This window comes from Pinus tabuliformis, chromosome 9, assembly GCF_031772625.1.
Source record: "Pinus tabuliformis cultivar Carrire ecotype Pingquan chromosome 9, CPIR1, whole genome shotgun sequence".
NCBI classification, from domain to species: Eukaryota; Viridiplantae; Streptophyta; class Pinopsida; order Pinales; family Pinaceae; genus Pinus; species Pinus tabuliformis.
In genome coordinates this window covers 205285447-205353626 of record NC_142307.1, presented here as the reverse complement: position 1 = coordinate 205353626, position 68180 = coordinate 205285447, and the positions used below count along the sequence as shown (strand labels likewise).

General features: G+C 37.7%; 1 long non-coding RNA gene across 4 annotated transcripts; it reads right to left on the bottom strand.

Annotated features, from left to right (window-relative positions):
• Positions 1–15138: 15138 nt before the first annotated feature.
• On the bottom strand, positions 15139–27032 carry LOC149147856 (uncharacterized). 4 transcript variants are annotated; one of them, XR_016262511.1, is made up of 7 exons: positions 26423–27032; positions 26128–26220; positions 25664–25737; positions 25345–25433; positions 15624–15700; positions 15469–15515; positions 15139–15321 (listed from the first exon to the last, which is right to left on the bottom strand). It is a non-coding gene; the product is annotated as an uncharacterized LOC149147856 (long non-coding RNA). The 4 variants fall into 4 exon arrangements; XR_016262512.1 differs by having other exon boundaries at positions 15469–15503; XR_016262514.1 differs by lacking the exons at positions 15469–15515; positions 15624–15700 and having other exon boundaries at positions 25345–25438.
• Between the last annotated feature and the right edge of the window lie 41148 nt (positions 27033–68180).

Below are 68180 nucleotides of genomic sequence, written 5' to 3'. Positions count from 1 at the left end.
AAGGATTATGGAAAACATTAGGACTCTCGGGGAAGTCTCATTCAAGCACATCCTCAGAGCAAATAATGGAGAAGCAGACGAACTAGCGAATAAGGCAATTGAAAGGCTAACAGGTCAAGTAAAAGAAAATGAATTTGTGTATGAGAAAACCATTCCCTAAGTGGATCCCCCTCAACGCCTCGTCCATGAAGCCCTGTCACCTCAGGAACAATTTATCCCGTACCTGGTCCTTCCCCAATCCTCCCCTCTGCTCCAACTGGCAACATTGGAAATCCAAGCGTCCTCATGATCTGAACCACAATTCTGAGCCATATCTCACCGGGATCTCCTATCTGATCAGCGCAGACATCTTCAGGATTTGGGATCTTATCCTTCACCTCCGCACGTTCCTTGGCAGCAGGAAAATCATCACAGCTGAACTCTCCACTTCCAAGAACAGAACCGTCCAGAACAGATTAGAGCTCATGAGGCTCCTCCAGGGTCCTATAAATTGCAGTCGCACTTCTTGCAACAACACAGCTCAAGAGGAGTATTACTCTGCGTCAGTCAATAGCAGTTGTGACTTATGCAACCGCTTATGCTCCAAGCGTAGGTATCTGGTAGAAGAATTCAACTCACGGGAAGCAGAGCTCCGCTACGAGCCCCTGGTAACTGTGGTTTTATACTTTGTTTTTTATTCGCTGACCGTTTCATTTCTGAAGTGCAGCAGGGTCTTTGATGTCTCCTCTCAGCCCACTCTCAGGCCTCTAAGTAATCTCCATCACTCCCTACTGAGATTACACCCTAGTGGCATCGCCTTCCCCTCTACGTTGCTCCCATCTCCTCCCACAAGCAGTGGTGTTTCCTCTGTTTCGCTGCCCACATTCCCTCCCTCAAGACTTGGTATTCTCTCTGTTCGGATGGCAGATCAGCAACAACAACCAGCGGGCCAGGCTCAACCAGGCAACCCTCTGGGCAACATATTTAACAACAAGGACTGCACCATGTGCAAGGCTCACACATTTATGATAAATCGCCTGACTCAGCAACTCAAAGAGCTGCAAGAAGACTATCATGCAGACAGGAATTCAAAGCGGAAAAAATTGGATAAGAGGAAGACAGAGATCGAAGCATTAAAAGAAAGATGCAGCCACCTGGAGGCTGCCATAGAGCATATTCGCTCCCTTACCCAGAGCTACCAAGCTGAAGCTTCAACCAAGGCAAGCGTCAGGAATCCAGATGACTCAGTCACTCAACATTACCCTTAACGGATGCAATGTAAATTTAGATGGATAGGGGGTTCTTTTGTCAGGCAATATAGTCGCCTTTGTTTTGCTTTCTGTTTAAACAAAAGGAGCAGCGAGAAATATGGGTCTGCGTACCCTCTTTTGAATCTCAGCACAAAGCTCCATCTCCCTTATGTACTTGAATTCTGTATCGCAGGCTTTTATAATATATAAGTACCCGACTTCGTTAAAAAAATATATATATTTTGTTCATCATCATATTTCAATTTAGTTTAAAAACACCATATTATGCACAATCACATAACACAATACATGAATCAAACTTTATAATATGAAGATAATAAAAGAGTAAAAATACAAATTTATGTGTCATAATTGTACAAATATTTTAACGAATAATATTTTATTAATCATCATATTTCAATTTTTATAAATAATATTTTAATGAATCCAACGTTATAACATGAAGATAACAAAATAGTAAAAATACAAATTTATGTACAAATATTTTAATGAATCCAACTTTATAACATGAAAAGAATAAAATAGTAAAAATGCAAATTTATGTATTGGAATTGTACAAATATTTTAACGAATAATATTTTATTAAACATCATATTTCAATTTTTATAAATAATATTTTATTAAACTTCAAATTTCAATTTTTATAAAATACACCATATCATGCACAAACATATATATACACAACACATAACAATACATGACGCTTTATAACATTAAGGGTGATATGTATAAAAGAATAGTATTTTATTAAACATCATATTTCAATTTTTATAAATAATATTTTATTAAACTTCAAATTTCAATTTTTATAAAATACACCATATTATGCACAAACATATATATACACAAAGATATAACACAATACATTACATTACATGACTCTTTATAACATTAAGAGTGATATGTATAAAAGAGCGTGAATGTGTTCAAAATCAAATCTTAGAATGCAAAGTTAAAAACTATATACATTGATGATGATGATGATGGTGATGGTTAACGTCCACTGAGACCAAATTGGTCTATCAGACCTATAATTTTCTTAGTTCTTAATTGTCTGGCTTCTCGTCTTCTTGGCGAGATTGGTGTTGTAGCTTTTTTTTTTCTCTACGGTCTTCCAACTTTCTTTATCTTGCATCTCCTTCATCTCTTCTGGTTCTTGGGACATTGGTGTCTTAGCTTCGCGATCTGTTGTGTTTGTCCTTTTGAAGATAGTCGGAGAAGAAGTTTGGTCTGGGAGATCTTCTTTGCTATTAAATGAAGATTTATTTTGTGCGGTATTCGAATCATCATAACTGTTGATGCTTGAGGGGTTGTTGAGTTCACTTTTTTGTTGTTGGGCGGGGCTTTCCCCCTGCTTGTCTTGAGAGTTGTTTCTTTCTTGCCCGATTTCTTGTGATTCAGAGTTTTCTAGAGAGTATTCTTCCTTGATGACAGTGTAATGTTCTTTTTGTGCTCCTTCCCACCATGTAAATCTGTGGTAATTCTTTCTAGCAAAATTTTTTTGGGAGGCTTTTGGGCAATTTTTGGCTAGATGGTCTGTCTCAAAGCAGGATCGACATCTGAAGATGACACTTTCATAATCGAGTTTCTGGTTCCACACATAGTCTTTACTCGTTAGGTTTATTTCAGTTGGGAATCTGACGCTAAAGTCCATTTCCACACAGACGCATGCATAGGTGGTTATGGCATATTCCTCTGTTTCTGGGCACCTGCAGTAAAATTTCCCAATTGCATTTACAATGGCTTTTAGCGAGGAGAAATTCCAAAGATGCAAGGGTAGGTTTGGTAATCTCACCCAAACTGGTGCTGAGGTTATCACTGTTGTTGAGGGATCGAATGACGGGTTCCATGGCTTCATGAATAGGCATGAGTTTTCCCAAAACCAAGCACCGGAATCTAGAATACATTTTTTGCTTTCAGGGTTTTCAAAATCTACTATAAAAAAACCCCTAGCACAGGGGTAGATATTAATTTCATCAGAAATGACAGGCTTCCATACCTCTGAGATCCAACTGTGGAGAGTTGCCTACCGCGGCCAAAAACCATTGAACCAACAGATTAGGGCACTTTCGAAAAACTTCAAAGCCTCATCGAGTGAGGCCTGAACCACCTGGAGAGTGGGAGCTAGGGCTTCAGTGACGATATGGGCAGGAGCTTGCCCCCCAAAGGCAGATGGAACTAAGCCAGCAGCGATCTTCGCGAAGATGGGAGCCATCTGAGAATGTACACCGTGAAAAGATGCAGAAGAGGATCTGCCGCGTGAAAGTGTCATCTTCATTTCCCTCTTTATCACTCAGAAGATGTGCCCGCTACCGAAAAAATACTCTCAAAGTGCACAGAAATCTGAGATAAGAATCTCATCACCCTTTTGAGAGTACTTCCAAAAATCCGCTACTCTCCTGATACCCTTTCCGTGCTAGAAACTTGAACTGATTTACAATCCTCCTTTAAAAGTGCCCAAGATGGGAATTCGCTTCTTCCTTTTCAACTACAGAATACGAAAATCCAATGCATTATTTGATGCCTTTCCCATGCCAAAAACCAACAGAGGAATATATAATGTTGAGTATTTTTGCCCCTCACAAAATTGACGCGAGTTTGATACCTGTAGCAGTGATCAATATTTTTGTTTCAAAGACTTTTCAAGATCCAACTCCCAAAAATTTCGATGGTGTGGAAACACTTTCTTATGCCGAATTCCAAGATGACTTGAAACAAGGGTGAGGTAATGAACTCTCGACCACTGGGAGAGGTTCTCCACTCTTTTCTCATCTGTATTAGGGCCAAGTGGCAGCCTCGACCCGGGCGGAAGTGCGATGTGTCTGGAAACTCGAGATCGTAAATGGATTTGGGTACCGCTCTTATCGCCTCTTTCATGATCTTCTCTATTGGTACTACTACTGTGAGCGGTCTGAACTTTCCTGAAAAAATGCATAAAGTGCACCGGCTTTAATGCCCTTTAATGCCCTTCCCATGCTAGAATCAGAGCATCGACTTATATTTTTAAAATATAAGTAATTCATACAAAGAAATAAAATAAATCGATTTACAAATATATTATTCATTTTTATTTAAATAAAAAAATAAAACTCATTAGTTTAATATATACAAATAAATTAAATTAGAAAAATAATAAAAATACAAATTTATGATATCTCAATTCTACAAATATTTAAAATTTTATATTTTATTAAATATTATTTTAATAAATTTCAATTTATTTCAAATACACCATATTATGTATTATGATGTATGTGTACAATCATATATACACACAAATATATAACTATGCATGTTATAATACATCAAAATGAATATACAACTATATGAATATGAAAAAGATGCACTTGCCCAAATATTTTAAAAATAAGATTTTATTAAACATTATATTTTAATAATTTTCAATTTATTTAAAATGTACCATGTTATATATAACTCTGTATTTTAATATATACAAATAAATTACACTAAAAGATAATAAAAATAAAAATGTATGATATCACAATTCTACAAGAATTTTAAAAACATATATTTTATTAGATATAATATTTTAATAACTTTGAATTTATTTCAAATACACCATATTATGTACTATATTATATGTGTACAATCATATATACACACAACCATATAACAATGCACATTACAATACATCAAAATATCATATAACACATTACAACAATAAATAAATATATCAATTTATTGTCTTGTAAATTTTTAAATTTTTAATTATTAATTTTTATCAAATAACATTTTAAATGTCACTGATAGTTAATGTATAGGATATCATGTGAAAACCATATAAATATAAAAAAGATGCACTTACACAAATATTTTAAAAATAAGATTTTATTAAACATCAAATTTTAATAATTTTCAATTTATTTAAAATGCAACATATTATACATAACCTTGTATGGGTGAAGGAGAAACGATAAACAGGATAGGGTTAGCATTTCGACCGAAACCTGCAGACTCCTCCACACCAACGACCGCCTGACTATGCTGCTGCACTCTTCGCCCTCCCGTACTCCAGTCCTGTTACCCTCACACCGCTCCCGTTTGACGTCGTTACGGTTACTCCTCCATTCTTACCGCTTTGTTTTTTACCCTTACCCTCCTCCTCGACAAGCCCCTGCTTGTTACCCGGTCACTACAGCGACAGGAGACCTTGGATTCTAAACGCAGCTGGTGCGAAAATATAGTGACGGTTATGGAGGACCTAGTAGACTACTCGAAAGACCCACTAGCGGGTACCTCCATCTGGACTTCTCCCCAGGTTAACCCGACAAGCAACTTCCATTACGGCTGCGAATTCACCGACACTGTTGCCTTTCTTCCCTTGATATTAGGGCCCTCGTGCTCGCTGGCTAAACTCTCATAGGCCTCCCCCTCCATCCCTGACCTCACAGCCCAACCATTATCCCCTTCTACCCTAAATTTCATGGATCAAACCCTAAACCCAATGTGGTCATCTCCTTTGAGGGTATCTCATCTTTCCCTTCCTTCGTCGACTCCCGCGTCCTCTCTGCAACGACCATCAGCGATCCTACCGCCTTTGAATTAAGGTTGCATGTGTTGGCCTCATCAGCCCCCCCTTCTGGCAATATCACAGAAATCCCTCCCATCTCGGGGGTTTTTCCCTCTGACCCCCCCTTGGGCATCCCTGCACCTAAGACTAACCCTTCCCAAGAAACCCATCAAAACTACATACGTGATGAAGGAACCCAGAAAGTGAAGAAGCAAAGGGCACTGAGACCAAAATCTTTAGAGGTATTCCTGAGTTTGGGTGAGGATTTCCAGTGGAGTGAGGAGATGGAAACGATCGAGCGAGTGCTAGTTGGAAGAGTCAGGGGCCGTTTCTACAGCGCTAGCAGATTGAAGCAGTGGGCCACAGAGGTTCGGGGGCATCATTTAGCCGAACCACCGGTGGTTCAGAAATTTGTTAAAGGATGGTTCGCGCTTCGTTTTGCCAGGGCGAAGCACACCAACTGGGTACTTTTAGCAGTTTGGCATATTGAACAAGCCCCGGTGCTCCTTCGGATATGGACACCACTCTTCAACCCAGAAAGAGAACAGTTTGACACCAGCCCTCTCTGGGTTAGACTACCCGGCCTGCCTCTTCAGTTCTAGTCAGAAGACATCTTTAGGCGTATTGGGAACTCTCTGGACACCTATCTGGAGTATGACAAATCCTACCTCTCGACATGAAGAATGGAGTATGCAAGAATATTGGTACACATTGACACCAATGATGGGCTTCAGGAATATATCACAATCCAATGGAGGAATTTCTCTCAAAGGCAGAATCTAGACTATGAAGGGGTTCCATTCAGATGCAGGAGATGCCATAAGGTTGGGCATCTCTTCAAAGACTACCCTCTCAACAAAAACAAGGATAGGGGAGAAGTTGGGAGGACAATTCCCCCAAACACAGATCAGGAACAGGGGGAGCAGCCCCACAACAAGGAAGGCGGGATCCAAGGTGATCCACCTCAATCAGACATGTCTCTCTCGCAAGGGACCCCGAAGAAATGCGGTAGGCCTCCGCTTCAACCTCCCTCTCCTCCTCTCACCAAGGCAAGAGCAGCTGCTGGTTCGATGGTTTCTTCAGGTAAGCGACCAAACTCTCCTACTCCCTCTAGTATTCATGATTTTGATGGATTAAATGAATTTTTGGTTTATTGTTCTTTAAGTGGAATCGTAAACCCTCCCTCACAATCCCCTCTGATTGTCCCCTCTCCCACATCTAATGACACCTCCTCTGGAGCCATTCCAACACCCCCTCCCGACATCACTCCTATTCCTGTAGTTGGTCCTCCTTCCCCTTGGTACCAGACCCGATGCTAATCTAGCCGAAATTATTCAAGTCGCTCAATTATTCCCTCGATTTTTGGATCAGGGGGTAGGCAAGGAACTGACAAAGGAGATTACTATCGGGGAATTAGAAGCCACGATCAAATGGTTTAAGAGGGACAACAGCCCAAGGCCAGACAGCTGGACGATTGAGTTCTACTCAACGTTCTTTGATACTCTGGGGGAGGATCTTCTAAAAGTCATTGAACACTCCAGAACTGGTGGAAAGATTCTTGAATCCTTCACCTCCACTTTCATCGTCCTCATTCCAAAATCTGACAACCCTTATACCTTCGATAACTACAGACTTATATCTTTATGTAACTGCATCTATAAGATCATGGCAAATATTGTTGCAAATCGGATGTGGCCCATACTATCCAAGTATATTTCTCTAGAGCAATTTGCCTTCCTAAAAGATCGACAAATTCATGAAGCAGTGGGAACTGCCCAGGAAGTGCTACACTCTCTGCACTCCAAGAAAATCAGTATGATCCTAAAGGTAGACCTCTCAAAAGTCTTTGATAGAGCAAACTGGTTATATATTAGAATGCTCTTAACCCACCTAGGATTCCCTTTTGATTTCATAAAATGGATCATGAGCTGCATCACTAACATACCTTTCAGTGTGTTGATCAACGGGGCAACTTCCCCCTTTTTTTTACTCTGAAAGAGGTCTCCGTCAGGGTTGTCCCCTATCCCCTTTTTTGTTCCTATTGATAATGGAAGGCCTCAACATGTTGGTCAAAGAAGAATTCAGAAGAGGCAGAGTAAAGGGAATAAAAATCACAGATGATTGCACTTTGACTCATTTGCTATTTGTGGACGATGTTCTTCTATTCCTCAATGTAAGCATTGGAGACTTAACAATCATGAAGAACGCAATTGCTTTATTCCAAACAACCACAGATATGATTGTAAATTGCAACAATTGACCCTCACAGAGGTTGGATGTTCCCCCCATGAAATCCATTATGCACTACAAAGATTCGAGTATACTCTTCCAGGATGGTCTCAGATACCTGGGCTACAAGTTGAAACCTCTGGGATACAAGATCGCAGATTGGACCTGGCTAATCTCCAAAATGGAGAAAAGACTAAACATTTGGTACCACAAATACCTTTCCAAGGCAGGGAGACTTACGCTCATTAAAGTTGTCCTAGAGGCCACCCAGTTTACTAGATGTCACTGGCTTGGATCCCTCGGGGTATTCTACCGAGAATACAGGGCTTATGCTGCAGATTCCTTTGGAAGGGACAACAAACAGGAAGAATCTTCGCATGGGTAAACTTGCCCAAGAAATGGGGCGGATGGGGCATAAAGAAATTAGAAGACTTCTCCTCAACTCTGGCGGCAAAACTAGGATGGCATCTTCTTACAACAAACAACCTATGGACTAGGGTGGCATGTTCAAAATATATTGCCCCCTCAAACCTGATGGATTGGATAAGTCAACCACAGAGATTACAATCAGGGGTCTCAATTATATGGAAGGCGGTAACAAAATCACTTAACATCATCGCGAACGAAATTACATGGAAAATTCAGTCTGAAATGAAAGTAAGGATAGGTCGGGATACTTGGATTGGATGCGGGATTTACATAGGCTACCAGATGACCTTAGATATTTCTTTAGGGATTGCAACATTACCCATATTAGCCATATAGCATACGTGGAGCGCTCCACCCCTTTTCAGCAAGCCCGGAAATCGACTCAGAGATTAAACATTCCCCATCAATGGACTCAAAAATGGAATACATTCATTAGGGCCCTCACTGAGGCACATATCAGGGTTGGTGAGGATGAAGATGAAGTCATCTAGGCACTTTCAAAAACAGGGAAATACACACCAAAGGAGGGATATCTAGTACTAGCTGATGATCGTCGCCCACAAGTCCTAGAGTCATGGTGGAAGCATCTATGGAAGCTAAAATGCCCCCTCCCCTAGAGCAAACTTCTCATGTGGACTATTCTAAAGAACAAAATCCCCACTGGAGATAATCTACTCAAGCCAGCTCATCGTGGCCCCTTCCAGTGTTACCTATGTAAATGCAGCAATGAATCTGCCACTCATCTTTTTATTGAATGTCAGGCTGCCCGAGAGCTATGTCAATCAATCTCAACAATGACTTCTTTCCCGACAAGGTGTCACGGCGCTTCTGTAAAGGAAGCTTGGTCGAATTGGTGGACAAGCGCCTGCCCACAAAATCTGAGAAATCTGCCTTTACTTATATGTTGGGGACTGTGGATAGCCCGCAACAACCTCATCTTCCAAAACTCCCTGCTACACTGGCCCTCCATTACTTCTCATATCATCTCTGACTATTCCATCATACCCGATGACAAGGAGAAAACCCAAACCAAAACCATCATTCCCGAATCCATAAATCATTCAAAGCCATGGGCTTACTTCGACTGGTCTGTCGAGGAGGACGGATGCGGGGGAGGGGCCATACTTAACCTCTCTGATTCTCATTCCCTCCATATACAGATGGGATGGGTTTAGGGGGAGGGAGTAATAATTTCGCAGAGCTATCCTCTGCAAAATTTCTCATCAAACATGCTCTGCAAATCCAATGTCGAGACCTTCAACTCTTTGGTGACTCAAAAATTGTTTGTGATTGGATAAACAAAAAACCTAGATGCTCAACATACACTTCGTTACACATTCTCGAAGAGGCCCACCGTCTTATTACTACTTTTGACTCAATTACATGTCATCACATTTTCATGGAGCGAAATACAAATGTTGACAGATTATCCAAAGAAGCTACGCACAGGCCATCCTGCACTTGGATGATCCAAGAACATAAAGAGGGAAATTTCTACCAGTACTACCACGGCCCCTCATGGACATAGATGCTACAGCAAGCTCACAAGGAGCTTAAATCATGGATTTTTTTGCTTACCACATGTAAATATTTATATGTTTTATTTATTTTTTAGTTTCCAACAAGAACTATGGACAGGTTATATAACTATGAGCCTGTCTATGCTACTCTTTTTTTTGGTAAATACAATGTGATGATCATATCAAAAAAGGATGCCTCCCTATGGGGATAAAAGGCATCAAATTTTTGGATTTCTTTTTGAAACTAACAAGCACTACCTCTTATAGCATATGCTTATGCATATACAGCAAGCATATAATTTTTATATATCAATGAAAATTACGTTTTTTCCAAAGGAAAAAAATAACCTTGTATGCTTTTTGTTATATACACACAAACATATAATACATCACAACACAACATAAATAAATATATAAATTTTGAAGCCTTGTTAATTTTTAAATAAATCTGTAAATTTAAAGTGGTATTAAGTCTCTTTAATTTTTAAATTTTCAATAATTTTTACAAAATAACATTATTTTGTAAAGTGTAGTTTGTGGATATATACAATATCATATGAATATAAAAACAATGAGATGTGATGAATCAAAGTTTTGAATAGAAAATGTGAGTTGAAATCTTTAGTTTTTAAATCACAAATTTAAAATAAAACTAGTTTTATATTTTAAACAAATAGAAAATCAAATATCATTACTATGTCACTTACATAAATCCAACTTTATTATTAAAATATTATTTGGAAAATTAAAAATTTAAAATAAATAAAATTTAGAACACTTAAAAAAAAAATGCTCAAAGACACTCACTTCCCACCTCCCACATTTTCGCAGTGGTGTGATGATATACATATTAAAATTTTTAATATTTCAATTATTGCTATTAAAAATACTTCGAGATTTATATGTACAATTTTAAAATATAAAGCTAAAAACTATATATGTGTTTACAAAAATACAAATCTATGAAGAATGAAGTATTTGCAACTATATACGAGATCACACAAATTTAAATGTACAATTTTAAAATGTAAAGTTGAGAATTATATGTGTGTTTATAAAAATACAAATTTATGAAGAATTAATTATTTGTAACTACATGAGATCACACAAATTTCAATGTGCAATTTTAAAATGTAAAGTTGAAAACCATATATGTGTTTATAAAAAAATACAAATTTATGCACATGAGAAAACACAAGATAATACGATTGTACAAATATTTTTGAAACTAATATTTATTAAATCTTCATTACTTTAAAATACAAAATACATCATATTAAGCACAATGTCATGTGTGTATAATCATATATACACAAACAACACATCACATAACACATTACAATACAATACAACACATCACATAATACAACACAACATAAATAAATATAAAAATTTAGTCACTTATTTGTATAAATTTTAAATATTATTTTTTATTAGATAACAAAATTTTAAATATGTAAGTTAATCTTGAATCAGAATTTTTAAATGTAGTTTATTTTTATGAAAGAATTGTGAATGTGAAAAAATGTGAAAATGTAATTTTATGAGTTCAATTTTACTAAATTATACAAATTTATGAAGAATTAAGTATTTGTAGCTATATGAAATCACACAAATTTAAATGTACAATTTTAAAATGTAAAATTGAAAACTATGTATGTGTTTATAAAAATACAAATTTATGAAAAAATAATTATTTCAATATACAATTTTAAAATGCAAGTTGAAAACCATATATGTGTTTATAAAAAATACAAATTTATGCATATGAGATATACAATTGTACAAATATTTTTAAAACTAATATTTATTAAATCTTCGTAACTTTAAAATACAAAATACATCATATTAAGCACAATGTCGTGTGTATAATATATATACACAAACAACACATAACACAACACAACACATTACAATACAACACAATACAACACATCACATCACATCACATCACATCACATAATACAATACAACATACATAAATATAAAAATTTAGTCTCTTATTTGTATAAGTTTTAAATATTATTTTTTTATTAGATAGCAAAATTTTAAATATGGAAGTTAATCTTGAATTTTAAATGTAGTTTATTGGAAGAAAAAAAATAACATTGTATGCTTTTTGTTATATACATATAAACATATAATACATCACAACACAACATAAATAAATATATAAATTTTGAAGCCTCTTTAATTTTTTAAATAAATCTGTAAATTTAAAGTGGTATTAAGTTTCTTTAATTTTTAAATTTTTTATTATTAATTTTTATAAATCAACATTATTTTGTAAAGTGTGGTTTGTGGATATATATAATATCATATGAATATAAAAACAATGAGATATGACTAATCAAAGTTTTGCAAATGATATTGGATGAATCAAAGTTTTGAATACAAAATGTGACTTGAAATCTTTAGTTTTTAAATCACAAATTTAAAATAAAACTAGTTTTATATTATAAACAAATAGAAAATCAAATATCATAAATATGTCACATGCATCCAACTTTATTATTAAAATATTATTTGGAAAATTAAAATAAATAAAATTATAACACCAAAAACAAATGCTCAAAGACACTTCCCACCTCCCACATTTTGGCAGTGCTGTGATGATATACATATTAAAATTTTTAATATTTCAATTATTGCTATAAAAAATACTAGGAGATTTAAATGTGCAATTTTAAAATATAAAGTTAAAAACTATATATGTGTTTATAAAAATACAAATTTATGAAGAATTAAGTATTTGTAACTACATGAGATCACACAAATTTCACTGTACAATTTTAAAATGTAAAGTTGAAAAGCATATATGAAATGTTTATAAAAAATACAAATTTATGCACATGAGATAACACAAGATAATACAATTGTACAAATATTTTTGAAACAAATATTTATTAAATCTTCATAACTTTAAAATACAAAATACATCATATTAAGCATAATGTCGTGTGTATAATCATATATACACAAACAACACATAACACAACACAACACATCACATAACACATTACAATACAATACAATACAACACATCACATGATAGAAAACACAACATAAATAAATATAAAAATTTAGTCTCTAATTAGTATAAATTTTAAATATAATTTTTTTATTAGATAACAAAATTTTAAATATGTAAGTTCATCTTGAATCAGAATTTTTAAATGTAGTTTATTTTTATGAAAGAATTGTGAATGTCAAAAAATGTGAAAATGTAATTTTACGAGTTCATTTTTACTAAATCATACAAATTTATAAAGAATTTAAGTATTTGGAAGAATTGTGAATGTCAAAAAATGTGAAAATGTAAAATTGAAAACTATACATGTGTTTATAAAAATACAAATTTATGAAGAATTAATTATTTGTAACCATATGAGATCACACAAATTTACAACACATCACATAATACAACACAACATAAATAAATATAAAAATTTAGTCTCTTATTCGTATAAATTTTAAATATAATTTTTTATTAGATAACAAAATTTTAAATATGTAAGTTCATCTTGAATCAGAATTTTTAAATGTAGTTTATTTTTATGAAAGAATTGTGAATGTCAAAAAATGTGAAAATGTAATTTTACGAGTTCATTTTTACTAAATCATACAAATTTATGAAGAATTTAAGTATTTGGAAGAATTGTGAATGTCAAAAAATGTGAAAATGTAAAGTTGAAAACTATACATGTGTTTATAAAAATACAAATTTATGAAGAATTAATTATTTGTAACTATATGAGATCACACAAATTTCAATGTACAATTTTAAAATGTAAAGTTGAAAACCATACATGTGTTTATAAAAAATACAAATTTATGCATATGAGATAACACAAGATAATACAATTGTACAAATATTTTTGGAACTAATATTTATTAAATATTCATAATGGAACTAATATTTATTAAATATTCATAACTTTAAAATACAGAATACATCATATTAAGCACAATGTCATGTGTGTATAATCATATATACACAAACAACACATAACACAACACAGCACATCACATTACAATACAATACAACACATCACATCATACAACACAACATAAATAAATATAAAAATTTAGTCTCTTATTTGTATAAACTTTAAATATTATTTTTTATTAGATAACAAAAGTTGATTTTGAATCAGAATTTTTAAATGTAGCTTATTTTTACGAAAGAATTGTGAATGTGAAAAAATGTGAGAATGTAATTTTATTAGTTGATTTTAATAAATCATACACATTTATGAAGAATTAAGTATTTGCAACTATATGAGATCACACAAATTTAAATGTACAATTTTAAAATGTAAAGTTGAAAACTATATATGTGTTTATAAAAATACAAATTTAAGAATAAATTATTTGTAACTATATGAGATCACACAAATTTCAATGTACAATTTTAAAATGTAAAGTTGAAAACCATTTATGTGTTTATAAAAAATACAAATTTATGCATATGAGATAACACAAGATAATACAATTGTACAAATATTTTTGAAACTAATATTTATTAAATTTTCATAACTTTAAAATACAAAATACATCATATTAAGCACAATGTCATGTGTGTATAATCATATATACAGGAACAACACATAACACAACACAACACAACACAAATAAATAAAAAAATTTAGTCTCTTATTTAGTATAAATTTTAAATATTATTTTTTATTAGATAACAAAATTTTAAATATAGCAGTTTATCTTGAATCAACATTTTTAAATGTAGTTTATTTTTCTGAAAGAATTGTGAATGTGAGAATGTAATTTTACGAGTTCAATTTTACTAAATCATTTATGGTTGTCATATAGAGGTATCAAGTGAAAGAATTGTAAACGTGAAACAAAATTAGAAATAATATAATTTTATGAGTTCAGTTTTTATTAAATCATTTGAGGTTATTATATGTAAGTGTCATGCGAAAGCAATGTGAATGTGAAAAAAAAATGTGAATATGCTCAATAAAATTTAAAATATGAAGTTTTATTTTTTTTTTCATTTTAAAAATATTAATTAATTAAATAATTATAAACAAAAACATATTTTATTAAAAATATATATATATATATAATTATAAATAAAACAAAAAAAAATTGAAAAAAAAAACTCCAAAAAGAGACTCCTCCAAGATAGCTTTGGCCAATGCTATCTTGGAGGTTGTGAGAAGGGTCTAGCCCCTCTCAAAAAAAAACTGATTATATATTAAAGTATAGTTTGTGAGAGTACATCAAAAATCATAATACAATTTACAATTACACCTAATATGTGATTATTTGACAGAGTTTGAGCCTTTGTGAAGCACTTCCCATCTTGCTGCTGTGCACGCTCTTCTTGTATTGATCTCTGTTTCATACCATCAGAAAATTAAAGTTTTAATAATATTCCTATTTTAAATAATAAATAACAAAAACAATTAAAAAAAATAGTTTTCTCCCATTTAAAATTGCAGGAAAAAAAAATCTCACAAAATTAGGAGAAAATTTAATCTACCTTCTCATATATTACTCTGTCACAACAATCTGCATCTGCTTAACAAACTTAAGCAAAAAAAAAATTAGTTAAATATTTTTCAACATCTATTTCAAAATAAATAAATATTATAAATAATAAAAATTAATCTATTATAAATATTATAATAATCTCACATGAGATTGGGAAGACAATTCCATCATCTTCTATGACTTCTGGTCAAAAGCTCTTTCCCCATCCAATGGTTTAACACCTGTTTCATAAGAAGATGGGAAAATAAATTGATTACAAATTTACTAAAAATAATAATAAAAACAAAATACAATAATTAACTATCATTCCCAGTCAAATAACTATTATATATAATAAACATTAATTCATTGTAAATTTCAGGTATGAAGTAAATAGTCATAAATTACAAAAATAACTATTATATATAATAAAAATTAATTCATTGTAAATTTCAGTTATGAAGTAAATAGTCATAAATTACAAAAACAATATCTAGGGTACCCTAATGTAAACTAAATAGAAAACCTAATGTAAACTAAATAGAAAACCTACCCATTCCATCTCTTAAAGCATTTCAAGTTTCAAGAAAGACCTGTAAATGTAAATGTTGTAAATGTTATTATCATTTTATTTTGTATCGAGGTATTGAAAGTGCTATCAAATGAAAAACCTTGCTTAATGATATTACTATCTTAAGAAATCATGACCAGAATTCCTGTCTACGGGAAAATCCAATTGGCTGAGAGTTGTTAATGAAGACCGAAACGAATCCCGTCGACACCAATGGAGGAAGCCACCGCCTAAAACCCTATTCGGGGGTTAATGTGGCCATTTAAGCGGTTTACACACCTCTGTATCTGGATAAAGATTCACTAATTCAAAATCAAGGTAAACAACAGAATCCACGCGAAGAGCAACTGGGTATATATATATATCGATCTAGATAGGCACAATGAATTGGTTTTAAAAACATAAACTATCAAAAAGGTATTCCAGATTCTCCGATGAGAGGTCATCGCTCTCACAGAAGTCACTCAGGGAAGTAACTCTTCGAATCATTAGGGTAGTAACACAAACTGATGGGACAGTGATCGAGGCCCCACATCGCAAGACATACTGAAATCGGTCTCTTTTTAATTAATAGCGATGTACATCCATTCAATTGACAACGATTGAATAGCGATGTACATCTGGTACATCAGGGTCCAATACTGTCTCTAAACCAACTGATACCGATCATGAAGGGTTTCAACATCTGTGATGTGTTTCAATCGCTTTCCTCCATGACCATCCCACAAGCTATCAATGTCCAGAGGAGTTGCTTTATGCACGATGAATTTGCTTACATGAAAAGCAACCACATTCAAATATATACTCGTTTGATTTATACAGAATGAATATAGTGAATATGCATCAGAAGATATGTGCAATTTACCAACCACATTCAAAGATATACTCATTGTTGATTTATACAGGATGAATATAGTGAATATGCAGATATACTCGTTGTTGATTTATATAGGATGAATATAGTGAATATGCGTCAGAAGACATGTGCAATTTTTACCATGAAGAACAGTAGAAGTATATTTTTGGGTCCCTGGAACAGTAGAATGTTCGCCTTACATGTATCTTTAAGTTATAGATGACAGAGAAAGGGCAGTAAAAGAATTACTTGACATGGAGATATATCATATAGTGCCTAGTAAAAAGCCCATTTGCCTATCCAGTAGTGTGACAGCTCAGTTTGGAGAGCATCAGACTGAAGATCTGAAGAATCCAAGGAATTACTATGACAAAAAAGAGAGTTCATTTTACATGGCAAACTGTAACACTCAAGCAGGCATCTGTCAAATACTTTTAACAGAAGGTAAAGTGGAATGACTTCATTAGTAACTAACGTTTCTTTACAATTGATTCTGTGTATTTCCATTTATCCCATCATCGTTGTGGCAAAGGACACAAGATATTTAGAATGAAAAACTGTTAGTTTTGCTTCCTATCCAATTGTGATAAAAGAACCTGAAGCCTGACAATTTTCTGTCATCCAGGGCTGGTTCCGCTTCATCACTCTCACAAAACTCACTCAGTGAAGTAACTCTTTACACATGGTGCAACAATTGACCTATTTTTATTTGATCAGGATCCAATACTTTTTCTAAACTAACCGATACTGGCCATGACGGGTTTCAACAACTGTGATGATGGGTCTCCATTTCTTTCCTCCGTGACCATCCCACAAGCTATCAAAGTCCAAAGGAGCTGATGAATTTGCTTATATGAAAAGCAAACACATTCAAATATATACTCATTGTTCATTTATAAAGGATGAATACGGTGAATATGCATCAGAAGACATGTGCAATTGGTATTACCAACGACATTCAAAGATATACTCATTGTTGAACTATACAGGATGAATAAAGTGAATATGCATCAGAGGAGATGTGCTATTTACCATGAAGAACAGTAGAAATATATTTTTGGGTCCCTGGAAAGATGACAGAGAAAGAGCAGTAAAAGAATTATTGGACATGCACCATATAGTGCCTAGTAAAATCCCCCCTTAGTGTGATAGCTCAGTTTGGAGAGCATCAGACTGAAGATCTGAATAATCAAAGGAATTACTATGACCAAAAAAAGGCCCATTCTACACGGCAAACTCTAACACTCAAGCAGGCATTAACAGAAGGTGAAGCTAAATGACTTCATTAGTAACTCAAGTTTATCTACAATTGATTCTCTGTGTGGATTTCCACTTATCCCAACATCATTGTGACAAAGGACACAAGATATTTAGAATGAAAAACTGTTAGTTTTGCTTCCTATTAAATTGTGATGAAGGTCCCTGAAGCCTGACAATTTTCTGTCATCCAGGGCTGGTTCGGTTTCACTCCTTATTTCCTGAATTTTACTCCTTACTTGACTGGCCAACTCCCAAGAATGTGACTCACTTGAGAGAACTTAATAGAATATGCAATTTATACTGTCAAGGGTTTTGGAAGCATCATAGCACACCTCACTGACCAATAAGGATCTCAATTGATGGATGGCCGCTGCAAAGGGACTACCGTTTTATCAATGCAAACTGTAACACTCAAGCAAGCATCTTCCAAATACTTGTAACAAAAGGTGAAAACGAATGACTTCATTAGTAACATAAGTTCGTCTAAAATTGATTCTCCCAAAATATTTCCATTTATCCCAACATTATTGTGGCAAGAGAGGCAAGATACTTAGAAGAAAAGAAAACCATTAGCTTTGCTTCCTATCAAATTATGATTAAGGAACCTGAAGCCTGACAATTTTCTCAACCATCCAGAGCGGGCTCTGTTTCACTCCTAATTTCTTGAATTTCACTCCTTCCTTGACTGGCCAACTTCCAAGAATGTGACTCAGTTGAGAGAACTTTACATAATATGCAATTTATATAGCATTGAGCTTTTTGGCTACACCCACGGAGATGATACTGTTGATTTGACGCGGGTCTTTAATCCAGATGGAGACAAACCTGTTCACATGTATAAGAACTCCAATCCTGTCGGTGGAGTACCCCTGCCCTTGCTACTTTTTATGAATGCAGGAGTTGATGACCTTTCTTTACCGTTAAGGTTAGTATGTGGCCAAGAAGAAAGAGGGACTATATATGTCGAAGACATAGTACATATCATGTGTGTTACTTAATTCTATCTCTGTCTAGTTCATAGCTCTCAGTTTCATCTAGGTTTTAGCACTCAAATTTGAATTACAGTTTAGTGAGGTTCACAGTTACAGATTTCTTCTCCAGGTCTAGTTCACAGCTCTCAGTTTCATCTACTAGGTTTTAGCACTCAAATTTGAATTACAGTTCATTGAGGTTCACAGTTATAGATTTCTTCTCCAAATCTGGTTTATTTCGTTAAGGCTAGTATGTGTCCAAGAAGAAAGAGGGGCTATGATGTTATGTTACTTAATTCTATCTCTGTCTAGTTCACAGCTCTCAGTTTTTTCATCAAGGTTTTAGTACTCAAATTTGAATTACAGTTCATCGAGGTTCACAGTTACAGATTTCTTCTCCAGATCTAGTTTATGCAAGGCGAAATTATTTAAGTAATAGAAAGTGGCAAGTTAGGTCTTCATTTTCAGTGATTGTGTTTTGGCTTCAAAGTTCTGAATTTACTTGACATCTTGTGTTAATGTGGTTTAAGTTTTAACCAATGTCCATTTAATTGGAATAATTGTCCTGCCTTTAAAATTTCATTTTTGTGGATGCCAAAATGGTCACTGATTTTGTCCAGGGTTTTGGAAACATCATGGCACACCTCACTGATTTTACCAACAAAGATAAACTTAAATAGGTGGACCCTTCAAAGGGGCTACCTTCTTATCTATGCAAACTGCAACACTCAAGCAGGCATCTATCAAATACTTGTAACAGAAAGTGAAACTGAATGACTTCATTAGTAACTTAAGTTCGTCTACAATTGATTCTCTCAGTATCTTTCCATTTATCCCAACATTATTGTGGCAGCGGACACACGATACTTGTGAAAAATAGCTAGTTATGCTTCCTATCAAATTGTGATCAAGGAATCTGAAGCCTGACAATTTTCTCAATCATCCAGGGCTTGCTCTGATTCACTCTTTATTTCAAAGAATGTGACTCAGTTGAGAGAACTTAATAGAATATGCAATCTATATAGAAGTTTGTCAAGGGTTTTAGAAGCATCATGGCCCACCTCACTGATCTTACCAATAAGGATAGATTTAAATGTATGCAGGCTGCAAAGGGGCTCCCTTCTTGTCTATGCAAACTATAACACTCAAGCAGTCATCTATCAAATACTTGTAACAGAAAATGAAACTGAATGACTTCATTAGTAACTTAGGTTTGTCTACAATTGATTTTCTCAGTATGTTTCCACTTAACACAACATTATTGTGGCAAAGGACACAAGATACTTAAAATGAAAAACCTGTTAGTTTTGCTTCCTATAAAATTGTGACCAATGAATCTGAAGCCTAACAAGTTTTCCAATCATCCAGGGCTGGATTTGTTTCACTCTTTATTTCTTAAATTTCACTCCTTAATCCTTGACTAGCCAACTCCCAGGAATGTGACTAGGTTGAGAGAACTTAACAGAATATGCAATTTATATAGGGAGTCTGTCAGTTTTGGAAGCATGATGGTCACACCTAACCAATCTTACCAATAAGGATCAATTCAAATAGATGGAGGCTGCAGAAGGTCTCCCTTCTTATCTATGCAAACTATAACACTCATTCAGGCATCTATCAAATACATGTAACAGAAAACAAAACTGAATGACTTCATTAGTAACTTAAGTTTGTCTACAATTGATTTTCTCAGTATATTTCCACTTAACACAACATTATTGTGGCAAAGGACACAAGATACTTAAAATGAAAAATAGTTAGTTTTGCTTCCTATAAAATTGTGACCAATGAACCTGAAGCCTAACAATTTTTTCAATCATCCAGCGCTGGCTTTGTTTCACTCTTTATTTCTTAAATTTCACTCCTTAATCCTTGACTAGCCAACTCCCAGGAATGTCACTCGGTTGAGAGAAATTAACGGAATATGTGATTTATGTAGGGAGTCTTGTCAAGTTTGGAAGCATCATGGCACACCTAACCAACCTTACCAATAAAGGATGGATTCAAATGGATGGAGGTTGCAGAAGGGGTCCCTTCTTATCTATGCAAACTGTAACACTCAAGCGGGCATCTGTTAAATACTTGTACACAAGGTGAAACTATATAACTTCATTGCTAACTTATTTTTTTCTAAATTAATTCTCAGTGTATTTCCATTTATCCCAGCATTATTGTGGCAAAGAACACAAAATATTTACAATGAAAATCGTTTAGTTTTGCTTCCTATCAAATAGTGATCAAAGAAGCTGAGACCTGACAATTTTCTCAATCATCCAGTGGTGGCTCTGTTTCACTCTTTATTTTTTGGATTTCACTCTTTGTTTCTTGAGTGGCCAACTCCCAAGAATGTGGCTCAGTTGAGAGAACTTGATAGAATATGCAATTTATATAGGAAGTTCTGTCAAGGGCTTTGGAAGCATCATGACAAACCTCACTGATCTTACCAATAAGAATCAATTTAAATGGATGGGGACTGTAGAGGGGGCTACTGACGCATGAAAAAGGCCCAGCCCTGTATTTGCACTTCCAAATTTCTCAGACTTTTTAAGTGAAATATGATGCTTTGAGCACTGACATGAACACTATGGTCATGCAAATCAGCAGCCTATAGCTTTTCAAAGTAGAAATTGACTGACAAGGAGCAGTTGTTATGCATCTATGATAAGGAAATGTTGACCCTTATGAATGTTATAGTAAAATTCAAGCCATATTTATTGGGACAACGCCTCAAAATCCAAATGGAGCATGAAACTTTGGAGTATTCATTTTCCTAGTTGAATTTTGGTGAAGTTGTAAAGTCAACTACAAGGTTTTTACTTTGAAATTCAATATAAGTGCGTAAATAATGCTTCAGCTGATTTCTTAGCTATGTTATCTGAGCTATGTGCCATATCTAAGGTAGAACTGGGACGCAGAAAAAATTATTAGCTGAATATGCAAAAGATGAGAGGGCTGTTTATTTGCTACAAAACTAGAAAAGGAACCAAGACTAGGGCGATGGGTAAACATTTTCAGGCAATCTGATTTTTTAATAAGAATTGCACATATCTAGTACCGAAATCTATATTTTTAAGAAGGGAATTGGGTCTGTTATGGGTTAATAGCGATGTGTAAACCCACCATTCCTAATTATTGGGTGCATGGTATGTGTAAACCCACCATTCCTAATTATTGGGTGCATGGTAGGTGATCATCTTAATAAAAATCTTCTCACCATTGGCATCCAACTAACAAGAATGCCATCTGAATGTGCCTGATGCTCTTGCGCCCTTTCCTCCCCATCCAGAATACCCCTCTTGATCATAGCTTCATGGGTTGATCATTTTCATTGACATTCTACTTTCTACACTTGTTTCTCTTAGTTGAAGGGAGAACCCCAACAGAAGGGACAAAAAGTAGAAAACTAACCCCAACAGCTTGGTTTGATGGCTCATAAAACTAATTCGCCATACCTCATAAGATAGGCTAAAGGAAAAAAGGTTCAAAATGGTGAGTTACAACGAATTACTGACTTGCATCATCCACCTAAATCCATGCTCATTTCTGGCTCTACCTTACTGGTCGACTTTTGACACCTTTAAGATCCCTTACTGTTTCATTCATGAAGTAGCCTTAAAGATACATTTTAGATCAATTATATTTCTACCTTACTCATTGATTTCTGACACCTTTAAGGTCCCTTACTGGCTCATTCCTGAAGCAAGTTTAAGGATACATTTTATAACAATTAAAAAAAGTTAAAAGACTAACGGAATCTAACTGAATGCACCCTATATACATTAGGCTCCTATATTATAACTGTGAACACATTGAAGGGACCCTTTGTCTTACCTATATACATATGCTATATGATAAAGACTCCTATGTTACTTTATGGTCACAAAATTTTAAATAGTGGAATTAAAATGTTCAAAGAGTGCAAACCTTTTTACATTCTCTCCACTTTAGCAAGAGAAAGACTAAGAGGTATCTACCATGGTTGGATATTATAGGAGGAGGTAAAAAGACTATGTAGGTGGATTCTTTTTGGTAAACTCTTTCATGCACTAACCTTTTACCTTTTAGGAGTGTTAAGTCCTTAAGTTACCCATTCTCAGCAAACTCATTAATGGATAACCAGACACTTCCTTATGGGTAAACCCTCACATTGCTCTAAGCAAAAATAGATTGATGGAATTTGTTATGGGTATAAGATATATGAATGGAATTGGATAATTAAAAATGAACTGGTAAATCTTATAATATTGTTGAATGGAGAGAAATGGATTGTTGTTTGGGAGTTGTTTAATTTTACAAATATTTTCTTATGTTTGGGAGATAAGTAATTGCTTTGGCTCGACTGTTTCTGTCCCTAAAGGAAGATTATCAATCGATAAAAGATACTCCATTCTTACTCTCCAATTTTAGCAGTCACTGACATAAATAAACACACTAGAAACACAAGGAATTGGGTTCCGTCCATATAAGATCAATATGCAAAGGAATGCAATGCTTAAAGACTAGGGTAGTACTCTCTTAAATTGAAAAATATAAAAGGCATTTTTATGGGCCTTGGCTACAAAAATGTTCGCAGCATACTTAATATGAAGGAAAACGTAGGAACTATATTTCTTCTTCCAAACCATAACGTAGGTATTGATTTTGCACAAAGATAGCTGAATCGGATTCGAGTTAATGTTCTGTAAAATAAAAGGAATGAGCCTACCCTGAACTCCTCATTAGAAAAAATCACATACTTAGGATTTGCTTCGAGTAAGACTAAACAGAGGTGCTAACCCCTGCCAAGTATTTGAACCTTCTTTCCTTATCTAGGTTAGATCACCCCCTAGCACACCTATTGTTAGTTCATCCCATGCAACTTGCTTACACTTAGATAGGTAAGGACACATTTGAGAAACCATAATTTTCTAAATTGGCCTTGATTCAAAGTGTTTGCTCACATAATGGGGTCTTGCTGAATCCAAATGTCTTCCTACAAGTCTTGCTTCAATGTGCTTTTGCATAGGTGGTGTGTTTCCATCTAATGCAAGTGTGACCTGGCAGGTCTCATTCCATCCATCTTAGATGGCATACCAGCACTTTTTCTCCCGGACTAGTAAGTCTATCCATGATCCCTAAAGCCACTTTGTTCAAACTGGTTAAGAAAAATAACAAATGGAGATTGATGAATATGATTGTTCCGGGTCATTGATTGGTTAATAATCTCACCCCAAATGTGTGTTACTTTATAAGTTCAAGATGGCATGGATTGTGGGTTGCTCAGCCAAATAGGGAACCCTCCAATGACCAAATTCTATGTGCAAAATGTTGGAGATAAAAGAATTATATAGAACTGGAATAAAATTTAACTCAAGTATTGAGGAGATAAAAGAATTATAATAGAACTGGAATAAAATTTAACTCGAGTATTGAACTTCTACAAATAGTAACTAGAAAGAAAATTCTGGAAACCCAAAATTTTCTTTAGGTTTCAACATTAGAAGGTTTATCCTAGCACGAATTGACTGAATGGTTAATGATCTCACCCCATAATATGTTAGTTTATAAGCCAAACATGGCTTGGACTGTGGGTCACTAGCCTAAATAAAAAACGTCCAATAACCAAAATCTGTTTGCAACATGCAGTGAAGAAAATTATAATAAAATTGAAATAAAATTTTACCCACATATTAAACATTTGCAAACAGTTCCTAAAAGAAAATTTCTAGAAACCCCAAATTCTTCTTCAAATTTATGCATCAGAGGGTCTTTTGATGGCACTACTGAACATCAATATATTGAACTTTGACAAACAATACCCGAGAATAAAACCCTATGGCAACCAGTACAAAAAAATAAAATCTGTGGATAAAATAACATTCAATGACCAAAATTTATTTGCAACATGCAGGGAGGAAAATAATTATAATAAAATTGAAATTAAATTTTACTCACATATTAAACATATGTTAACAATTCCTAAAAGAAAAATTCTAGAAATCCCAAATTCTTCTTCAGATTTAAGCACCAGAGGGTTTTATATTGAAATTTGATAAACAATACTCAAGAATAAAACCCTGTGATAACCATTATAAAAAATAAAATCTAAAGACATTGAATAACCAAAAAAAAACCGAAGACTACGAAATTTTTCCACACCTATGTATCTAAACAGTAAACTGAATAATTACATCTTTCCCTCATTAAAAATTATTTAGATATTGACAGAAACCAAAAGTTAATGCTCACCTTCAATCTAAAAATACACAGCATGTGTGTTTTCCACCACTATTAACTCATGCTCTAATTCTCCCTTCATGGTATAGTATTTCCATACTCTGCACTTGAAGAGGAAACTCCACAAGTTAACCCAAAAAAAAAAACAGGATAAAATGCTCTACAAAGTAATCTATCCACGAGCTACATTGTGATTTAAAAATTCAGATAATGAACTATTAACCCTTACATGCATAGTGTGTTTGTATCTAAACCCTAAGCTTGCTAAGTAAGCCTACCCTACCCTCATTAAAAATTAATTAGATATGAGAGAACAAAAGTTAATGCCCACCTGCAATCTAAAAAATACACAGCATGTGGTGGTGGTATAATTCTTCCTTCTTGATCATATAATTCTTCCTTCCTCTGCACTTGAAGAGGAAACAGGACAAGTTAATCCAAAGAAAAAAACAACAAGATAAAATATTCTACAAACAGTTTCTAAAAGAAGAATTCTAGAACCCCAAATTCTTCTTTAGATTTAAGCATCAGAGGGTTTTATGCTGCACTAATCAGCATCAATATATTGAACTTTGACAAACAATACTCAATAATGAAACCCTATTATAACCAGTACAAAAAATAAAATTCAAAGACATTGAATAACCCATGAAAGATTATGAAAATTTTCCCCACCCTTGCATGCATGGTGTGTATGCATCTAAACCCTAATCGTATTAAGTACACCTAACTTTCCTCATTAAAATTTAATTAGAAATTATTTATATAAGACAGAAACCAAAAGTTAATGCTCACCTGCAATCTAGAAAATACACAGCATCTGTGTTTTCCACCACTATTAACTGGTGGTATAATTCTTCCTTCCTGGTAGTATAGTTCTTCCTTCCTCTGCACTTGAAAAGGGAACAGGACAATTAACCCACAAAAGATCAAAAAAACAAGATAAAATGTTCTACAAAATACTCATATATATTCCGTAGACAATGCAATACAATAGATAGTGATTTAAACATTAAATACAGAGTGATTTAAAAATTCAGATAACCTATTACCATCAAAAATTTTAAATAGCAAATAAAATAATATATACCTTCTCAATTTTCACCATTAAATCAGTCATCCCATCTTATATTCTTGGCAGCCTCACTCTCCCAATCAACCCTCTTAACCCCCAACCAACCAGTGTTCACCTCTCAAACCAGAACGCAGAACCAAATAAGCAGCAAACAACCAAATAAACAGCAAACAACCCAATCTAGAGAAACAAACCATTTTCAAAACAAAAACAAAATAAATAAATAAATAACTAAAATCCACAGGCAAAATTCAAAGTATAAACAAATAAGCATGGCCATGCTCAAAAAGAAAAGAAAACACAGTATTAAAATCCAAATTCTAAAACACAAAATTCTACACTACTACCTAATTTCTCCGACCTTTCTCCAACAAACCCAAAATCTGTTCTACTCTGCTAGCTAATTTCTTCAACCCTTCTCCAACCAACCCAAAATATGTTCTACTCTATCTACTACCTAATTTCCTCAGCCCTTCTCCAATCTCCTTCTCCACTTAGCAGCCAATCGAAACGCAGATACTCTACACCATCTCCCAGCCATGAAACGTAGCTTGCCCACCAACTCCCAGCCATGAAAGCCACTCTTCTTCCTATATCTGTTGGCCAAGCTTCCTAGTGCGATTTCCCTTTCTTTTGCCGTCTAAATGTAATAATGATATATCGAATTTGAATGCATTCGAGTTTTTCCCTTTCAAATCCGCCAGCTGCGCACAGAGCCCAATGTAGCCGTAGAGATTATTAACCGCTGCGCACGGAGCCCAATGTAGCCGTAGAGTATTAAATTTTGAAATCGGCATACAAGCTAATATGATCGAGTAAATGACGTGGAATATGATCAAGTAAGTTACGAGGTGCTCCCTGCATGGAATTGTATGCGAGCAAGTGACGTGGATTTGGAAAGACAGTTTTATTTGGATTTGAAAGTGACGTGGATTTGGAAAGACAGTTTTATTTGGATTTGAAAGTGACGTGGATTTGAAAGACATAGTTAAACATAATTTCAAGTTGGGTCTTTAAAAAATGACGTCACCTCTTTAAAAGAAATTTAAAAATGCCACCTGTTTCAAGTTCGGTCTTTAAAATAAAAAAAATGACCCGTTACGTATTATTAAAAAAATCGTTTATAACACAGTTTTATTATGAGAAACCGTAACGATGAATCACTAATTAAAATATATATTTTTTATAATTGTATTAAAAATGGCAGTTGTCTATAAGGCGACTTTTTGAAAGTCTTTCCGGCGGGTTTTTCCGGTCGAAATCCGGCAGGAATTTATTGGAATCCCAAGTTTGATAGCTAGTTTCTGCACAATGAAAGCGTCCCAGGGGTTTTCCAGGGTGCTGAATCCAAATATGCGGTTAAAAAACCATTTTAACTGCAACAAATCAATATTTAACCTCAATTTCTTCTGCCGGATTCCGTCACCGGAATCTCCAAAAAGTCGCATTATAGACAACTCCTTAAAAATGTGATATCAATTTTAAAAGAAAAAATAGTTAAAATATTATATTTTATAATATTAATTAAAAAACACGGTCATTATCAAAATAAAATATATTATAGATATAAATAAATTATATTATATGAAAATATATTATAGATATAAATAAATTATATTTTAAGATGAGAGAATTATTTTAAAATAGAAAATTGAGGAAGAAAATTTGTATGAAGAATTATTAATGATTAAAACTTCTATGCACATGCATGCTCCTAAATACATGTGCATTTTTAAGTATCTACATACTTGTAAGTTTGTGTGCTCATTTGTAGCTTATTTGGAAAATAGCTCATGGCCAATTCCATTTTACCTAATCACTTGACACATTTTGTAAGTTGTTTAAAGTGTTTCCACAAGGTATTGTAGGATTGTTTGAGTGTTTTGAATGCCTCAAATCTTTCTTTAGTACCTAAGGCATGATCTTCTTCCATGAAATATTTCCAAGACCCTTGTGCACATACTTATTATTAAAAACCACCTAGTAGAAACAATGCATAGGTGTGTCCTACCAGCCAAAAAGTCTTCGAGATCCAAAAAATAGGTGTGAAATAAATCAACAAAAAATCCTAAAAGCTAGGCATTCGAAATTGTGTATAAATTTTCCATTTTTATGCATAAAAGGGGGCTAAAACTGCCCTAAATACGGTGCCCTTGTCCAACAAACATTATAGGATAAAAATGCCCCAACACTCAATAGGTTAAGGACAATCCTCAGTTGTAAATTTTGATACGTGAAAGAACAACCAAGTGGAAATAATAAAACTTGCACCAAGGAGAAAGATGACATCTTTGGGGCACTGCTCTGCTTAAATGGAAACAATGTGCTAGAATAAGTGCATTGGAGAGAGAAATTAGCCTAAAAATTCTTCAAGTTGGGGTTTCATTTCACATGTGAGGTTTGCAAATTCTACAAAACCAACATGAAATTCGTAGAAACATTCCTAACCAACAGTGAAGAAGGTCAAGGAGGATCACATTGGTTCTCATGTCATGTTGAGATCATCAGAGATAGGTGAGGATTGAATGGTGTTGAAGAATGTAACTAGTGTTGGTCTTCATAATTGTACTTGAGTCATATATTTGTCAAAAGAAAGAAAAAGGAACTTTGTTTGTAAAATAAAAATCATTTATTAATATTGGTTTCATGCTTTATTTATTTATTTTTAGGTCAAAGCCTCAATTGTAGACTTCTAGGGTTTATGTCAAGGGTCGTAGTTCTTGTCATTATGTAATAGACCCTTCTTAGGCTTTATCTATCAAGAAAGAAAAATATTTTGATGTAAAATGAGTCAATTAGGCCTCCTCCACAAAGTCGGCCTAATTGGGAACCAACAACCACTATATATAGGTAGCAACTCAACCTCATTTGGAGCACACAAATAAACAAGTTCAATCTACGGTTGTTGGAGAAGAAAAAGAAGAGTGAAATGCCTAAGGAGAAGTAGAAAACCCTAGAGAAGGAGAAGGAGACGTTTGTCAAGCAAGAAGAAGCCAAATTTCTCTCTTTTCTGCCACACGTGCAAGTTTCTAGGTTGATGCAAGAGGGACGAAATTTCAATCTGCAGTAGGGTCGAAATTCTGGAAGTTGGAGGGACAAAATTCTAAGTTGAAGTTGTTTGACTAAGGTTAACTATTGAATATTGTCTAATCATCTTTAAAGGTTGATTGGTGGAGTGAGGAGAGTCTTTTGGTCTGGTCTAAGGTCATGGATTGTCTCAAGTTTCATTTAAATCTACTAGTGGAAGATTTTGACTTGGTTTTCCCCTTCATAAGGGGTTTTAGCCCTGGTTGAGTGCTTATATCTTGTGTCGTTGATCTTCATGTTTTTATTTAATGATTGCTTGATGAGAAGAGGATAAAAGAAGAGCATAAAGAAAGTTAATAAGAATACAAGAATATCACAAGTAATTGTCAAAACAAGAGAATGTTTCTGCCTTTTTTATTTTATAACATGGTATGAGAGCTACAGTGAAATAAGAGAAGGAAAAAGGCAGCTTGAAAATCTATTGAAGGAAGGATTAAGAAAAAGGCTTTCAAGGAAGAAAGTATTTCAAATTAAGGAAGACATTATAAAGTTTATGGCAACCTCAATGAAGACAGAAAATAAGCTAAAAGGAGACTCCAACTGTAGAGCATGGAAGAAGAGGTTAGATGTCATCCTTACTAAGCACAAAGTATTGAATTTTGTTAATGGAAAAGTTGAGAAACCGGCAGATAATGCAAGAAAGGAAAAGTACAGGGAAACTAACATCTTGGCCATGAACCTAAATTGTAAATGGAGTGAAGGACAATATAATCCCCTACATATACAACATAAATACCGCATAAGGGATGTATGCAACTCTCTCCAAACTATTTACCATCAAGAACATTGGTCAAATAACTAGTCTCAAGAATGAACTAAGAAGAATAAAGACGACGAAAGATGACACTATATCTTCCTATTTTTTAAGGATCTCTCGAATAAGAGATGAACTCCAAGCCATTGATGAAGTTGTACCAAAGAAAGAACTTGTGATTATTGCACTATTAGGTTTACCAAAATCATGGAGCTCTTTTGCATCAGGTATTAGCAGTGGAAAATACATGCCATCCTTTGAACAAATGTGGAATGTATGCAGTCAAGAAGAATCATGCATCTCATTAGTAGTTGACAAGAATGAAGATGAAGAGAACAACACATCCAAATGCATATTCTACTCAACACAAGAACAAGGGAGGATAAAAGAAATTTAAACGACAAAAGAAGAAGGTTGGTCTATCAAAAATTGAATGTTACAATTGTCATAAGATGGGACACTACAAGAATCAATGTGCAGTAAATCCTAGGAATAAGAAGAGAGAAAAAGAACATTTAATAGTTGTCAATGAAGATCTACCCAAGAATAATAAATTTGAAAATTTTAAAGTCAAAGATTTATTTTCTTAAGTCTTTTAGGGATACTAATATCCTTCTACTTTAGGTTTTGTAATTCTTTATGTTTTGATTTGTATAGTTCATAGATCTAATATATCATGATATAAATTATTGAATTGTATTTTATAAGTTGTAGGTATCCCTCAGAAAGATTGAATTAAGAGGGAGCCTTCACCATTTTACCAAAAGATAAGTATCTTGTTCTTTGTTTCCTCTTTCATGTTTGTTTTCCTCCATACATCTAGATCGACGTGTAATACTTATTCATAACTTTTCTTTACACTTTTCCTTGGTAGAAAGCTTACAAAAGACACAAAGGCTATGAAGGAAACTTCAAAGAAAGATGTGTATCATGAAAGTAAGCTTGTTATTAAAGAAAATTTACAAGTTTTGTTAAAGAACAACCCAAGGTATGTTTGATTTGATTTAACTCGTTGCAAATCTTCTTCACATAAGGAGGTATGATTATTTTTTCATTTGAAATTTATTTTATATTACTAACACTTATGTTTAGGGTTTTGAATCATAAAGATTCGTGTTAGGGTGATTAATCACTAGATTGAATCTACCATTGTTATATTATCTTTTACCATTTGTTAATTTTATTGAACCCCTAACCTTTAGGGTTAATTGTAAAACGTTAAACTTTTGATGTTAATGGTATGTCAATGTTAATAATGAAATTCTAGTCTTCTTAGGGTTTGTTGATAAAATCAATAACATATGATGAAATCCTATTCTTTTAATGTTTAGGATTTTGATCATGTTTTTGGTAAAACCCTACCCTTTTTAAAGTTTGTTGTTGATGTCTAGGTTATATAATGAAACCCTAGATCTTTATGTTTTGATAAATTAGGGTTTATGAAAAAACCCTTGGTACAGTCAATGTGAGATTCTAGGAATAAAATCCTTAGGTGTATGTACTTTTGTATAATGAAAACCCTAGCGTGGTCAAAATTTGTTGTATATCTAATTTTGAAGTTTGATACGAAATAATAGAATGAGAACTTGATTATTATTGATGTTTTAGTTTAAATAAATTTAGGGTTTGTAACAAAACCCTAGTAAAGTTTGACATGAAATTCTAAGAGCATATTGTTGAAACCCTAGATGTATAATATGGTTGGATTATTAGCTTGTTTCTGTCGATGATATCTAAGACTTTAGTCTTGGTGATGGAATCTAGGGTTTGTTACTAAACCCTAGAAAGTTGTTAAAGTCGACTATATAAAAGATGTAACCCTTGTTGACTATGAACCTAACTAGGTTTAGGTTTTTTATGTCTAAAATTGATTATTCCAATAATTTTGATAAAGTTGACTTCATACTTCTACATGGTTGTACTTGTTGCTGAAGATTTGCAAGTACATAATCTTCAAGATATTGAAGATGACTTGATAATAATGATGATGATGATATATAACGGAAGCTAAAAGAATGATGTATAGATGACCTTGTTACCACAAGAAAGAATAATGTTTGTGAAGAAATTGAAAGATTGAAGTGTTGTGGAGGTAAATCCCCTCTGCGGACAGAGGCGATCCCTACTAGTCCAAACAAGGTCTAGCAACAATCAAACAACGCTAACACGCAGGTTCCTAATTACACATAAAAAACCAGTGATGAAGGCCTACCTGGATTCCAACGCTAGTACTTGTAGAAGAGTTGATGCTCCTGTCCCTTTGCCTCGGCTGGTCACGGTCCTCACGATCCTCGTGTACGGACACCTGCACATGCAAAGAACGATACAAACACAAGCATAAAATCCAGTAGATGTAACTATATATCAGTCAAAAAGGATATAACTCAAACATCATCATAAGGACATTAAGAGTGGAACCATAATGATAGTCATCTATTATTAATAAACAGAGAAGAATACAACCATAGTTCTGACGTCAAATCCTTCTCAAGAGGGTCCAGCCAGCAAGTCTCTTAAGCATTCACCCTTGGAGGTAGATCTCCCAAGACAAAAGCTCTCTCTCACACAAGTTTACACAAGAAAGAAACACTTCACAACCTTCCTTAAGCTCCCTAGCAATCCCACACTTGTCACACCAGCTACCTATCAAGCTCACACACTAGCAGCAACACTCCAAGCACTATGAATTCCAAACTAGCTGCTCATGGCAATGGTAGAGGCTTAAATAGGAGAAGGAGTCTCCATGAATGGTGGGAGGATGAGCTTATCTCCAAGGAAGGTGGCTCAAATGACGAAAAAGACATGCCAGAGAAGGGAGGGCGACATTTACAAGGCCAACAACCAAGTCTGGAGTCATCTGGAAGGCCGGCTGTTAGAACAAACTCGCCCAAACTGGATCAGCGCGGGTCCATAACTGCACTGGAGCGCTGGCATCGCTGCTGAATAACAAAGAAGGTCATGTCAGCGCAATCAAATACGAATAACAGACGCGTTGTCTCATGAAATTCGACCAGCGCGGGAATCACGTGTACTTCCGCACTGGCAGCGTATTCCGTCTGTTATGGAGCGCCCATCAGCGCGTTTATTTTGACAACAGTCGCGATGATAGCAAAAACTTTGGCAAAGTGGGTCATTTGGCAACATTGGAGAGCATGAGCATGGATGAATTGGACTCATGACACAGTAGGAAGACTGGTAGGAAGACAGTGACAAATTACTATGTAACATGAAGTTTCTCCAATGTTATGAAGTTATTGATCTCCCTAAGTTGAGGGGGAGCTTGGATATAAAGAATGAGTATATCTCCCCAGTTAAGAGGGAGGGCATATAATGACAAATATATTGAATACCTTGAATAAAGTATAAGATCAAAGAATGAATGAAAGTACTACATATGGATAAAGATGCTAACAAAGACAAAATCATGTTGAAAAAATGTTGAGGTTGTGTTTGGCGTTGTTGAAGAAGTTAAAGAATAAATTTTCTGGCGAGATGTACTTCAGTACTTGGATAATTTGATAATAATGTAAGTAGCATCATAGTGATTGAAGACCTCAAAGGTTTGTGCTTACTCGTATATATTTGAAATTTTCTTACTAATTGGGGTTGTGATTGTGCAAGATCTCTCCATAAGTAGGTTGAACATTTTGAATAATGCTTGGACTAGTGGATCTATCTGATTTAGTTAATAAGGAGAGATGAAGCATCTTGGGGCAACAAGATGTTGTTGGTATACGACCAAAGTCCCACATTGACTAGAAGTGGGGAGGATCATGGGTATATAAGGATGGACAAATATCTCCATTGGTATGAGGCCTTTTGGGGTAAAGCCCAAAAACAAATCCATGAGGGCTTAGGCCCAAAGTGGACAATATCATACCATTGTGGAGATATGTGGTGTCCAGAGTCCTAACAAGTGGTATCAGAGCCATGACCCGAAGTTAGCCAAGTGGATGAATCCTCGAAATGCCGAACGAAGGTGGTGGGCACCGGTAATATCACGATGGGATCCTTGGATGAGCTCGGTTAGACAGGCGGTGTGCTACGGATTCTTCATGGACGTGTCCTGGTCCCAACAGGGTGAAGAGGAGTTGACCTAGGATATAGCAAGCTCTCGAGGCAGGTGGTGCTTCCATGTAAGGCGTGTGCTTCCAACGCATTGGAGCGGAGAATCCTGGTTGGTAGAGAGTGGACGGATGGATACTCGTTTGAGGGGAGGCTCGATGGTCCTTTGTTCGAGGGGAGGATTGTTGGTATACGACCAAAGTCCCACATTGACTAGAAGTGGGGAGGATCATGGGTATATAAGGATGGACAAATATCTCCATTGGTATGAGGCCTTTTAGGGTAAAGCCTAAAAACAAATCCATGAGGGCTTAGGCCCAAAGTGGACAATATCATACCATTGTGGAGATATGTGGTGTCCAGAGTCCTAAAAGATGCTTGGGAGGACATATGGTCACCATGTGATGATGTCTACATCCCGAAGTAGGGAGGGTATTGTTATGGAGGTAAATCCTCTCTGCGGACAGAGACGATCCCTACTAGCTCAGACCGGGTCTAGCAACAATCACACAATGCTATCACGCAAGTTCCTAATTGCAAATACAAAGTAGATGGTGAGAACCTACTTGGATTCCAACGCTAGTGTTCGTAGAAGAGATGTCGCCCTCGCTCCTTTGCTTTGGCCAGTCACGATCCCCATGATCTCCGTGATTAGACACCTGCACATGCAAAGAACTGCACAAATACAAGCATAAAATCCAATAGATGCAACTATATATCAGTCAGAAAAGATATAACTCAACATCAATCATAAGACAATGAGAGTGGAACCATAATGATAGTCATCTATTATTAATAAGTAACAAAGAAGAATACAACCATTGTTCTGACGTCAAATCCTCCTTTGGCTGGGTAGTCAGCTACACAAGTCTTGCAAAGCTTGTTGGGATGAGGAACAAGCCTCTCTCTCTTTGGGTGACAAGAATCTCCTTACTTAGATTTGGCCTTATGGGTGCAAAGAAGGCTCTTGCAGCTTCAAACTCTCTATCACTATGCTGGGACCAGAACTACTGTAACTATGACTATGACTATGACTATGACTAGCTTGCTCAAGGCATGGAGGCAAGCTTTTATAGATAGAGAAGAAAGAGATAGGATCAACCACATTATTCATGGGATTGGCTTTATCACTTGGAAACTCCATGAGAGGTGGCAAACCACTTTCCCTTCCATGGAGATTCGAAGCCAAACCATCCTAGCTCAACATAGATTCAGTTGGTGAATGGGTTGAAGATAACCTTCGGGAGTTTGTTGGTTAAAAACTTTACTCAATTCGGTTGGCGCGAGTGCGACTCTGAGACAGAGCGCCAATAGCGCGCCCTTTTTAGAGAATTTCCCTCATTGGCGCGGGCAGTGAACTGAAGACCCGCGCTAATGCAAAAAGAGCCGTTTTCATGGAGATTTTGCAAGAGATGTCTTCAGGGCATATGAAGCTCATACTTAGAGGAATATGATGCAAGTGGTTTCAGGTCATGTCACTTCTCACAGGTCCCGGAATGAGTCCTCCAGTGTGCGGGTGAGGGGTAACAGGGACGGTGACAAATTGCTGTGTAACAGATGCCCCCTAAAGCATGAGGCCCGAGAGAGAGAGGGGTGAAATGCTTTACAAGAACATGCGTGACTGAAAACACGGCCGCCGGAGAACCTGCGTAAAGAAGTACAACTGATATCTCAAGTACATGATAAATGTGGTATGGGCACAGCCATCCATAGCAGAGTACATAATGCTCTTGATCCAAGGCATGGACGCAGCCATCCAGAGAGGATCGATAAATAGACTCAGGCATGGTCGCAGCCATCCAGTGAATGAGTCATGTAATGATCATAATAAGCCACAAATCGCAGCCTGGATTCCAACAAACAAAATCCAGGGTCTTGCGCTCCATCTCGACCCGAACAGAGTACAAGTCCAAGCATGTGAATACAGGAGTTGAAGTTGAACATGCATGAACATTGTCTGATTACCAGTCAATGATGAAAACTGTTAACAGACGCGAGAGGTACCACCAATAATGACAATGGCCCTCAAGGTACTACAGGTACAATCTACGGCATGTGAATCAATGAGCTGGCGTCGAACACCCGTAGAATCATTCGATCGGAGGCCAATGATGAAAACCTCTCGTCGAACACGAAGAACCTGCCATTGAGGCATGCAGGCTCCAAGGCACCGAAGGGAGTCTCTAGATCAGCTTCCTGGATAATGAGCTGAAGTCGACAGGAAGTGACCTTGATCAAAGGTGGGCCATAGTGTTTCCCACATCATTGACACGAGACAGAGGAAAGATGTTGTGGTGATTCAGAATTATGTGAGGTATCAGAGGGAGGTTGTAATTCTGCAGAGGTCAACTTCTCTTGAACATATCGGCGGCACGATAGTGGACTTGGCAGTATCTGACATCAAATGAGCAGAGGTCATGGTGACAAGGCAATGGGCAGATGAGAGGTCAAATAGGATCACCCAAACCCACGGAGGCTAGTGTAAAAAAAAGATGAGATGTCCCCACCCAGACACGAATGCAGACAAGTGCCATGTTCAAGAGCGACATACAGCCGACACGACAATAATTGTGGTTCCATTTTCCCCACCATTGCTGGTGAGCACCCCAGTTATTTTTATCAACAAGCTTGATGGGGATATCATATGCTTGTGAGCATCATTTTGACGGAATCTGATGTCATTAGGTTTTAACGAGTCTGACAAAGGAAGAACTCCGCATCTTTTCATGTTTAGAGAGTCTGAAAAGACAGCAGAAAAGTAAACTCCAGGGGGGTCCTTTTTTCGTAAATTTGTGTCTCCCGAGCCCGAAAAAGTATAAAACAATGCTCGAAAGCACCGCCCGACTATTACGATCGAGGAGTACTTTTCATGAGTAGTGATATCGATCTGAAAAAGTAAAAAAGCGATCAACATCACGTCGTTTCGTAACCATTAACGAACCTGAAACGACAAGGGTCCGACGATATTTTCGTTTTTACACGGTCGAAAAAGGGTTTAAAGACGACCGCCTCTTATTTCCATTTAACGAGTCAAGAGGGAACTCAGCAATCTTTTCATCTTTAGACGGTCAAAAAAGAGCTAAAAGCAGACCTCCATTTTTATTCTCTTTAACGAGTCAAAAAGGGAAAAATACTCGGCAATCTTTTCATATTTTACGAGTCAAAAAAGAGCTTAAAGGAGACTCGTCCTGGAGGAACGAGTGGCATAACGGGCAGCAACTGGTTCTGGCAATGGTGGAACTGCTCAAAACATGTAATGGTCAAGAGGCTGGCTAATAAAACCACTCATCGCTGCGGTTCCTCAGGAAAGGAAAAACAACCAAGTGAAAGCATATGATCGGCCAAAGAGATGGTGGCAATGGAATGAAACAACCAAGGCTCATCTAGCAGAATTTAGCAGATAAAAATGGCAATCACGAGATGTAAATCGGGTATGGGTTCATTTTTACACAAGCTTGAACCATGGAGAACTTTGCTTGGATTCAGTTTCATGTTTACACAAGCTTGAAACGAAAAAATATGCTTGTTATAAGTTGGCATGCCCCAAACATAATGACGCAAAACGAGGTACATGCCCCCCAAGCTTCATTGCATTCAACAAAGTGGAAGGAATGAAGCTTTACGAGATCTTAATTGAAAGATGCGATTGGAAAGGGGGAATTGTTTCATTTTTTAACGAGTTTGACTCAAGATCAAGAACCCTTGTTTCATTTTTTAACGAGCTTGACACAAGATCAAGAACTATGCTCGACCAAGCCTAGTTTCATTTTTTAAGGAGCTTGACATAGGAAAGGAACTATGCTCCACCCAAACTTCATCATAATGAATAGAAAGTCGGGGCTTCCAAGATTGCCACTCCCGGTGGAAGGGAAACATCTTGGAAGTCAGGGCCCAATGCCCCCAGGACACTATGCACGACGGCGGCATCGCTGGATACAGGCACGGGATAGGTGGCCACGTAGTTGATCTGTGGTGGGGTAGATGCAACTGGTGGATGAAAACTAGGAGGGGACGACAACGGCGCAGGAGGCATCGGGGGACTAACGAATGACACTTGATCGATAGTCACAATTCTTCCATCGTGCGGAAAGCAAACCACACGGAAAAGCGAAGAAACGAGGGCCCCCATGGCGTAAACATAGTCGCGACCAAGGAGAAGACTAAAGTCTAAAACACCTTGGGTAACCAAGACGTCTATATAGACGGTTTTTCCCCCCAAAGTAATAGGGAACTTCGGGAGAACTCCTAGAGATGGACGGCTCCTCCGTCGAAGGCCAACAGATTCTGAGTGACTGGCGCGAGCTGCGGGGAACCTAAAGCTTGCCAAGTAGTGTACGGCATAAGACTGACAGACGCCCCTTCATCCAAAACAGTGCCAGGTACTGCCTTAGCACAGGCATGTACTGTGATCTGGAAAGGCATATGGGATGGAAGGCAACCGGCGATCAGGCGATTCCAATCAAAGGAAGCGACCAGACTACTTGGTGGGGGAATCGTATGATTGCCCCCATGTGCTAAAGGAACCGAAGGAAAACCTTCGGGAGCAGCTGGGTTAGGAGAGCCATTTCGAGACTCAAGAGAATCTGAAGAGATGAGAAGAACATGGGCGTGATTCTCTTCCGAAACAGAGTGATCGATGGGTGGTGAACTCGAGTCGACACTCTTTCCGACCAATGGTTGGTCTGGAACAGGCTGGGGACAGCCGGGTTCGGGAAGAGGGGCCTGGACAAGAGAAGAATTTGAAGCAATCTCTTTGTCAATAGGGGGACGATCTGCAGCTGCAGAGAGACATCGATATCCAACGGGAAGTTGGGGTGAAGGAGCTGTAAGACTTTCCAAGACAATGGAGGCTTTATTCATGAGTGGACAAAGGTGAAGGGGATGATTGCCTTCACAAAGTCTACAGGGGATTCGAATCTTCCCTTTTCCCTTACCATTCCCAACTAATAAGGTAGCATCGTTGTGAGCTTTAGAGGACGATGAGGGGCAGGCCGGATCGCGAGACCATACTTCTATTACCCTGGGAATGCCAGGACAATCGCGAAGAAGATGGTCCTCCTTGCATAATCAACAAGGAAACTTGACCTTCTGGGGAGGAGCGGAAGGGGTCCCGACTTCAGGTATACTCGAGGTGGTAGCTGCACTTGTAACCTCTCCCTTAGGAGCATTCTTCTTCTTCTTAGCCACCTGGTTACTCGAATCTAGACTTTCACCAGGTGAAGTAGAAGATGAGGACGTAGAAGTGGGCGTAGAAGGGGAGAGATCCACCTTAGAATCAACATGATGTTGTTCAGGTGGAGGGACAGATTGACTAGACGATGAGACGGTAGGGACCAAAGAGGTTGAGAACAACCAAACCGGCAACCCAACAGTTAACCCTGGGAGGGACAACGTTTCCATATAAGGAGCACCAACATTTCCAAAAGGAGCAAAATGACCAGGGTTCCCGTCAGAGGGGATCCCTGGGTTGGTGAACCCCGAAAAAGTTGCCATCGAGAACGAAAAAAAAAACCTACTCAAGCTAACGCAAACAAGATCTAACCGGGTAAGTGTGAACGTGGCCGAATAAATTTTAAGACAAAGGAACTGAACTTGACCTTTTCATGTTTTAAGAGTCGAGAAAAGGACAAAAAGATGACTCTAGTCTCCTTCGAATGTTTAGTGAGCCCGAAGTGACAAATGCTCAGATGAGCCTTTTCATTTAAGGAGTCTGAAAAGGATCAAAAGTGACTACTCTAGAGAACTAGGCAAAAGGGTTTACCAAACAAATCTGTAAAACTGCATATACACCTTGGCAGTCATATGAAAACCAAGGACTTCCCGTACGGCAGTCAATCTTCCCGAATGCTGTGTTCGGTGCGTTACGGCTTGTAAGGCGGCAGACACGGCTTCCTGTGGATAAAGGATGATAACCTAGTGGGGTCTCCCCTATATACGCGACGGTACGTGGGAGCTCAAGTTCGTGCTAGACCACTATCGAGTCACAAAAGGATGAATCACCCAACCGTAGTGTGAAACAACAGTGACTAGGTTTAACGACGTCGGAGCACGTCTCTAGCCTAGACCTCTAGATGTTTGCGTTAAGTTCCAATGCGTTATTAAGTTTATTCAGTTCATTTTACGGTTGATCTTTGATTAGGTTTCGATTTCCAGGTCCTACCGTATGTAATCTCTCACAATTCCCTAAATGCAAGCTATATGCCAAAAAGTATCATTTCGTTCGATGAACACTAACTACGAGAGAGTTGAGAACTTTTCAATCAAACAAAATGACCACAAACGATCAAGAACCACTCTAATGCAGCTAATGGCAATTAACAAAACTTTTCTCTAAAGTTACTAATCGCTAATAACAACGAAAAGCTTTATTTTCCATGAACAAGTGCAAGAGAGTAACCAAAAAGTCGACTAGAATGATAGAAGACGAAAAGTTCGACACGCAAAGCCACTAGATGTCCTAGGGCTAAAACGTGAAAACAATAGAAAATGGCAAACACCCAAAGTATGCAAATGTAATCTATGCACACTTTTCATTCATATCCTGAAAATGAGAATTCTAATTATGCAAGTGTGATCTATGCAAGAGAATTCTCAAACACACGATGATTCTAATGTAATCTAAGAACCAATCAAGTGCAAATCAAGAAAAATGGGTGTGAGTTCCAAAGATCATAAACTAAAAACACTCAAAGGCGATTAACACTCATACACAATTTAGGGAAATTTTTTTGCACAAACAAAAGCAAAAAGATGCAAAGTTGTGAAAAGACTGAGACAAACCTCCAAGTAATGATCAAAGGAAATCAAATTAATAATTTGCCAAAAAAAACCAGTCAAACAAGACTCTGACACACTCAAGTGATTGAAAAAGGTGTAGCTAGACACAAAACCCAAGCTTGGAAGGCTGCAAACAAGCAAACTGGAAAAGTTCACAGGCCTGGCGCGACTGTCAGGCTGCAACTCGCACTTTTATGGGATTGGCGCGGGTTGTCTTTGAGAAACTTGCGCCAATTGGCACGACTGTAAGGCTAAAAAGCGCGCTAATCGAGTTTGCTAAGTCAAAAACAAAAGCAACCAACCCAGAGCTTGAAAACAGTATCTAGGAAAACCAGGGAGCAAGAAACAGCAAGAAATCCAACCCAGAGAGCTATCTAAGCAATCAAACGAGAAACCAAAGAGACAAGACCTTAATTCCCCAGTGGAGTCGCCAAATTGTTGTGGAGGTAAATCCTCTCTGAGGACAGAGACGATCCCTACTAGCCCAGACCGGGTCTAGCAACAATCACACAATGCTATCACGCAAGTTTCTAATTGCAAATACAAAGTAGATGGTGAGAACCTACTTGGATTCCAACGCTAGTGTTCGTAGAAGAGATGTCGCCCTCGCTCCTTTGCTTTGGCCGGTCACGATCCCCACGATCTCCATGATTAGACACCTGCACATGCAAAGAACTGCACAAATACAAGCATAAAATCCAATAGATGCGACTATATATCAATCAGAAAAGATATAACTCAACATCAATCATAAGACAATGAGAGTGGAACCATAATGATAGTCATCTATTATTAATAAGTAACAAAGAATAATACAACCATTGTTCTGACGTCAAATCCTCCTTTGGCTGGGTAGTCAGCTACACAAGTCTTGCAAAGCTTGTTGGGATGAGGAACAAGCCTCTCTCTCTTTGGGTGACAAGAATCTCCTTAGTTAGATTTGGCCTTATGGGTGCAAAGAAGGCTCTTGCAGCTTCAAACTCTCTATCACTATGCTGGGACCAGAACTACTGTAACTATGACTATGACTATGACTATGACTAGCTTGTTCAAGGCATGGAGGCAAGCTTTTATAGATAGAGAAGAAAGAGATAGGATCAACCACATTATTCATGGGATTGGCTTTATCACTTGGAAACTTCCATGAGAGGTGGCAAACCACTTTCCCTTACATGGAGATTCGAAGCCAAACCATCCTAGCTCAACATAGATTCAGTTGGTGAATGGGTTGAAGAGAACCTTCGGGAGTTTGTTGGTTAAAAACTTTACTCAATTCGGTTGGCGCGAGTGCGACTCTGAGACAGAGCGCCAATAGCGCGCCCTTTTTAGAGGATTTCCCTCATTGGCGTAGGCAGTGAACTGAAGACCCGCGCTAATGCAAAAAGAGCTATTTTCATGGAGATTTTTCAGGAGATGTCTTCAGGGCATATGAAGCTCATACTTAGAGGAATATGATGCAAGTGGTTTCAGGTCATGTCACTTCTCACAGGTCCCGGAATGAGTCCTCCAGTGTGCGGGTGAGGGGTAACAGGGACGGTGACAAACGGTGACAAATTGTTGTGTAACAGGTATCATTGGTATTATGGAGCTCTGACCTTATATATGATACTTATATTCTTATGGTTGTGTTGGAGCTAAAACTTGATGGTACCTTGAGTAGTTGAAGCTTGTAACACACCTTAGTCCCAAATGATTAGATACCTTTGTCAAGTATATAATTCAAAGCACTGTGTGTGTTGTGACTCTTCGTAGAGCATATAATTTTGAGATCCTCCATATACCTTTGTATATATGTAATTATAAACATCTCCCTAATTAAGAGGAAGTGTTGAAGAATGTAACTAGTGTCAGTCTTCATAATTGCACTTGAGTCATGATGTAATATATTTGTCAAAAGAAAGAAAAAGGAAATGTATTTGTAAAAGAAAAATCATTTATTAACATGGGTTTCATGCTTTATTTATTTATTTTTAGGTCAAAGCCTCCATTGTAGGCTTATAGGGTTTATTTCATGAGTCATAGTTCTTATCATCATGTAATAGACCCTTAGTGGGATTTATCTATCAAGAAAGAAAAATATTTTGACGTAGAATGAGTCAATTAGGCCTCTTCCACCAAGTCGACCTCCAAGAAGACAAGTCGGCCTAATTGGGAGCCATAAACCACTATATATAGGTAGAAACTCGACCTCATTTGGAGCACAAGAAAATCAAGTTTGATATGTAGTTGCTGGAGAAGAAAAATAAGAGTGAAATACTTATGGAGAAGGAGAAAACCCTAGTGAAGGAAAAGGAGACACTTGTCAAGAAAAAGAATTTGAATTTCTCTCTTTTCTACCACACGTGTGAGTTTTTGGGTTGTTGTGGGATGGCTGAAATTTCAAATTTGCAATAGGGCCGAAATTATGGAAGCTGGAGGGACGAAATTCTGAGTTGAAGTTGTTTGACTAAGGTCAACTATTGAATATTGTATAATCATCTTGAAAGGATGACTTGGTGGAGGAAGGAGAGTCGTTTGGTCTGGTCTAAGGTCTTGGACTGTCTCAAGTTTAATTTGAATCTACTAATGGAAGAGTTTCACTGGGTTATCCCCTTCAGAGGGATTTTAGCCCTGCTTGAGTGCCTATATCTTGTGTCATTGATCTTCATGTTTTTATTTTGATGATTGCTTGATGAGAATAAGATAAAATAAGAACGTAAAGAAAGTTAATAATAATATAAGAATATTACAAGTAATTGTCAAAACAAGAGAATCTTTTTGCCTTTCTGGTTTTGTAACAAATGGAACCACTAACAAACCGTGCAACCTACAGTAATATAGAGAGAGAGAAACATTGATTAAAGCATTAAACTAAAGCATTATGGTTGTAGTTTGAGATATTACAAGCACAAGTGAAATGTTAAGCTTGAAAAGAGAAGACAAGGCGGCCCTTAAACAAGATGAAACACAAAGTGTAAGTGACTATAAGATAAATAATCAATCACTAAATTATTGTAGTGTTGCAAATGAATCACGAGGTGTTCATTTATGCATAACTTACGTGGTGCTTCCCTTCCCCCATGAGCGGGTTATAATCCCACATAAATGCTTAGGCAGGCCTTAGCCACCTAGAGTAATATAAAATAAAGTTGGCTACGTCATTTATTAAACGTTATCTTGCTAATACAATAATGAAGGTAATTATTCATAATAACAAGCAATCATAATTGAAGATTATTACCATTTCAACAAATATTACTACATTAATTTCATCATGTTCTCTTGATTTGAATTGAGGAACATGGAGAGAAGAGATTACATCAGAAGAGTGACATACTCCCTTAATTTCAATCTCTCCCATTAACTTGAATTAGGGTCCACATAGAGAAGACATTACATCATAAGAGTAACGTACCCCTCCATAATGTTGATCAAGGATTGAAATAAAGATGGCATTACATATCATCCCTTGTTGAACACCATATCTCAACCTTAGCAACGTAATGGGATCATTAGTAGTAGATAATGTGCTCCATAGTGACAAAGGTGCACAAATACAAAAGTTGTTGGGCATGTCATGGACCATGGAAATGAGGGCCTATGGTGGAGGAGATACCTAAGGGGCTTTCAAGGAAATTTGTAGCATCTACGAGTGTGGAAATGGCCCACTTGAGCATTGCCTTTGAAAGATTTAAGAGTAGTTGGAGGAGATAGATTGCTCAGAAAATTTGCATCATTGTCATTTAATTGCTCATATGTGGAAGGAGTGACATAACAAGTTGTTTCTATGGTTACTTTTTTATATCACTAGGAGATAGAAGATATGTGGTGAATACTTCAGCAAACCTTGATTCAAATTAGAAAAACACAATAGGCTTATAAGAACATTACAAGAGAACATCGTGCCATAATTGAATATAAGAACTCCTAGTCCCTTGGTGATTCTTCATGGAGTCATGGATGTCTTAGTTCGGGTGGATGATGGACCTTGGTTAGAGTGTTGAGATGACACCCTTATCTAGGAGGTTGTTACTCTAATTGGTATGATGACTAACTCATTGAATTCAAACAATGGAGGAGTAGATACATTGATTAAGATAGGTACCCACCTAGGGGGAGGACTATTGGGTACTTGGAGGAGGGCACTTAGCCCTTGGATCTTAGGGTCATTTGGTGTACACCTCAAACATGGTTGGGTTGAAAATCATACTAATGGAGGTTGGTGATGGACTTAAGCACATATGTCAAGGGTGAGCATTGGATCTTAGTGGCCACATTGGCACACATGTTGAGGAGAATTGTGCATGGGAGGAAATTTGGCACATTGTTAGAGGAGTGCCTTACCTGAGGACACTTGGATAGCGAAAAATTATGGAAGAGGGAGTGTTGGGCTAACAACTTGTTGGAGAGCACATTAGCTTGGAGGAGCGGTGTTGAGCCCAAGGAGCATTATGTACGGAGGGCATTTTATAATAGTAGTTGGATAAACCATTGTATGACATTTGTATATCTTTGTATTGTAGAGTGCTTCATTGTAGGTTTCCTTGTTGGTTACTCATATGGAAATGTGTCCTTATTTTATGTTAAACTCCCTCTCCTATTGTATATATAAGGGAGAAGAGAGCACTTATGATGTCATCATCATTCCATCTCCATTATATATTTATAATTGTCTTAAAGAGAAGTCTTTTAAGGAGCAAGACATTAGGGTCTTGTTGCCTAAAAGTCTAGCAAGCCTTACAAGGGGAAGAGCCATGCTAAGACACAATAATAAGGTGGATGTCACTGTCACCTTAGCACTGCACTTCCCGCTCCCCAATGGAATTTCACCACATGGGAGGCTTCCCATTATATGTCACCTAAGAGGTATTCTAAGTCAATAGGTTTAAGGTGATGCAAGAGAAGGGCTTAATAAAGGTACTTCTTAATTGGATTAGGGTAGAAATATTTATGTCAAGGAGCAACATACCATAAAATAAGCCTATAAAAGTGTACTTGAGTTCTAGGGTTTCACGATATGACTCAATAAGGGTGCCTTTAGTCATACAAGCACAATGAAGAGGTTTACTTCAAAGATGTAATCAACAAAACATAATGGTAAACTTTTAATAAACCCTAAGTAGAAGCCTTGTGTAGAAGTAGGGTTTACTGGGGCATTAATTTACCTACAGTTGATGATGTCAACCCTAATAAAGAATTTTTCACCAAGAAAACTGCTAAATTTTGAGTTTGTGAGGTCCAACAAAATGAAAAGATGCCAAATTAGCTCCAATTCTTTAGTGGCTCAAGTCCTAATTGAATTCAACCCCTACCCTAGCCCTAGCAACTTTCCTTGAAGGATTGAAAAAGAGAGAGAGAGAGAGAGAGAGGGACGGTAAAAGTTTTCAATTTTTTTTTATCATCAGAGGGATCCTAATGCCTTTTCCCTACTTGGGTGACAGAGTCTTTAGGATTCAAACCATGGATATATCAACCTTTTGCAAGGACTAAGGGGGAAAACCTTAGTTTTCACTTTCTAACCTTAACTATATTTTTATGAGGGGAGAAATTAACTAGAAAAATGATCTCTAGGAGGTTTTCTAGGGAGTTCAAGGAATATAGATTAAACAGACAATAATTTACCAAGATTTTCCAATAAAAATTGTTATACAAGGAATCAATAGAAATCCTAGCAATATTTCGTTATGTGTAAAACCATAAAAGGTATGCAATAAACACTCACAAATTATCATAGAACATGACTTCTTTCAATCTTAAAAAGTGTATCCAACACAAAAACTAGTCTCCATTTAACAAAAATCCATAGAAGATCACATATCCTCAAGTAGTGAAGTATAATAGGCTAAGTCGAGCTCTTCTAGAGAGGTTGAAATCCATAATTGTGATGATCAGAAATGAAAAGTGGTGATCTCCTTTTATAGGAGGTTTATCACATATAACAATCCACTAAAAGCCACTAAAACATGTATAATTTTGAGTAAACACAAATTAAATGGGTTACAAGCCAACCCAATAGCTCAACAACTAAAATATGTCAATAATTTCCCACATGTGTGAGTTGTAAGCCCTCAATAAGCATGATGTCATGACCTTTTAGGGCTCAAAATGCTCCAAAGGTGCACTGGAAGGGCTAAATGATTTTCTAAACATCATGATCAACCATCAATTTGAAGAAGGGTCCTCAAATCAAGCCTTAAAGCATCTTCATGTGTCCAAATGCTAGCTTTGGGTGCCCTATGTAGTCTCTATGGGTGCCATGTAAACAAAATAGTGTATATAATAGCCCCCTCCTAATCCTCACCATAACACCGATTAAGAGGGGGTGGTTACTATACTCTCCCAATATCCAAGGTGTCATTATGGAAATGGGATCTAAAAATTTTAGTCTCTTCAAATTACTTAAAACCTTAGTTCAACGTCATCATTATGTTTGTCTCGTCAAGAAGATTTTGGTGATATAAAATTTTACTTCAATTCGACTTGTGACCATTTGAATTTCTAACACATAAGAAAATGCCACATCATCAACCTGGCCAAGTGGCAACCACGTGGCTATACCAACTTGGCTAGCATCTCAACACCACTGGGAAATTGTTTATTTGTTGTTGATCCATTCATGGGTTTGGGTTCTGTAACGCCACGCTACCCATTAAAATGCAAATCATATGCATTTACATACATACATACATACATACACACATACATACATACATTCTTTGTTGTCAATATTCTTATCACCTGGACTCTGTTACCCAGCCCATTGCAATTGCATGCTTAACATTTTCATTGGGGTTGACCCTTCGGTCTTATCTATCTATGGGTCTGCACATACTCCATGCTCCAATGAACGAGTTGTCAAGGCCATTGTATACCACCACAGCATGGGCTAGCGTCATGTCGCTCCCCTCAAATTTCTTCTTACTTGCACTCTTGGGGAATAACCTCTAGGGTTACGTGCCCAGGTGGGTCCACGCCATTGTGCTGACAATGTTTTTGATGGGTTCACATTCCTATCACGACGACCCGGTGTTGAGTCATTGTGACTCTCCCTACAACATTGTGTGAGGCCTCCTCCGGGACATGAAAGTTCCTGTCAGCTGTCATTGAAATTCCCATCCATGTGGCCCCATTTTTAAACCTCCTCATGCTATGATAGGCCCAATTACATGGGAAGTGGTTCCACTTACAACAAGTTGTTATATGCCACTAATATTCCTGTCACTCGGGCTTTATTACTTGACCTATTACAATTGAACCCTTAACATTTGTGTCAAGGTTGACCCTATGGGCATACCTGGTTATGGGTCCACACATACTCCATGCTCTAATGAATGGGTTGTCAGGCCTGCAGTTATTCCATCACAGCCTAGCCTAGCATCATCCCAATCCCCTCCACTTATGTCTCAATTGCGCTCCCAGGGAAGAATCTTTAGGCTTACGTGCCTTGGTCGATCCAAATCGTTGTGCTGATATTGCTTCTGATTGGTCCTCATTCTTGTCGCAATAGGTCGTCATTGAGTCATCTCAGCTCTCCCTTCAACATTGCGTAAAGATTCCTCTAGGAAATAGACTCTGGGACGTGCAATTTCCTATCTATTGCCGTTGAAATTCAATCCATGTGTCATCATTTTAACACCTCTTAATGCTACGATAGGCCCAGTTACATGGGAAGTGGTTCCTTTATAGTGAAGAAGGTCAAGGAGGATCACATTGGTTCTCATATCATGTTGAGATAATGAGAGATAGGTGAGGATTGAATGGTGTTGAAGAATGTAACTAGTGTCGGTATTAATAATTGTACTTGAATCGTGATGTATTATATTTGTCAAAAGAAAGAAAAAGGAAATTTGTTTGTAAAAGAAAAAACATTTATTAACATGGGTTTCATGCTTTATTTATTTATTTTTAGGTCAAAGCCTTCATTGTCGGCTTCTAGGGTTTATATCATGAGTCGTAGTTCTTTTCATCATGTAAGAGACTCTTCTTGGGCTTTATTTATCAAGAAAGAAAAATATTTTGATGTAAAATGAGTCAATTAGGCCTCCCCCACCAAGTCGGCCTAATTGGGAGCCAACAACCACTATATATATGTAGCAACTCGGCCTCATTTGGAGCACAATAAAAGCAAGTTTGATCTACGGTTGTTGGAGAAGAAAAAGAAGAGTGAAATGCCTAAGGAGAAGGAGAAAACCCTAGTGAAGGACAAGGAGACATTTTCCAAGCAAGAAGAAGCCAAATTTCTCTCTTTTTTACCACATGTGTGAGTTTATGGGTTGATGCAGGAGGGCTGAAATTTCAGATCTGCAGTAAGGTCGAGATTCTAGAAGCTGGAGGGACGAAATTATGAGTTGAATTTGTTTGACTAAGGTTAACTATTGAAGATTGTCTAATCATCTTGAAAGGCTGACTTGGTTGAGTGAGAAGAGTATTTTCGCCTGGTCTAAGGTCTTAGATTGCCTCAAGTTTGATTTAAATCTACTAATGGAAGAGTTTGACTGGGTTTTCCCCTTCATAAGGGGTTTTAGCCTTGTTTGAGTGACTATATATGGTGTCGTTGATCTTCATGTTTTTATTTTGATGATTTATTGATGAGAAGAGGATAAAAGAAGGGCATAAAGAAAGTTAATAAGAATACAATAATATCACAAGTAATCGTCAAAATAAGAGAATATTTTTTCCTTTTTTATTTTATAACATGGTATCAAATCTAAGGTGAAAGAAGAGAATGAAAAAGGCAGCTTGAAAATCTATTGAAGGAAGGATTAAGAAAAAGGTTTTCGGGGAAGAAAGTATTTCAAATTAAGGAAGACATTATAAAGTCTATGGCAACCTCAATCAAGATAGAAATAAGGTAGAAAGAGACTCCAACTCTAGGCAATGGAAGAAGAGGATAGATCTCATCCTTACTAAGCACAAAGTATTGGATTTTGTGCAAGGAAAAGTTGAGAGACCAATGGATGATGCAAGAAAGGAAAAGTACATGGAAACTGACATCTTGGCCATGAATCTAAATTGTAGAAGGAGTGAAGGACAATATAATCCCATAAATATCCAACAAAAATAATGCATAAGGGATGTATGAAGCTCTCTCCAAACTATTTACCATCAAGAACATTGGTCAAATAGCTAGTCTCAAGAATGAACTAAGAAGAATAAAGATGACGAAAGATGACACTATATCTTCCTATTTTGTAAGGATCTCTCGAATAAGAGATGAAATATAAGCCATTGATGAAGTTGTACCAAAGAAAGAACTTGTGATTGTTGCACTATTAGGTTTACCAAAATCATGGAGCTCTTTTGCATCAGGTATTAGCAGTGGAAAAGACACACCATCCTTTGAATAAATCTGGCATGCATGCAGTCAATAAGAAGACTGCATCTCATTAGTAGTTGACAAGAATGAAGATGAAGAGAACAACGCCTCCAATGCATATTCCACTCAACACAAGAAGAAGGGAGAATAAAATAAATTTAAAGTACCAAAGAAGAAGGTTGGTATATCAAAAATTGAATGTTACAATTGTCATAAGATGGGACACTACAAGAATCAATGTCCTGAAAATCCTAGGAATAAGAAGAGAGAAAGAGAACATACAATATTTGTTGATTAACCTCTACCCAAGAAAAATAAAATTGAAAAATTTGAAGTCGGAGATTTATTTTCTTAAGTACTTTAGGGATACTAATATCCTTCTACTTTTGATTTTGTAATGCTTTATGTTTTGATTTTTATAGTTCATAGATCTAATATGTCTTGATAGAAATTCTTGAATTATTTTTTATAAGTTGTAGGTATCCCTCAGAAAGATTGAATTGAGAGGGAGCCTTCACATTTTACCAAAAGATAAGTATCTTGTTCTTTGTTTCCTCTTTCATGTTTGTTTTCCTCCATACATCTAGATTGGCTTGTATTACATACTCATAAGTTTTTCTTTGCATTTTTCCTTTGTAAGAAAGCTTACAAAATACATAAAGGTTATGGAGGAAACTTCAAAGAAATACTTGTATCATGGAAGTAAGATTGTTATCAAAGAAACTCTACAAGGTTTGTTATATAACAACTCAAGGTATGTTTGATTTGATTTAACTCGTTGCAGATCTTCTTCACATAAGGAGGTATGATTATTTTTTCATTTGAAAATTCCTTTATATTACTGACTCTCTTATGTTTAGGGTTTTGAATGATAAAGATTCTTGTTAGGGTGATTAACCACTAGATTGAATCTACCCTGGTTATACTGTCTTTTACCATTTTTTCATTTTGTTGAAACCCTAACCTTTAGGTTTCACTGTAAAACCATAACCTTTTGTTGCTGAGGGTATCTCGATGTTAATAATGAAATCCTTGTCTACTTAGGGTTTGTACTACTAGTGCTCCCCGAACCATCTTGCAGGTATCCTTCTCGAACACTGTTTTTACACCTGCATCATCCAACTTGCTTACAGAAATCATATTTCTGGCCAATGCAGGAATATGCAGAACACCTGGAAGTGTTCTAACCCTTCCACCTTGCAACTTCAACTTTACTTTTCCACGACCAATGATTCTAGCCTTCCTATCATCTCCTAAGAAGACATCACCACCATCGTATTTCTCATACTCACAGAACCACTCTCTATGGGGAGTGAAGTGAAAGGATGCACCTGAGTCAATCAACCATGCCTCATGATCTACATGTGTACTTGAAGAAGCCAAGTACACATCCCCACCTTCATCTGAGGTGGTTTTCGCCTCTGCAGAAGGAGCATCATTAGATCCCTTTCCTTTATCAGGAGCTTTAGATTTACAGTCCCTTTTGAAGTGCCCTTCCTTTCCGCATTTCCAGCACACCACCTTTACAGGTTTTCCTGGAGATTTAGATCTCCCTCTAGATTTAGATCTCCCACTCGATGAATTATTTTTGTTTCTATTCTGGGACCGTCCTCGTACAGACAAGGCATCACCATTCTGGCTCTCCATATTTTTCCGTCTCATCTCCTCCGTCAGCAAGGCTGAGACTATTTCATCAAATTGCAAAGCAGTTGCATTGCTACCTATTGCAATAACCAAACTATCCCACGAATCTGGTAGAGAACACAACAAACTGATGCACTTATCTTCATCTGAAATTTTAATATCAACAGACGCTAACTGACTTACCACAATATTAAATGCGTTCAGATGCTCTGTCACCGAGTCTCCATCTTTCATCCTCAGGTTATGCAGCTTTTTTCGCAGGAACAGTTTATTCACTAGAGACTTAGATTGGTAAAAAGTCCCTGACTTGTCCCAAAAAGCCTTTGCCGTAGCTTCCCCTGATACATTCAGCAATACTGAATCTGAGACACACAATCGTATTATGCTCTTTGCCTTCCGATCCAACTTCTTCCATTCTTCATCGGTCACTCCCGTTGGTTTAGTACCTGGATCTACCGCGATCCACTGATCTTTATCCACCAACAGATCCTCCATCTTGAGTTTCCACAACTCAAAACTCTGACCATTGAACTTCTCGATCTCTATCTTTCCGCTGCTCGCCATCTTCTTTCACCACCAGAATCGATCTCGCAGATCTCCCACTGAACAGGGTCTACCACAGGCCCGAGCGAAACCCCTCAGCAACAAAGGCGTCCCCTTGAAGCCAAAATAGCTTTAACACCAAATGTAGGTTTTAACCCCGTACAGAAATTACCTGCATACGAATTCTAAATCACAGAAAAATAAACAATGCGAGAGCATAACACATAAAACACATATACACAGAGATTCTCCCCTAGATCCCAAAACCGGGACTACCAGCTTGATTTTTCATTATATTCCTTTCAATGTTACAATACATATTTATACATGCCGAAGCATCCAATACCATGGATCGAAAACCATCGCGTCCAAAACCAAGGACCAAAAACCATAGGTAGGTTCGCCCCACTTAATATAGGGTCCAAAAAAAAAATTTCCTGGGGTGCTGCCCCAGACCCCATAGAGGGGGGCTACCCGCCCCCGTCTAACCCCCCGGTTCACTACGTGGGTTAGTCGTGGAAAGAATATAACACAACCCAACAATCTCCCACTTGCTGTTTTCTTTCCACAGGGGGCCACAGGAGAGCTTAGTCATTTTTCCAGCCCTGAAATGCCCATTGTTTCTCTACACCAAGAGAACTTCTCAGAGCTCACAGATTTTGTCAATGCATCTGCAATATTCTTCAAAGTGTCCACCTTTACCAGCTACACCTTTTTGTCTTCTATCATATCCCTCACAAAGTGATACTGAACATCAATGTGCTTTGTCTTTGAATGATAAGTAGGGTTCTTTGCCAAGAAAATTGCACTTTGGTTGTCACAGTCTATTCTTATAGCTCCCTGTACTAACCCCATACTTGAACACAATCTCTGCAACAAAACTGCTTCCTTGCTTGCATGAGTGGCTGCCATGTATTCTGCCTCTGTAGTTGATAGTGCCACTACAGATTGTTTCTTACTCATCCAACTGACTGCACCTCCAAATAAGTTAAACACATACCCACTTGTAGATCTTCTCTAATCCAGATCTCCAGCCCAGTCTGCATCAACAAAGCCACGAATATCCAACACTCTGTCCAATCCTGGTCTTCCTTGGTAGCACAAACCATAATCACTAGTGCCACACAAATACCTGAAAACCCGCTTCACTGTTGTCCAGTGCTCCTTCCCTGGTTTTGACATAAACCTGCTCAATACTCCCACTGCATGTGCAATGTCTGGTCTAGTACATACCATTTCATACATTAGGCTACCGACTGCACTTGCATATGGAACACGGGACATGTCCTCTTCCTCTTCTTGTGTCTTGGGACACTGTTCAGCAGATAACCTCACACCTATAGGAATAGGAACCTTCACCGGTTTACTATCCTGCATATTAAACCTCTGCAGTATTGTCTCAACATACTTCCTTTGGTTTAACCAAGGCTTCCTCTTTGCCCAATCTCTTTTAATTTCCATGCCCAAAATATAGTTTGTAGCACCAAGATCTTTCATGTCGAATTTGGAGGACAATTGGGTCTTCAAATCCTGGATAATTTCTTTGTCATTTCCAACCAGCAACATATCATCCACATACAAGACCAGATAAATAACACGGTCACCAATCAATTTAAAATACACACAGTGATCTGCTTTGCTTATGGTGAAGCTAAGTCCCCGTATAAATGTATCAAATTTCTGATACCACATCCTTGGTGATTGTTTTAACGCATACAGAGACTTCTTTAACTTGCATACCAGTTCTTTCTTACCCTTCACCGCAAAGCCTTCAAGTTGCTTCATGTAGATTTCCTCTTCCAAATCCCCGTGAATAAATGTTGTCTTCACATCCATCTGTTCTACCTCAAAATCAAAAGCAGCAGCAACAGATAAAAGTAATCTAATAGAAGTTACCTTGGCAACAGGAGAAAAAATATCACCAAAATCAATTCCCAACACTTGGGAATATCCTTTTGCTACCAATCGAGCTTTGTATTTCTCCACCTTCCCTTCTGCATTTGTCTTCTTTTTAAACACCCATTTGCTGCCAATGGGTTTCCTTCCAGCCGGCAACTCCATCAGATCCCAAGCCTCATTTTTGTGCAAAGATGCCATTTCATCAACCATGGCCTCTTTCCAGAGTTTTCCATCCTCTGAATCTACTGCTTCCTTCACATTTCTGGGATCATCATCAGTAACAGACAAAGCAAAATTTGAACAGAAAGTAGAAGGACTATATCTTTCTGGCTGCCTTCTTTCTCGAACTGATCTTCTCACAGCCGGAGTTTGTGGCTCTTCATCTTCTGATTCCTCCTCTGCTGCAGAGTCTGATTCTTCCTCCTTTAGCTCAAACTCTATCTTCTCAGGTTCCTTTGGTTGGACTTCATGTTTAATAACATCTTTTACCTCTCTGAACACCACATCTCGGCTGTACACAACCTTCCGTGTGACTGGGTTCCAAAGCTTATAACCCTTTAAACCATCCTTATACCCAATAAAGATGCACTTTTCAGATTTACTATCCAACTTGGTTCGTTTCTCCTTTGGAACATGTACATATGCATCACATCCAAATACCCTCAGATGTGAAAGAGAGGGTTTCTTACCAGTCCATACTTCTTATGGAGTCTTATCCTCCAACGCTAATGAAGGTGACTTGTTGACTAAGTAACATGCAGTATCCACCGCCTCTGCCCAGAATTCTTGTCCTAACCTGGCACCACTAAGCATGCTTCTTGCCCTTTCCATCAATGTCTTGTTCATTCTTTCTGCGACTCCATTTTGCTGAGGTGTATATGGAGTAGTCTTCTGCCGTGCTATACCACACTTCTTACAGAATTCTTCAAATTCCTTGCTGCAAAACTCTCCACCATTATCTGTCCTCAGCACCTTTATCTTCTTCTCTGTCTGATTTTCCACCTAAGCCTTAAATTCTTTAAACCTGTCAAAGACTTCAGATTTCTTCTTAAGGAAATATATCCATGTATTCCTTGAGAAGTCATCTATAAATGATACATAGTACACAGACTTACCCAGTGATGGAACCTTCACAGGTCCAAACACATCACTGTGCACAAGCTCTAATATCTATTTCGCCCTCTTAGCACCAGAGGGGAAACTCACCCGATTCTGCTTCCCATATACACAATTTTCACAGAAATCAAAATCCAGAGAGCTATTACTCATACCTTCTACCATACCTTTACCATGAAGTATTCGAAGGCCCTTCTCTCCAATATGTCCAAGCCTTTGATGCCACAGCATGGTCTTCTCTCCAGAGACCACTAGATTTTCAGCTCCACTTTCAGGAACTACAGAACTGTTGCACCCATCAACAACAGTGCTACCTTGCAGCTTGTACAGAGTTCCAGTCTGAACTCCCCGCATCAATACTAGTGCTCCCCGAACCATCTTGCAGGTATCCTTCTTGAACACTGTTTTTACACCTGCATCATCCAACTTGCTTACAGAAATCAGATTTCTGGCCAATGCAGGAATATGCAGAACACCCGGAAGTGTTCTAACCCTTCCACCTTGCAACTTCAAATTTACTTTTCCGTGACCAATGATTCTAGCCTTCCTATCGTCTCCTAAGAAGACATCACCACCATCGTATTTCTCATACTCACAGAACCACTCTCTATGGGGAGTGAAGTGAAAGGATGCACCTGAGTCAATCAACCATGCCTCATGATCTACATGTATACTTGAAGAAGCCAAGTACACATCCCCACCTTCATCTGAGGTGGTTTTCGCCTCTGCAGAAGGAGCATCATCAGATCCCTTTCCTTTATCAGGAGCTTTAGATTTACAGTCCCTTTTGAAGTGCCCTTCCTTTTCGCATTTCCAGCACACCACCTTTACAGGTTTTCCTGGAGATTTAGATCTCCCTCTAGATTTAGATCTCCCACTCGATGACTTATTTTTGTTTCTATTCTGGGACCGTCCTTGTACAGACAAGGCATCACCATTCTGGCTCTCCATATTTTTCCGTCTCATCTCCTCCGTCAGCAAGGCTGAGACTATTTCATCAAACTGCAAAGCAGTTGCATTGCTACCTATTGCAATAACCAGACTATCCCACGAATCTGGTAGAGAACACAACAAACTGATGCACTTATCTTCATCTGAAATTTTAATATCAACAGACGCTAACTGACTTACCACAGTATTAAATGCGTTCAGATGCTCTGTCACCGAGTCTCCATCTTTCATCCTCAGGTTATACAGCTTTTTCCGCAAGAACAGTTTATTCACCAGAGACTTAGATTGGTACAAAGTCCCTAACTTGTCCCACAAAGCCTTTGCTGTAGCTTCCCCTGATACATTCAGCAATACTGAATCTGAGACACACAATCGTATTGTGCTCTTTGCCTTCCGATCCAACTTCTTCCATTCTTCATCGGTCACTCCTGTTGGTTTAGTACCTGGATCTACTGCGATCCACTGATCTTTATCCACCAACAGATCCTCCATCTTGAGTTTCCACAACTCAAAACTCTGACCATTGAACTTCTCGATCTCTATCTTTCCGTTGCTCGCCATCTTCTTTCACCACCAGAATCGATCTCGCAGATCTCCCACTGAACAGGGTCTACCACAGGCCCGAGCGAAACCCCTCAGCAACAAAGGCGTCCCCTTGAAGCCAAAACAACTCTGACACCAAATGTAGGTTTTAACCCCGTACAAAAATTACCTGCTTACGAATTCTAAATCACAGAAAAATAAACAATGTGAGAGCATAACACATAAAACACATATACACAGAGATTTTCCCCTGGATCCCAAAACCGGGACTACCAGCTTGATTTTTCATATATTCCTTTCAATGTTACAATACATATTTATACATGCCGAAGCATCCAATACCATGGATCGAAAACCATGGTGTCCAAAACCAAGGACCGAAAACCATAGGTAGGTTCGCCCCACTTAATATAGGGTCCAATTTTTTTTATTTTTTTTTTTCCCGAGGCGCTTCCCTGGACCCCGTAGAGGGGGGCTACCCGCCCCCCTGAAACCCCCCGGACAGGGGGGCTGCCCCCCCCTGTGACCCCCTCGTTGCGCAATCGGCGCAACGAAGGGGGGGCTCCACCCCCCCTCTAACCCCCTGGTTCACTACGTGGGTTAGTCGTGGAAAGAATATAACACAACCCAACAATGAAATCTTATTCTCTTAATGCTTAGGATTTTGATAATCTTTTTTATAAAACCATACCCTTTTTAAAGTTTGTTGTTGATGTCTATGTTATATAATGAAACCCTATATCTTTAGGTTTTGAAAAATTAGGGTTTATGACAAAACCCTTGCTATAGTCAATGTGAGATTATAGGAATAAAATCCCTAGGTGTATGTACTTTTGTATAATATAAACCCTATTGTGGTCAAAATTTGTTGTATATTTAATTTTGAAGTTTGATATGAAATAATAGAATGATAACTTGATTATTATTCATGTTTTAGTTTAAAGAAATTTAGGGTTTGTAACAAAACCCTAGTAAAGTTTGACATGAAATTCTAAGAACATATTCTTGAAACCTTAGATGTATAATATGATTGGATTACTAACTTGTTTCTCTTGATGATATCTAAGAATTTAAGTCTTGGTTATGGAATCTCGTGTGTGACTAAACCCTAGCAAGTTGTTGAAGTCGAGTATATAAAAGATGTAACCCTTATTGACTATGAACCCTTATTGTACTTGTTGTTGAAGATTTGGGGGTACATAATCTTCAAGATGTTGGAGATGACTTGATAATAATGATGATGATGATAGATAAAGGAAGTTGCAAGAATGATGTATAGATGATCGTGTTACCATAAGAAAGAATAATGTTTCTGAAAAAATTGAAAGATTGAAGTTTCTTCAATGTGACGAAGTTTTTGATCTCCCCAAGTTGAGGGGGAGCTTGGATATAAAGAATGAGTATATCTCCCCAGTTAAGAGGGAGGGTAGATTATGACAGATATAGTGAATACCTTGAAGAAAGTATGAGATCAAAGAATGAATGAAAGTACTACATATGCATAAATATGTTAACAAAGACTAAATCATGTTGAAAAAATGTTAAGGTTGTGTTTGGTGCCGTTGAAAAAGCTAAAGAAGAAAGCTTTCGCCAAGATGTATTTGGATAATTTGATAGTAATCTAAGTAGCGTCAATATGATTGAAGACCCCAAAGTTTTGTGCTTACTTGTATATATTTGAAATTTTATTACTAATTGGGGTTGTGATTATGCAGGATCTCTCCATAAGTAGGTTGAACGTTTTGAATAATGCTTGGACTGGTGGATATATCTGATTTAGTTAATAAGGAGAGATGAAGCATCTTGGGGTAACAAGCTGCTTGGGAGGAAATCTAGTTGTGCTGTGATGATGTCTAGATCCCAAAGTAGGGAGGGTATCATTGGTCTTGTTGAGTTCTGACCTTAAATGTGATGCCTAGATCCCTAGAGTTGTGTTGGAGCTAAAGCATGATGGTACCTTGAGTAGTTGAAGCTTGGAACACACCTTAGTCCCACCTGATTAGATAACTTGTTCAAGTATATAATATGTAGCATTGTGTGAGATATGACTCCTCGTAGAGAATATCATTTTGATATCTTCCATATACCTCTGTATATATGTAATTATGAATACCTCCCTAATTAAGAGGAAGTGTTGAAGAATGTAACTAGTGCCAGTCTTCATAATTGTACTTGGGTCATGATGTAATATATTTTTCAAAAGAAAGAAAAAGGAAATTTATTTGTAAAAGAAAAATCATTTATTAGCATGTGTTTCATGCTTTATTTATTTATTTATAGGTCAAAGCCTCCATTGTAGGCTTCTAGGGTTTATGTCATGAGTCGTAGTTCTTGTCATCAGGTAATAGACCCTTCTTGGGATTTATCTATTAAGAGAGAAAAATATTTTGATATAAAATGTGTCAATTAGGCCTCCTCCACCAAATCGACCTCAAAGCAGACAAGTAAGCCTAATTGGGAGCCATAAACGACTATATATAAGCAAATTGACCTCATTTGTAGCACAAGAAAATCAAGTTTGATATGTAGTTGCTAGAGAAGAAAAATTAGAGCGAAATAGGTATCGAGAAGGAGAAAACCCCAACGAAGGAGAAGGAGACACTTGTTAAGCAAAATTAAGTTAAATTTGTCTCTTTTCTGCCACAAGTGTGAGTTTTTGGGTTGTTGTAGGAGGGCTGAAATTTCACATCTACATTAGGGTCAAAATTCTGGAAGCTCGAGCGACGAAATTATGAGTTGAAGTTGTTAGACTAAGGTTAAATATTGAAGATTGTTTAATCATCTTGAAAGGATGACTTGGTGGAGTGAGGAGAATCATTTGGTTTGGTCTAAGGTCTTGTATTGTCTCAATTTTAATTTGAATCTACTAGTGGAAGAGTTTGATTGGGTTATCCCCTTTAGAGGGGTTTTAGCCCTGGTTGACTGCCTATATCTAGTATCATTGATATTCATGCTTTTATTTTGATGATTTCTTGATGAGAAGAAGATAAAATAAGAACATAAAGAAAGTTAATAAGAATACAATAATATCACAAGTAATTGTCAAAACAAGAGAATCTTTCTGCCTTTCTGATTTTCTCACAAATGGAACCACTAACAAACCCTCCAACCTACAGTAATAGAGAGAGAGAGAGAGACACAAAGAGAGAATCATTGATCAAACCCTTAAACTAAAGAATTATGGTTGCAGTGTGAGATATTCCAAACACAAGTGAAATTTTAAGCTTGAAAAGAGAAGACAAGATGACCCTTAAACAAGATGAAACACAAAGTGTAAGTGACTATAAGATAAATAATCAATCACAAAATGACTGAAATGATTGAATATGGAATTGTGAAGGGATCATAAGGTGTTCATTTATGTATAAGTTATGTGGTGGTTCCCTTCCCCCATGAGGGGGTTATAAGCCCACATAAATGCCTACGCAGGTCTTAGACACCTAGAGTAATATAAAATACACTTGACCAGGTTAGTTATTAAACCTTATCTTGGTAATATAATAATGAAGTCAATTAGTCATTATACCAAGTAATCACAATTGAAGATTACTACCATTTAAACAAATATTACTACCTTAATTTCATCATCTTCTCTTGATTTGAATTGGGGAACATGGAGAGAAGAGATTACATTAGAAGAGTGGCATTCTCCCTTAATTTCAACATCTCCCCTTAATTTGAATTAGGGTCCACAAAGATAAGACATTACATCATAAGAGTGGCATACCCCTCCATAATGTTGATCAAGGGTTGCAATAAAGACGATGTTGCATATCTTCCCTTGTTGAACACCATATTTCAACCTGTTGACAGTGTTGGACCCACCAAAATGTCAAGGGGATCTCCCCAATAATAAGTCCCAACTAGACCTCAGACTATTTGGTGTAGGAGTACTAGCAGTGGGTCATAAAATAATGCCTTAACCACGATGTCGCATAGAGGCAAGTAAGATAACTATGTCAGTAGCAAGGGTGTGACTGATGTAAAGAGTCAAGGAAGGTGCATGAGAGGTTCTAACACTTCGAAGGGAGAAGAAGGTGAAGGTGAGTTCCAGGTTGAAAGGGACCAATCCCAACTCGGCTAAGAACACACAACACAAAGGACAAGGCATCACCATTCTGGCTCTCATCAAACTGCAAGGCAGTTGCATTGCTACCTATTGCAATAACCAGACTATCCCACGAATCTGGTAGAGAACACAACAAACTGATGCACTTATCTTCATCTGAAATTTTAATATCAACAAATAATAATTGACTTTCCACATTATTAAATGCGTTCAGATGCTCTTTCAACAGAGTCTCCATCTTTCATCCTCAGGTTATACAACTTTTTCCGTAGGAACAATTTATTCACCAGAGACTTAGATTGGTACAAATTCCCTAACTTGTCCCACAAAAGCTTCATCATAGCTTCCCCTGATACATTCAGCAATACTGAATATCAGACACACAATCGTATTGTGCTCTTTGCCTTCCGATCCAACTTCTTCCATTCTTCATCGGACACTCCTGTTGGTTTAGTACCTCGATCTACTGCGATCCACTGATCTTTATCCACCAACAAATCCTCCATCTTGAGTTTCCATAACTCAAAACTCTGACCATTAAATTTCTCGATCTCTATCTTTCCACTGCTCGCCATCTTCTTTCACCACCAGAATCGATCCCGCAGATCTCCCACTGAACTGGGTATACCATAGGCCTGAGCGAAACCGCTTAGAAACAAAGTAGTCCCCTTGAAGCCAATACAGCTCTGATACCAAATGTAGGTTTTAACCCCGTACAGAAATTACCTACACAAAAATTCTAAAACACAGAAAATAAACAATGCGAGAGCATAACACATAAAACACATATACACATAGATTTTCCCCTGGATCCCAAAACCAAGACTACCAGCTTGATTTTTCATTATGTTCCTTTCAATGTTACAATACATATTTATACATGCTGAAGCATCCAATACCATGGACCAAAAACCATCGCGTCCTAAACCATGTGTGAAAAATCATGCACAAAACCATAGGTAGGTCCACCCAACCTAATATAGGGTCCAAAAACAAAATTTTCCGGGGCACTGCCCTTAACCCCATAGAGTGGGGTTACCTACACCCTTCAAACTCCCTATGACCCCCCCCCCCCCCGGCTACGCAATCGACGCAACAAAGGGGGGACTCCGCCTTCCTTCACCCCCTGGTTAACTACATGGGCTAGTCGTGGAAAGAATATAACACAACCCAACACTGTAAACTGGGTGACAAAATGGTTAGACAACCATATGATCACTCCTCTGAAGCTACATTTGGACAACAACTTGAAATACGTGTTCACAATAGTCTCCGCCAGTGACCATGCCCACTCTAATCCCGGGAACTCATGTCGGGCACAAATTGCATCTAGAATATAGGCGGACATATAAATCTTTGCATGCATACCCTCGGGTGACTGTCGAGCCTTCGTGACTTGTTCCCTCAACTGATGAGCTAGTATGCCAGACCAGTTGCATGGTCTTCTTTCTCTAGCCAGTTAGTCCAGTGCGATCACCCAACTCTGAGGAAAGGTTTCATTGCTTTCTTGGCCCTCAGTCGACATGCGAATATGACCAAGTATTTGTATTCCTTCCTCAATATCTTTGTCTTGTAGATCTGATTGGGTGTCATATTGAAACGAGCTGACTCCTTTACCCAATCCTTCAGAATGTCTCTGGAGTGAGCTATGTTGTTGGGCAAGATGAAGAGAGGAGTCATTACAGACATGGGCTCGGTCATATGATACATCTCATTGTAATTTCATGCCCAGAGGGTTGCAAACTTCGTTCCACTGACACTGCTCAAGGTCATCGTCTCGGGGTCAATGTGAGAGATGATCTAGTGAATCATGTGCGTGCATGGGAACACAGGGTATCTGCATGCAATCTGGTACAAGTCGGACTTATGAATGTTCACGTACACCTGACGATCTTCAAGGTATTCCCTAAAAGTACCTGTGAATGTTTCATTCACCTCTTACCACTTCATTTTGATGTCCTTGTCTAGATACAACTTCGTATCTTCATAGATCGCAAACTAGAGGACACCTACTCAGCTGCTTTTCCAGCTGCAATATCATTAGTGTCCTGAGATCTTGTTCTCTTAAAATCCATTGAGATAGATGAACACCTGAAAGATCTAGAAACAAGCAGCATGCATGGCAAGAAATATGTAAGTGAAAATAGAGCAAATCCGAGGAAGGAAACAACACATACCTGGGAAACTGATGAGAAAGATTACACAACTTTCCCAGGGAGGCTGGGTGACTGAATGCCAGAACTGTGCAAAAGTTAGTCTCTGTTGTCAGGGAGGCAGGGCTAGTTGTTGGATTTGAAAAATGTGCAATCCAATCAGGCAACAGGTTGTTGGGATTGCGTAATTCCAGCTGGGAAGGACTGTTGGCTCAGGGATAGAATTGTGCAATTTCTTGGGCCAAGCAGTGACTATCCTCCAGAAATGCACAAAATAGTCCTAGAGGCCAGTGATGGGAAATAATGCGCATAACTGGAGAGGAAGGTGAGCCTTCCTTCCCCTCATTGCGCAATGCAACCTTGGTGAAGGCAGAGCTCGAGCCAAGGTTGGCCCTACTCACTAACGAGCAACCGAAAGCAAGTAAGATAGTGAATTCATGGCGACACTAAGTGATACAAGAAGTGATAAACAATGCATGCAAAAAATGAATGAAAGATTCATCAAATAGATCAACATGCATGTGGGTGAGGTAGTTCATCGGTTGGGCGAACGTCTATGCAAAACAATTTCATGCATGTGACAACAGTGAGATAACAACGAAAACTAAAACAAAGCTAGGACAAACTAGAATACATGTAAATGACAACAGGTGTTCAAAGAAATCAAGCAAACAACACTCACACAAATGAATACACAAAAAGCAACAGAAATGTTGAAAAATACAAGTTAAGGCCACTTACCCATGAATAGTTGAGCCTGATGTGTCGAAGAGTCCTGGATGTGCCGTGGGACGTCAGAGCTCCAAGATCAATGTGAATTAATGAGCTATGATGCATTGAATAAATAAGTTTGGTCTCATGACGCGCATGCCACAAATCTAGGAAAAAGCGACACTTGGAGGGAAACTTCTAAAACAAATTTGCATGTAACCCCTGGCTGCTAAAATTAGCTCCTTGAATCATGGGATGCCCTTTGCATGATGTCTCTTGCTATTCTGGGAAGATCAAGTCATGCTAGCATGCAAGTCAAGTTTCCTTGGTCCCGGTGGAATTGGTCAACCAGACTATCCATGCATGCAGTTGCTCAACTGCTTGGGAAAAATACGCATTCCTAACTGTGAGCTGGGCTGATTGCCCAAGGGGATTGTGCAATTTCTGGGTAGAGCAGCTGACTGTTGCCCAGATTTGCACAAATCCTGGTCTGAACAACCTACTACTGGGAAAATTTGCGCAAATCCTACTGGGAGGGTTGGCTGGCAGGATTGTGCAATCCTGGAGCCCAACAGGCTGTCAGAGAGGATTGCGCAATTCATGGATGGAAGGCTCGTTGCCCTCCAAAAATGTGCAATTTTCAAGGGGAAGCTTATCAGCCTACAACTAGACCAAGTCTGTGTGAGTAGCCAATGAGGGGAATGGATCAACTGTGATCGATAGGTTGCCTTTGTGCGAGGGAAACACTTGAATCTTGAGTACTTGACGAAGAAAGACAAAGTGATGTGTAAGGTTGGTAGGGAGGCTCCAAAACAAGCTAAGGAAAAATTTTGGAGGGTGGCTGTAGCTGCTACAACACTTGGCGACACACTAGTAGAACTCCAGCTCTCTGAATGGACCTTGTTCGTGAAAAACAAGTTTAACACCTCCAGAAGTATTGTTCAGTTCTCATATCATTTTGACTTCACACTAGCTTGTTGTAAGGTGTAGCATCTGCCAGACTCTTGGTCAATTGACACACATTCCAAGCCAAGGCAATACAACTGTTTCGATTAGGGTTGAGGGGTATATAGGTGCACCAGCAGTATAGTCGTCAGAGTCTTAGTTTCACCTCTGGTGTTGCTCCACTGCCAGCAGGCCTCGACAGTACCCCAGTGGAGTCACATAGGAACACAAGCATGGCTCCGCTACCAATGAGCCTTGTCGGTACCCTAGCGGAGTTACTTGCATCACCTCCCTGCGCAAGAAGCCTTTCTCTTATTTCGCCTTACTCATTTTCATTTTGAATTTTTTGACTTTTCCTTTTTTCATTTTTATTGTGCATAACACTTATTCATTTTAGAGGCGGAAGAGGGATCCCAACTTATTGAGAGCAGAGGAGTTTGCTCCAGAAGAGAAGTAATTTATTGTATCTCTGACGTGCCTGTTAAGGTTCCCCCCTCACCTTAATCTACTTGACTGAGCTGACAAGGGTTAACCAAAAAACAACCGGCTAGAGAAGGTGACACTAGTTAGCGTGCAAGCATTGTGTTTTCACCAAGGTTCACTTCGAATATTATGTATTTTCCTTTGATGTATCATGGACTAAAAGTAACAATCTCATCACACAGAGGCAAGATGACAAATAACCAAGTAGTGATAGTTATACAAGCCCTCTTGTACTTTACCCAACTTGTTTCATGAGTCACACATGGCTTCATGCAAACCAACCTATGAATGAAACAAATAACAAATCAAAGCAAGAGCAGGAGTAAAAGTGAAAGAAAAACAAGTAAGAAAACAATCAAGCACACAAACAAGCAAGCAAAGCATGTAAGAAAACAAGCATGCACGCAAGCAACTGAAAGCAAACACTACTCCTACTCCTATACTAACAGTTCATGGCCCTGATCACGTGAAGTGATACTTCCAATGTAACCACCGACACATTGGTAGATCCATGTTGGTGAAGGCTTGGTACGCAAGTAACCTAGTTGTGTGAACCAACAGACAAGAAATATATAACAATGAAGACAACCACACTTCGTGTTTCAAAGTGCCCACGGGACATAAGTGAGTGCATGTGCATGACGGGCAGTCCGTGGACTTATCATGGTGTTGTGTGACACTACGTGAAATTTGAAGCATAAGAACACTCTTGACTGAGACATGCAAGCAAACAAAAGAAACAAAGATAACTTGCGTCACGCATGAGTGCTTGCAATATAAGACTCCTCCTATGCATGAGAAATGGGATCGTGCAGTTCGAGTGGAGGAAGTGTGATCTGTGTGTGAGATGGATCTTAAATGCATACAAATGAGTGATGAGGAGCCTGGGTGATTGAAAATTTTCATGATCGGAAGCGAGACTAACCCCAAGAGAGCAAGGGCCTGACATAACCATCAGCTTCGACTGAAGTGCCTCGACACTCTTGGGTGTCTCAACTTCATCATTGGGTAGATCAACATAAACCGGTGGCTTCGAAAGATCAACTGTGATATTCATGATCGTGATAAACAATGGAAGTAAATGGATCATGACCGCCAAGATCCGAAAAATCAATGAACATTTCGGCATCCTCATGATCAGATAAATCAAACAGAGGGATAGGTGAAAAGTGAACAAACTCATCCTCTGTGTTTCCAGAAAAGACATATGAAGGATCAAGTGGATCTTCAATGAATAACTTATCCTCTCCATTGTTGAATGATGGACTAACATATAGTGAGTTATGCGAGTGATCAACAATGGGTGCACCCATGGGCAAAGACACACATGAAAAATACTGGATGGTAGACTCACCAAAGAGGTTAGGAAAGAATGGAGGGGGATCAGACCGAAGGGAATCATCCTTCGCCGAGTGTTGATGTTCAAGCTCCCACTCATACTCCTCATGAATGATAGTGCATGTTGGTTGTACAACACCAACTCCGTCAATGGGTTGTTCCTCGTTCACAACAAGCAAAGAGTTCGGAATGGATGAACACAAGGCAACATCATCCGTAGGAACACCTGAGTGTGAAGACGGAGGTTGAAGAAAAGAGTGCACATGAGAACTTGAAGGACTCACAACCAAATCTGCATGAAAATTGAGTGGAGTGATGTTGGGAGAGTGTGAAGGATGAACAAGTGTGTGAGCATGATCCTCAACATCATTGGGCAGTGGAGGAGTTGTTGAATGAGAGGGAGGCAGACAGTCAATTGAGACAGTGCCCGCTCCCACATGAGATTGTGCAGTTCCATCAATGAAGAATGTTGAGTAAGGCTTGATCTCAAGCTTCCTCTTGGGATGGGCATATTTCTTAAGGTACTACTCGAACCGGTCCCAAAGATAAGCAAATTTCATCTGGCTCCTCGGAGCTTGAAACCGCAAGTCATGGAAGCACTGCCAAAAATCAATGATGGATTCATGCGGAGCCCTCCATTGCTGTAACAGTTTCCAGACAAGATGGTCTGGATAAAAATCATAGAACGTGTCTTCAGTAAGATCACAGAAGTGCTCAAATGAGTGCACGGTGTCAGCCGGTAGGCTGAGCACCCAACGAAATGGAGATTCATGAAGTGTGTATGCAAGCAGGAAACCGACCTGTTCGTTAGAAAACTCATCTTCCTCATGAATCATGGAAAGAAAGTTATGTAAGTGCTCAGGCCAGGCCACTTCATGATTCGAAAAGCTTCCCCGAGATGGAGACATCTTCATGATTCGAAAAACACCTCGGGGGAAGAAGAGTGCAAGACTCCATGAAAGATATGCAAAGGTTCAAAATTGGATGATAGGACACTACTTGTCATCAAGCCCTCCTTCTAGAACCATAAATGTTGACGATGTTGAACCCGCCAACATGTCAAGGGGATCTCCCTAGTAAGAAGTTGTTATAGACATATTTGGGCACCTCAACCCCAATCTTATATGTCGATAAACTAGGGCTCTTTAACCCCTAAAAGTGTTCTGTCATACCCTAAAAGATCATGGTCAACTGATTACATCATTCCCCAAAAGTTCCACCTGAAAAACCATCCAGAACTGGCCAAAACAGGACCACATTGACTGCTCCACTGTCAAGGTGCGATGCATACTGACTTCTACACTAGCCAGGTATGATGCATACTGAAATGGCCTTTTGTGGTGTACGATGAGCGAGGATGGACAAATGTTCGAGACAATTTGCTAAGTGTATGCTCATGG